Below are 62,954 nucleotides of genomic sequence, written 5' to 3'. Positions count from 1 at the left end.
TATTCAAGATGTCGAACATATATTTCTACTTTTTCTCGTTCGATGAGTGCTCACCTGGGTTATCTTAAAATTATCGTTTTTTTAACGTATGGTTAGCTAGTAAAGCCCCCAGGGCTGTATTATTTAAACGACCCAAATGTCTTTATAAATATGTTTAAAAATTGTTTATATTTTACATATCAGATATAAATTGTATATACTTTAAACGGCCACACACGAATTGCGTCCCGAAATAAAAAAAAAAATTACAAGTGGGTATACATGAATTGAGTCCGGTTTTAAAATGTTTAAGTGAAGTCGATTCAATATTTGTGGATGGAACTTTTAAGTTTCCCAAAATTTTTTACACAATTTTTGATAATCCGTGGCTTGAAAAATAATAATAAGTACCATTGGTATTTTTTTCACTTAGTAAAAATATAGATAATTATACAAAAGCATTTACATATTTCAAATCTGTATTTTAAAAATTAAAATAATATTTGCCGATTTTGAAAAAGCTATTCACTCATCATTATAAGTCGTGTGAACATCAGTTCAAATGAAAGAACGCAGGTTTCATTTAGGTCAAAGTTGGTGGAGGAAAATTTAAACGGTTGGTTAACGAGACAAGATTACAAAAAAAGGTAAGGTTTTCCATTCAAGTTTTTACCATATTTTTAATTTCTTAATTTTATACTTATACCTAACATTTTTATTATTATGATTTTATGTTGGCTGCACTAAAGTGCTTGTCGCTCCGGTCCTGCAGGCAAAGCGGCGGATGTCGCCGCCAACGTGTTTTTCTGTTGTTTTGTCGTTTACTCGTCTATCGTCTGCTCTATGATCCATTGGTGATTATCACGACCAGGTTGCTCATTGTCATGGTGATCGCCAGTGGCGTACACTAGAGGGTTCTATGGTCGCGGCTGCTACCCCTAAATTTTTGGCATGAAAGTGTAATGGTACTTTCGTGCAAAAATGATATTCAAATTGACACAGGCACTGTAACAATTAATACATTTGCCAATAATAGCAGAATATTAGAAAAAATATTATTGAATCATTTCCACTTATTTTTAATTTTTGAAAGCGATTTGGTAATTGGTGGTTTCCATTGAACGTGTTATCCCTATTTATATATGAGTGTGCGCTACTGGTGATCACAATGTTTTATTAAGGAATTTACTAATTGTGTGTACTTTGCTCAGGCTCGTTGTACGCTCACGTTAAAGCGTAGCCACTAGCCACCTCAACCGCGCTCCTAGTTTTACGTATTAATTACGCTTGTGTTCTATTCCCGTTCACTTTTGTGTATGTAACGCACTAAGCTCATCGGCGCTCGGCGTCTCCCAGATGATCGTTATCCACCTCTGGAAGATTCAAGCTACTCAGCCCAGGAAGCTGTGGAAGCAGCCAGATCGGCTCCGTGCAGTCATCACGGTGTCTGTTCAGTCGGAACGGAATTTTTCAATGAAACTGATTGAATAAATGTTTGTTTTAAATCGAATCTTAAATATTTACAAGCATTTTAATAAATATAAAATAATTAACATTGGATTGCCGTTAAATATTAATATATTATCAATGTATTACACTAACACAATTATTATTCAACGTTAAAAAATAATCTAGATTTAATTTTTAAAATATATCATTTAATAAATAATAAAACCCAATTTGTGTTAAAAATATATTAATTATATAAACGAGTAGGCTTTAATTTTTTTCAAATGTTTTTATATAAATAATTTGTAGGAGTGCCGTCAAAAAAAAAAATAAACGTATAATTATTATATTCAATATATAATATTATATGAGTATATTATGGTCATATTACAGTCGTGCTGAGCATATACCACACGTCCACATATATTGTATATTTGTGATATTTACTTTATTTATTAAAATTATAGAGCGATGAGCGAATAACATACTGCGTATCTATTACGTTAAAATACAATAATAATTCCGTATAGAGATATCCCCACAATTTTCCTAATTTTATTTTAATAATCAAATAATTAATAAACAGCGATATTTAGGTATAAATGTATAATAATTATAAAGAATGTTATACAAATAACTAAAAATGATCATGATTTACTGGACGAACTGAGGAAGACGTATTTTTACCATAATCGATACTTATATCAAACCTTTCATCGGTAAATGAAATACTAATATAATTTTATATTTTGTGTTGTGTACCTATATTATTATTTTTATGATGGGCATGAACTAATAAATAGTATATATTAATGCGTACCTTCTGTTGTGTTAAAAAAATATATGTAGGTATACATATATTTTATTAAAATTATAAAATAGTAGGTGTTAATGAAATACGAACAATGAAATAAAGATTCGACAGAGTTGTTAGGTGCCTAATATTTAAATATTATTACAAATTTAACCAGGTATTTTGTCTGATATTATTTTCTAAAAACATCCTTTGCGCAAAACTATTATTTCATATTATTGTATTAAAGCATGATAACGAATAATAATTATATACGATAAGATCTGGATACGGAATAAACTTCAGCGGTTTGCGACTATGGGTATACTATTATATAATTGATCTTTTCCCGAAATACGTACACGATATTACAGAAATAGTTTATTCTAATAACGGAAGAGATAAAATAATAACGTTCGACCACTGATTATTTTAAATTTAAATTCAATTTATTATTTGAAGTTCTAAATGTTGGTTATACTGCAGTTGTTTGTGTTAGGTCATGACGTCTATTATAGTAATTGGTAGGTAGTCAGTATCAGTAGTGTGGCGTAAGGCCAGCGTTCTCGCTATTCGCGTCTAATGCTCGCGGGCAATAACGTTTTTTTTTTCGTTTCACCACGTCGTTGTGACTTGCGACGTTCTGTCTTCTGTGTGAAGAAGGGTCAACTGTTAAAAGACAACAGCTAATTATTTATATCTACCCACTTTTGGTGGATTTATCATCATCGAAAATACGGTAAGTTACCGTTACTAAATACTAAGTCAATAAGTATTATTTAGTTAAATAATATTATAATGTATATTGTATATTAAGTACCTATCCTTACCTATATAAACCTACTCATTTGTATTTTGTTTTTTGGCAAAAACTAATTCATAATACATTAATGCTTATCTATAGGTTAAGATAGTTTGAATAGTTTGATGTAACTAATACCTATGCATTTTCAATTGTATTATACACTTTAAATTATAATATTTAAAAACGTATTAATTCATAATATATACAAATATATATATATATATATATATCATAGTTAATAATGTTTATAATTAGTATTACTAATAGAGCAAGGACTTTCATGCATTCGTATATTTTTTCTGGTTAACTTTACCGTATGCAAAGTACGTACACAATACATTTCACGATGTTATATAACATCAATAATTTTGTTATTTTTCATTTGATTAACATTAAACAATCGTTTTTAATTTTATTTTCAATTCGATTTTTTCAAAAATTGTTCATACTTGGTAAGTCTTTTAATTAAACATTCACTGGACCAATTAGATGATAAATCTAAAATAAATTATCAGATACAATAATATTAACAATTGCTGCAACCCTGTGCACATCTGGTTTATAATATCTTATAGCAATGTGAGTACTAATTTAACATTTGTTTAATAATATCTTATTTTTATTTTATTTTTTAATTTGACTGAAACTAGAAATGATAGAACAGTATGACGAGTGTCCATAGTGAACCAGAAAATATAGTCCAACCAAATGTATCTAGTTATAGTACCAGTTTAGATCTAAATTCCGAATTAAACTCTTTGCCGGCACCAAATCTATTTCATAATTTACCCTACTTTGATGATACAATAAATATGTGTAATAAGTAATAATGAATATGTTGCAATCAGTTTATCGTCCAATTCTGGTATTCAGGATGAGGATAAATTGAGTAATAATGAATATTCAAATTAACATCACTACATAGACAATGAAACAGATTCATCAATTTTAAATAATTTGGCAAAATATTATATTATTATGGCTGTATTTTAAATATTTCTCAAGTTGCTTTGAATGCATTATTGAAGGTTTTAAAAATGCTTAAGTGTCATGATTATTTCCTTGTAGATGCCAGAACTCTATTAAAAACTAAGTCATCTGTCCAACCTTTACAAATACAGACACCTGGTAGTTATAATTATTTCTTAATATATAATATTCTGAAGAATATTTTTAATTAACTATGAATATTGTTCGTCAATGACAACGTCAAAATAGTTTTAGGGATTGATTGTCTACCATTGATCAAAAGTTTATCTAGCTGTTTTTTTTTTAAATAGGTTGTACTGGGGTAAGGATAAGCCTCTCAAATGCAAATCCTTTTTTGTTAGAGTTGGTAAACAAAACAAAAGAATTATATCAAATATGGTTTCTTACAGCATTTGGTATTAAACAAGTAATTGTAAATGCTATATGTTGTGATTTACCAGCAAAGAGCTTCACCTTAATCGATACAGATTTTATTACTAAAGAGAACTCACATAGATTTTTTAAATAGAATTAATGAAGAATTCCATATGATTGATGAAGTTTCTATTGTAGCCAGTTATTAATATAGTAAATAGTATTAGCATTGATAATATGCATCTAGTTTGTTTAGGAATTACAAAAAAAAAAAAAAAAATTATAATAATACTAAGTGAAAACATTTATTATATACAAAAGAAAAAATTGTTTCAATACATATTTTAAAAATACTTGAATGTTTTGTTAGTAGGTGTATAGTATACTTCAATTAAATTTTTCATTAACTTAGCTATAATATTTTATACAGTTGTAAAAAAATGTAAATATATATATATATATATATATTAACATGTTTGACAACAACTTGGATACTTCATAAAATTAAAATTAAAATAATAAAAAAATATACATTAGCCGGGTTGAATAAAACCGTTCCTTGAATAAATACTTTTTTTACAATCTTTACATTTTTTTATTGAACACAATTTTTTTATTTTGATTGCTCAAACAGGATAAAAATACATTGGTTTTAAAAATGATACCAAATCTTATGTTGAAGTCTGAAACTTGTCACAAAAAAGTGATTAAAACTCTTGAGCTGAATTAATTTGAATAGGTAAAAACACAGAATGACAATATGATAATAAGTTTAATGACTGACTAAAATTGAACGACCAAAATCAGACTATTAGTTTAATTAACTAGTAACCAATAATTGAATGGGTCAATAAGTATTATTAACCATTTAATGAATATTTGATGAATAAGTTTTTATTAATTCAATAACCTACTATTGATTAATTAAATATTTAATGAATGTTCATAAAACCTGGCAAATGTATTTTAATAAATTAAAAACTTAAAAATAGACATATGCAAATATTAAATATATTAGTAAGTAAAAATATTTTATCAATTAAGATTTTCTACCCATAATTCAATATGTTGTGTTCATCTAAATGTTATATTAAACATTGAGCATTAAATCAATATAGCAATAAGTAAAATTATAATAAAAATTGAAATTACGTACAATACCTAAATTAAGGAAGTTTTTAATACTTATTTTTTGATTATAAATTAATTGTATACAATTTTACTCCTATAATATACTTGGCAATTATTTTAAGTAAATAGTTGTCAAACACATTATTACAATTTGATTTACAAGATAATTATAATATGTACAATTTTATGCTAATAAAAAAAAATCAAAATTTTTGTATAATTGTCCATATTATATTATGTTATCAAATGTTTCATCAACAGTTAGAGAGTAACAAACCTCGATAATTGTACTATTATACTATTGGTGTTCTTGTTGAATTTCAGTGGTTGACGTTTTTTTCTTCTAAGATGAATTCTAAACAAAATTACCATTTTGTTCTCGCAATAGAGTCACAGCATGTCTATGAAGAGATTTATACAAATATTTTTAAAAGTAATAACATTATATGTAGATATATTACAATATAATATGTTATATAAAATATATACTTGTCATTTTTTTGGTATTATTTCTTCAGCTTCTAGTTTGGTTCTAGCTTGCTTTCTTTTCATTATTCTATGATACTGTTTTGCATTTAAATTTGAGGTTTCTTCAAGTGGTTCTGATCTTAAATGTATCTATATAAATTGTATAGAATCAGTTTTATTATTTAGTGCAGTTTTAAAATTAGTTATTTATTATTTAAATTTAACATGCACAAATATAATGTCATACCTTTAAACTATTTTGTTGAGGTACTGCTTGTCCTACAGTATTAGAAATTACTGGTTGAGCAACTACTGTTGGAAAATCACTACATACTGTACTATCCAACTGCATTATATGTCCATTTATATTAATTACTAAAATTTTAATGAGCATAAATATGTATGGTGATTTACATAAAAATATTAAGTATAATCAAGGCAGGCTAAAACAAGCTAGAGATTTAAGCATTTCTTGTTTAATTACTTTTAAGAAGTTCTATCTAACTATTTCAGTGTTATTTTTTTACATAATATAAACTAAACTTAAATAGTTATTCTTTAATATAACTAAGTTATTTAAAAAATTATAATTCGTTCAATTATTTTTTTCTGGTTCAATTGAACATAACAAATGTTTATGATATGTGCAGCACGAGGTTTTATGTCTTGGGCAGTATACATTTTTAACCGATCCAACTGAACAATAAGCACTCAACACATTTCCCGCATTATGACATAACCATACAGATAAAAGGTATGTTCAAGCATAATTTCAAAATAATTAAAAAAAATCTAATAGCAATGTGAGTACTAATTTAACTTTTGTTTAATAATATCTTATTTTCATTTTATTTTTTAATTTGACTGCGATAAAAAAAATGTTCTTCTATGTCCATACATGTGTTTATAATATAGCTGGATATTAAGTATTTTCAATAACAATTAAGGAAATATTTTTTTAATAAAAAAAAATAAGCAAAATTGAATTTAACTGTAAATTTTTTTTTAGACAAGCAATTTATTAATTTAATTTATATATATATATAAGTTCAAGAATTAGAAACTGGAACTTTTCATTTGTGGTGGATTTACCTGTTAAGAAATTGGAAAAGTTATATAATATGTGCAATTAGTTTTTCTAACTGAAGTATAAGCTGTATAATGATGCATATCTCAACAATTAACACTAGTATATAAATATCTTTTAACTTAGATAATGATTTAAATTATTATTTCAATTGCATTATAATTCTATAAAAAGATTTAATCAGTCACTTAATTATTGAACAATTTAAAAGTAAAAAAAAATAGCTTTACATGAAACTATAAAGAATGTGTCATATTTTTAAAAATTAACATTTTAAATTATTTATTTGTTTTAGTATTTGTTATTTTTTAAATAATTAAACAATAACTATGAAATCGTAAGTTTTAAATTTATTCATGATATAAATATGTCTGCACTCGTTTTATTATTTGATAAGATCTAATATGCAATAGAATTATTGTTAATACATAAGTACCAACCAACATTTGTTTTATTAAAATTAAAGTTTATTTTATACTTAATTGTCTGCATAATGAAACATACACTTTGGTTGTAGTTGTTGTGGCTGAGCAATAACTTGAGTTGTACCAACACATTTTGTTGGTTGATAAATGAATGATTTCCCATTAGATAATTGAATCAACTTTGGTTGTGCTTGTTTTAACTATATTAATAATATAACTATGAATAATGTTTAAAATATTAAAAACAAAAACAAATAAACGGAAAGTACTTACTATGGGTAATCGCAGTAGCTGCAATTGTTGATTGTTCTGTGAATCATATTGGAATAATTGGTTTAAATCTTGAGAATTAGAATGAATAAACAATCGTTGCTCAGGGACGTTTGGTATTGTCTGACTTGTTGGTAAAACATGTATTTGGTTATTGTGCGTTATTGGTGCGTCCAATTGAATATTAGGCATATCATGATTATCATCTGTTTTGATTTCTTCCACTTTCACTGATTGAGGTATGAAATGATTCAATTGAATATTAGACATATCATTATTATCTTCTGTTTTGATTTCTTCCACTTTCACTGATTGAGGTATGAAATGGTTCAATTGAATATTAGATATATCATTATTATTTTCTGTTTTGACCTCTTCCACTTGCACTGATTGAGGTATGAAATGATTCAATTGAATATTAGACATATCATTATTATCTTCTGTTTTGATTTCTTCCACTTTCACTGATTGAGGTATGAAATGGTTCAATTGAATATTAGACATATCATTATTATCTTCTGTTTTGATTTTTTCCATTTTCACTGATTGAGGTATGATATGGTGCAATTGAATATTAGGCATATTATAATTATTTTCTGTTTTGACCTCTTCTACTTTCATTGATTGAGGTATGAAATGGTCCTATAGGAAGTACCAAACAGTGAAAATATAATTTATATTGAAAAATATTGCTATAGTATAAGAACAAAATTTTAACAATAACTGCAGTTATTAAAAGTGTAATTAAATAAATTGTGAAGTTTTATGTTAATAACTATGGAATTGGACGCCATTTACAGCGATTTAGAGAATTAAACCCACCTAGAATATTTAATTTCACATTTTACGTTAAACATTACAGACTTCTTATCGTCACACCATAGTCCATAAATTGTATAATATAGTCTGTTTTTTAGTAACTAAGGTTTTAGTATTACATCTATATAGCATGAGTACCTCGTGGCTCGCACTGTTGTTGGTATCTAACGATACAGCCTAATGCTGTTAACAAATTTAAAAATAAACTTACCATTGATAATATTCCGATTAATTGTTTTCGATAATTATTGACTGGTCCAAATTCCAGTGCACATAACTAATTACAAGTAATTGATAATGACTAATGAAAAATACGAATCATGTCTCGATAAACTAACAGTGAATGATGACAAATGGACGATGTAAATGTTGTGATAGGTACTGTAAACCGCCAATCGCTTTACTCCAATTTTTATCAATTACGGCTAACTACGACTGTTAACACCAGCATTATTGTTGCTCCATCGTACACGTGTATAATATCATAGCAAATCAACTTAAGTAATAAATATTTTTAATTGAAAAAAAATATTACAAAATACTACTATATTGATTTAAAGGGACTTAATTATCGAGTAAATCGACCTATCGTAGAACATAGTGATAAGAACTCGATAAAAAATCGAATTGTTGTAGACAAAAATCTATACACAAACAAGGTTAAAGTTCTTACCACTAAATTTAGTGAACCTAACCTAACCTAACCATGATTCGTATTTTTCATTAGTCATTATCAATAACTTATAATTTGTTATGTGCACTGGAAATTGGACCAGTCAATAATTATCGAAAACAATTAATCCGAATATTATCAATGGTAAGTTTATTTTTTAATTTGTTAACAGAATTAGGCTGTATCGTCAGATTATTTAATTACAGTTTACACTTTTAATAACTGCAGTTATTGTTACAATTTTGTAATTGTACTATGTACTCATGTAGACATAGTCTTGGTACATTATTATATTCTCAAGTGATAACTGTTAAATCAAGGCACAGTACAAGATTATTAAAAGTTTTTTATCGCGAGTCCATGGTTCTACAAGTTTAAGAATCTGATAAATATCTATAATCCGTTTGTATTTATTTATAATACACACTGTTTTAGTCCATCATATTATTATTATGAAATTATGCATGAACATACCTTTTACCTGTATGGTCATGTCATAATGCGGGATATGTAATAACGCAGTATGTTATTCGCTCATCGCTCTATAATTTTAATAAATAAAGTAAATATCACAAATATACAATATATGTGGACGTATGGTATATGCTCAGCACGACTGTAATATAGTCATATACTCATATAATATTATATAGTGAATATAATAATTTTACGTTCATTTTTTTACTTTCTGGTTCACTATGGACACTCGTCATACTGTTCTATAAATTCTAGTTTCTCAAAATATCTTCTGTGCTTAGTAAATTTGTTAATGGTTGAGTATGACATAATAAGTATAAAATGTGCTTTTTAAAGAATATAATTAGATGTAATAACACAATTAATTTCAAATAAAACTATAAAGTAATAATGAATAAAGGAACATAGAGTACAGAGTCCAATACCTAACAACTAATTATATTTAGTAAAATACAAACATACCAGATACCCAAAACATTTTGTAATAAATTGAATTACTAAAAAATTATAATATTTTCTATACTATTTATGAATTAAACAATTAATTTATATATAGGGTGTTTCTTTTATCATTAAACACTCTATATCTTGTCAAGTATTGACTTTTATATTTTTCAACCTTATATAGTGAAACCACTATCAACTTTTCATTTTTTTTCCAATGGCCACCTCTAGTTAGAATTTGTTAAATTAATAGGGCTATTTTTTTTATGAATTTTAAAGTTCAAATTATTATTTTTTGTAAATTTTTTAGTGAGATATAGCTTTTCAAAGTTGGGTGGTTTTTGGTTGGTATAATACTTCTTGCTTCATATGCAATATACTTGTTATTGATTATTGATGCAGTGATGAACTTTGTACCTGTAGGACAAACACCTAAAATCCTCAACTTAGTTAACTTAAAGCAGCTATAACTCACTAAAAGTTAAAATGAAAAATAATAATTTTAACGTTAAAATTTATAAAAAAAAAAATAGCACTATTATTTTATGACATTTTAAGTATAGGTTGCCTTTTGAAAATCAAAAGTTAATTGTGATTTCACTATTAAATATAAGGGTGAAAAAAATTAAAATATTATATAGTTTTAAAAAAGCTTAAAACTAAAAATGTTAAAAAAAAAATTGAAAAAGTGGACACTTTTTGAAATAATGAGTGTTTAATCATAAAAGAATCACCTTGTAGATACTAGATAGACCATATCCAAATTGTCTGAAACTTCAATAATTTAAAATAAAGTTAATATAGATTATTGCTAAAATTATTAACAATTATAACAAGACTTTCATGCACTAAAAAAACATCAAATATACATTTAAAATTATGCACTTCAGCATCAAAAAATTAAACATATTATGCAGTTAAATATGCTTCCAAAAAATTAAGTAACTAAAATGTATAGTTAAAAAAAATATTATTTTTTCTTTAAATATTTAATTTTAATGATTTCATATTATCTCTCTATAAGTATTAACTAGATTTATTTTACTTATTTTATTATACTGAATTGATTTGGAATCTTTTTTGAATTTTGGATCTCATTCTTCTTTATTAATTATTACCTATTCTTTGTACCTAATAAAACGAAAAAAGTATTTAAAAATGATTGTTGAATTATTCTCAAATATTTACCTTAAACAGTAAAATATAATAATTTTTGTCCTGAAAAATATTCACCAAAGTACATGATATTTAAAAAACCTTCAAAATATGCAAAATTATGCACTAAAAACTTTGAGCTTTTGGTCACAAACATTGTGAAATGTATTGTGTACTTACTTTGCATACGGTAAAGTTAATCAGAAAAAATATACGAATGCATGAAAGTCCTTGCTCTATTAGTAATACTAATTATAAACATTATTAACTATGATATATATATATATATATATATATATTTGTATATATTATGAATTAATACGTTTTTAAATATTATAATTTAAAGTGTATAATACAATTGAAAATGCATAGGTATTAGTTACATCAAACTATTCAAACTATCTTAACCTATAGATAAGCATTAATGTATTATGAATTAGTTTTTGCCAAAAAACAAAATACAAATGAGTAGGTTTATATAGGTAAGGATAGGTACTTAATATACAATATACATTATAATATTATTTAACTAAATAATACTTATTGACTTAGTATTTAGTAACGGTAACTTACCGTATTTTCGATGATGATAAATCCACCAAAAGTGGGTAGATATAAATAATTAGCTGTTGTCTTTTAACAGTTGACCCTTCTTCACACAGAAGACAGAACGTCGCAAGTCACAACGACGTGGTGAAACGAAAAAAAAAACGTTATTGCCCACGAGCATTAGACGCGAATAGCGAGAACGCTGGCCTACGCCACACTACTGATACTGACTACCTACCAATTACTATAATAGACGTCATGACCTAACACAAACAACTGCAGTATAACCAAAATTTAGAACTTCAAATAATAAATTGAATTTAAATTTAAAATAGTCAGTGGTCGAACGTTATTATTTTATCTCTTCCGTTATTAGAATAAACTATTTCTGTAATATCGTGTACGTATTTCGGGAAAAGATCAATTATATAATAGTATACCCATAGTCGCAAACCGCTGAAGTTTATTCCGTATCCAGATCTTATCGTATATAATTATTATTCGTTATCATGCTTTAATACAATAATATGAAATAATAGTTTTGCGCAAAGGATGTTTTTAGAAAATAATATCAGACAAAATACCTGGTTAAATTTGTAATAATATTTAAATATTAGGCACCTAACAACTCTGTCGAATCTTTATTTCATTGTTCGTATTTCATTAACACCTACTATTTTATAATTTTAATAAAATATATGTATACCTACATATATTTTTTTAACACAACAGAAGGTACGCATTAATATATACTATTTATTAGTTCATGCCCATCATAAAAATAATAATATAGGTACACAACACAAAATATAAAATTATATTAGTATTTCATTTACCGATGAAAGGTTTGATATAAGTATCGATTATGGTAAAAATACGTCTTCCTCAGTTCGTCCAGTAAATCATGATCATTTTTAGTTATTTGTATAACATTCTTTATAATTATTATACATTTATACCTAAATATCGCTGTTTATTAATTATTTGATTATTAAAATAAAATTAGGAAAATTGTGGGGATATCTCTATACGGAATTATTATTGTATTTTAACGTAATAGATACGCAGTATGTTATTCGCTCATCGCTCTATAATTTTAATAAATAAAGTAAATATCACAAATATACAATATATGTGGACGTGTGGTATATGCTCAGCACGACTGTAATATGACCATAATATACTCATATAATATTATATATTGAATATAATAATTATACGTTTATTTTTTTTTTGACGGCACTCCTACAAATTATTTATATAAAAACATTTGAAAAAAATTAAAGCCTACTCGTTTATATAATTAATATATTTTTAACACAAATTGGGTTTTATTATTTATTAAATGATATATTTTAAAAATTAAATCACTTAAAAATTCACTTATAATCTAAATTATTATTTACTAAAAGATAAATAGATGTATGTTTTTCGATTGTCTTAACACTCGTCACCTATCGAGCAGTAAAAAATAAGTTAACTTTGCTACTGGTTTCTAGTAAAATATACTTAGAACTTAGGAGGGTCAGAAATAGGGTTCTAAATTTGAAATGTTTCAATTGAAATATTTCAAAAGTCTGTTGTTTATTAGTATACTATAATATATTAGATATATATTATTTATTTGTATACAAAATATTATCTAGTCGATTAGAAACTTAGATAATTAGTTTTTACTCTTATATTGTATTTATATACCTAAAACGGTTTAGTTTTTGTTGTTATTACTTATTGGGTGAGTCCACTGAACCCATTAGAAGGTATGACCTTAAAAATCCGTTTGCATACCCCTGTCCAGAATAACTAATAAATTAGTTAACTTTATATCTTGAATAATGTCTAACTATGTACAATGTACATTTGAAGATACCTTTATACCTCCATTACATATTAATGTGTAAACGCTAAAAGCTGAACTATAAAATTAAGTATAATATAACTTATACAGTATAGTACACAGTATTATTAAATATAATATGTTGCTGGTTAATAAAAACAAATACCTACTATATAAATAGTGTAGTCATGTTATCGTTATTTTATAAACACAAAACAATTTTTTAAATGTATTATCTGTAGTAATAATATTATCTTGAAATCTGATTCGATTTTATGAATACGAAGTGATTTTTGTTAAGAAAAAAAAAATATAAAACGCCTTAAGATCACTGCACTACTGGTAGATAACACTACCTGTGCCATCAACTACCGTTGACAGCCATTTATGGTAATATAACGCATTTTTCTGTATCATACCTAATCAATCATGATAAAGGTAAATTGCCATCAATAATCTTCGACGGGTTTGTTTGTTGCCTCGTGAAGGCGATCGAGGATCAATTCAGGATCTCGCGTGTCCATTCCGCACCTGAAACTGGATTCACGAACGCTGTTTGATAATACATCAATGGAAATGTTGGAAACTAAAATTGACATGGACCAAGACCAGTACACCGGAAACCAGGATCAATTGGAACCCCGTAATAAAAAGGTACCTTCTTAATTAAAGATATATACAAAGTAAATATCACGTTAAACATACTAAATAGTTTCTGCTCATAGTAGACATATTAGTTTTCCTACATTTTACTAGGGGATTTACGGTAACCTGTGTTGTAAGTACCTAAAGGTCTATTTATTTATGAGTATTTGAGATTTGACTATTTTTTCTCTATGTAATAAATAATTATTGGTTATATTATGTAATAGGTATATTACATTATCATTGTCCATATAGATAAAATGTGCAATTACTGCAATTATTAGCTATACAAATTCAATGTTAGTTAAAGTTCAACTGAACATAGTCCTATTAAGCCATTAAGGTAATCTAAGTAACACGATGATGTTTTTGTAGCCTTGTAGGCTACTTATTACCCTAACTGAATCCCAATCCCATTTCTTAATGGGCTTATTTACTCATATGCATTCACATTATTTAATACTCACGCGTTATATGTTTATTTTCTCAAACTAACACACTGTTTATTTTTTTTTTTAGGATGATTTAGTGACAACTCTTAGTAAAAATATTATTGATGACTCCAAATTTGGTTCCAATGACGATTCACTGATAGATGATTGTGACATGACAAATAAAATCAATTATTCCAATTTCCACCAATTGTTTATTGGTAATTTGACTTGGGTAAATTAAATAAATATATATGTTTTTATAGTTTAATGTCTTGATACTTAAAATTTTAAGTTATATAAATTATCATACCAATTTACCTAAAAATGTACAATAGCATACCTATATAATTTTTATAGTGGACAACAGATCAAGATATAATGGACTCTATAAATGACGTTGGAGTTCATAATATCATTGATATTCAATTTTTTGAAAATCGAGATAATGGCCAATCAAAAGGTTTTTGTATTGTTACATTAGAATCAGAGCAAAGTTTAAATCGGATTTTGAAGAAATTACCAAATAAACTTATTCATGGACGAAAACCTGATGTTACATATCCATCATCGAGTGCATATTTTATGGTAATAATTTATCTAAATTTACAAATTATTATACTATTAACATATTAATATACTAATATACTTATTGAAATTTTTATTTTTTTAGTTTGAATCAAAATCAGGAACTAGGTTTTCTCTTTCATCAATATATCAAAATATATCTTCTATGAAAGATATGTCTAGAATTCCTAGCAAAAAGTCATTAAAAAGTTCATCAGTAGGTAAGCCTTATCATACTAGAATGCCACCAATGTCTGTTTGTATAAAAACCCACCAACAGTATCCACAAATCACAGATTATAAAAATCAATGGAATAGATCATATCAACAGAATATGGGTAAATCATTTGTAAGTTTTAATTTAATAATCTATTTTGATGTTCGTAAGTGTTTTTGATTAAAAATTCTTTATGATAATATTTTTATAGGTCACACCAGAAAAATGTCTAATAGGAGTTGGGGGTCCACTTAGTGAGTGAAACTGTCTGTTGTATTTTTTAAACTCTTCCTTAAACCTAGCGATTAAAAATAATGTATTTTTGTATTATTGTAAAATATTTTATTTTAAATGTATTAAAAATTAAATTCCTAATGTACAATTATATGTAAATTTTATGGTAATATTCTAATTAGGTCAAACAAATCAAAGTTATCATTGTCAAGCACCAGTTAATCCTTCAATATCCAATCAAATCAGCACACCTCTTTCATATTCTCAAAGCTATTCGTATAAAGATAATCATCCTTCATGTACAAACTCTTATCGATCTCAAACACAAATGACAGAATCAGAAATAAATTATATTATTAACAGGAATAGAATTGTGTCTAGTTCTGCTATAGCACGAGCTATAACTAATGCTAGTAATGGTGAATACTGTAGTGCAATTGAAACTTTGAATATAGCCATAGCATTAATCGAAGATTCTAAGGTGGCTAACGATGAACGCAGTAAAATATTAGTGTGTACGTTGTATAATACAATATATGGAATTCAAAACAAAGTGGTTAAAAAAAAGAAAGGTTACTTTTTAGTTATATTTTTTTATTCAAGTTTATATAATATAATTTTTATGTTATAGAGTTGACTAGATCACCTTCGGATAGATTATATAAGAGATCAAAACGTGAACATAATTAATCTAATGAATAGGTATGATTACATGATTAGAAGGTATACGACGAAGATTAAAAACTAAAAATTACAATTAGCTTTAAGCATTATATATTATATTGTATTATATTTGATTATCTCTTGCTATCACGATTAACTAAAACAGAAGACCAACAATTATTATATTATTTTTATTATTAAAACAACTTTAAACTTGTGTATACACCATATTATCATATTGCATTATTTCGACCAACTGTTATTTTCTTTCTTTGTTTCTATCTAGTATTCTAGTTTCCTAGAAAAGAAAAATTATTGTCGTAGTAAATATGGTGAATAAATGTATATTATTTTTCAATTCATTGGTATAGTTATGGTAGATTTTTTTTTTATCCTTAATTATATAATATTATACATTTGTGTAAATGTATAATTATGGGGAAAAGGGATATTTGAGTCAACACTCAGTGTCGTCTCCCAATAATTTTTTTCAAAAAATACTAATAATTATCAATTATATAAATTATCTTCTAATAAGAGATCGAAAATTATTAACAATGAATCTTTGAATTGAACTTCTAAATATAAATACATTTGGTATTCTTAATAATACATTTTATACATTTAAATCAATATCATATTATATTTTTTACCTACTTTAGCACTATATATAATATATATATAATACAGCATTAATACTTGACAAATTAACAGCCATAAATCCAGTGATGGTAATATGGAGGGTGTGCCTCCCTTTAACATTGATTCGTATACACGCCACTTGTATAAATCATTATAGGAGTATTTTAAAATTAATAATTGTGAAATTTAAATTGATTTATTATACTTTGTTTTTAGATTTATTTTTTCATTACTAGTTTATTTTGAAGTTGAAACGTTTAATAAAATTTTCTGTTCTAAAAACAATAATAAAATAATTATATTGCTGATAACTATAGAGCTAGGATTTCCATGTTCTTTTACTTAAGTCCAAATTGATTTATTTTTAGATATATCCACGATTTGGTTTATTCTCGATGAAATCGAACAATTTTATTTTACATATTTTTGCATATTTTGAATATGTATAATGCATATATTAGATAGTATATAAAAATACATAAATATCGAAATTTGAGTTTATTAGTTACGTACGAGTTAATTCCCATGTACCTGTTTACCTACACTGAGTTTACTCCCGGGTCATTAAGAGGTCATTAACCTAAGAGTTGATTCCTGGGTAATCATACATTTTTTTCAATATTTAGTCTTAAATTCAACCTAAAAGCGTAACCCAAGAAACACCACGAGGGGTTGGCTGACAAATTTTTCAAAAATGCTGTTTTTTGTTCTTTTTAATTTTTTTATGTTTTGAAAATTATTCAATTGTTATTTATTAATTATTTATTGTATTATATAATAATTAATTATTTATAATTATTAATAAGACAATTTAAAATTATTAGTAAAAAAATACAAGCGCATGTTGTGTGTGACGGTTGAACTTTTTATGGTCATACTAGTCTATTGATATACAACATAGAGAATCAACTCGTACACACCTCTTAATGACCCGGGAAACAAACTAATACAGCGGTTCTTAACGTGTGGTCTGCGGCCCCCTAGGGGTCCACAGCAGCTTTAAGAATATTAAAAATAAAATAATTTATTTTACAGTTTTATGAAAAATTAAGTTTAATAAAAATAATTTTAAATGTGTAGGTATGTTTTGTTATGTCTACTTCTATAATCTGTAATATAAAATAATTATTATAATTTTGGTTATAATAACATTAGATGTTTTGTAAAAAAAAAATATTTGACAAAAAATTGGTAGGAGGTCCGCGATTTCTAAAAATCTTTTATCGGTGGTCCGTGTTCTACAAAAGGTTAAGAACCGCTGGACTAATAAATAAAGTAGGTCTCGGGAATCAACTTACTTACTACGAGTTTATGAGAAGTCTTTAAAGTTTAGGTAAACGGTTAGCGAAGTAGGTTAACATTGAACGAAGTATCCCCATATCCAGCACGCCGTATACCTATACTTTTAATGGTACTGATAACTAAAAACTACTTATCTAAATTTCAATTTTTATGTATAGAAATGCTTCAAAAAATGTATAACGATGAAAAATATTAAAAAGTATAAAATATAATTTTGTTTTATCTCATCTGGAAATTATATAAAAAAAAAAATATTTTCTAAAACATAGATAGATTTTAAAATATTAAGTATTCTTCAATAAAATAATTACCCTAATAATAATGATAATAACATAATAATAACATTCATACATTTTCAAAACGAAATGTTACTAAGTCATGTACCCCAAATTTGTTTAAAAATTGTTAAAAGGATCTAAATATGGAAAAAATTATAAGTTCAAACTTGTTTTCAAAATCTATATTTCGTAATTAGATTGATCAATAAGTTGGAATGAAAATAGTTCTCACTTTGATTACGACTGCCAGTATGAGTTACCAAACTTGAGATCCAACCGATATTTTTGTAGGTTTGCCTCGTCCAACCCTCTCACACTAGGATGTGAAAGTATTACACATAAAAAATACTTCTCCAGAATTAGTGGATAGTGTATTAGACTAACATATGTAACTAACGGTTTAAGTAGATTGTAGGGATAATAACTTATTACTCTTTACCAATGATATATTTAGGGGAGGGGACATTTTTATACAAATTATAGAAAGCAGATTTAATTTATAATCTCAATATAGAATCTGTAATCCACTATTCAACTCTGTTTGGTAGAATTATTATTTTAGTAACATAAATTATTATCATACGATTATTACTATTATATTAATATAGTAATTTACCTATACTCAATATTGGGAATTAAAATTTAAAAATTATATTAACTTTGATATACCTAAGTTCTTGCAACTAAATAACTGTTAAAAGGTGTTTATTTATACTGTTGTCAATTAAATTAATTAAATGTTATCATATTATACCTATATAAAATGATGGCAAATATGTTTTATCTGAAATCGTTTAGGGGAAGGGGATGTCAATAACCTGAATATCAGAATACATCACTCCCCTCTACGTTTGATAGCTTTAACCCCTCCCCTTATAAAATGTCTATAATCTAAATTCTTAACATCACAATATTTAAATTGGGGAAGAACCCTCTAAATATCATCAAAAATATATTTTAGTTAATTAATTAATAAGTAGGTATATTGTATAAGTAAGCCTTTTAAAGTTTCAATTATTTTAAACTGCTAATATGACTGGTTACTGATTATAGTTAAATCATAATAAATAATTTCGTGAGTCAAACTGTCGGAGCTCAAACACAATAGTGGATATCCGGAAATTGCGACTAAGCGGCGCTATAGTTGTTGCAGGTACGTACACAAAAAAAATCCCGGGAGGGGTTGAACCCCTTCCCCTGTATACGTGCCTGAGTTGCTGTACCCGGTGCTCTACGCATTATACTAACATCGCCAGCTTTGAATGGCTATAATTTTGTAACTACTTATTCCACGTATACATTTTTGTTAAGATATTTGTAATTACTAATTATCATCAAAAGTACCGCGGATTAAAAAAAAAGGTGCTTAAAATAAGTGCATAATTTGTTTTGATAACAATGATAACGCGCGTTATAAATGCCAAATTGGCGAAGTTTCAGTAAATTATAACTTTGAAACCAAGTTCTGAACGCGTCGATGTTTTTAACTACCTACCTAGTTGAAACGCAAACATTTTAAAATCCTTTGCGAAGTAAAATCTGTTAGGTATGCCCGTTGCCCAGTAGTTATTGTTTTACAGCAGTGTTTCCCAAATTGGTGTTCCGCGGTTCCGTACTTCCATCAGCCGGTGCCAAAGATTCCGTGAAAATTTGGGAAAATATAAATTAATTAATAATATTTTTTTTTATTTTAATTATGATTTGAACCTAAAAAGCTTCAATAATTATATGGGGGTTTCACAAAACGTTCATGGTTCTACGAGTAAAAGAAGTTGGGAAACACTGTTTTACAGGATAAAATGTACCCAATAATATAGTAAAATCGGGAGAACGCAATAGCAGCTGATAACTCGTTATCGGTATAACCACCGTTGACCTATAGTTGATATTGTACGTCATTTTCCCGAACGACGATAACCGGTTGTTGCCAGACTCGTAGTAGTAGTTCGTGTTGTCATGTGATTTCCACGATACATAGTATTTTGATTATTGTTTTTTCGCATCAGTCTGTAATTTGTATTACGTTCATTAATCACTTTTACTCGTGACTGAGCAGTGGATAACGCAATTTCTATTTCGTAATTATCTAATAGGTACTGATTTATATTTTATCGATTCGCAACAGTTTTTGAGGTTATACTACGTTGTTTACGTCGAACGACGCCATTGCGAGTTCTGAGTTTGTGACGGGTAAACGACGCAGACGCACTAGTGCATTGCTTACTTATCACGTCTACCAGTCGCCACTAATCGTCTACTACCGCCGGTTCTCGTGGTTACATCAGCTCCCGCGCCTGCGCGTTTAGTAGTTGTCATCTTGTTTTGCGAGTTTGCGTTTACATTTTTTGTATTCGACTAGGTTAGGTAAACTAACGATTCGTTACTCTTCACTTTTCGTTTCGAGAGTCGTAGCCGAAGAACTTTCCTGCGCAGAAATGGAAACTGCATCAACCGACGTGAGCATGTCCGCTAGTGGCGAAGAACAACGTAAGTTTTTGTTTCGGTAACAATTTTACTCATACAAAGATGTACCGAGTTAATCTCGGCGAGAAGACCGTAACACGCCAGCAGCCAAGTATACAGGGCACAGTTGCTATTTTATATGGTTTTCATCTCAATCGTCGACTAATGTAGTGTTTAATAATTTCATATTAATCTTTTAACAGTTTAGAATCTTGAATCGGTGATCAAAAATGTATTGGAGCTTGGATATTCACGGCTATAAACCGTGAAAGTATTCTTACCGACAGTTGCTGGTATTAGTGTTACGGTCAATGAAGTAGTTTTTTATCACCAATCAAGTTATTTACGTTTTATATTGAAATGTTATTTTAATTATTTTTATATATTTAACAAAAAACAGCAAGCACTGGATCTACTCCAATATAAAATAATAGCATTCACATTCCTATAGCTAATCTATGACTCAACTCAAAGGCGCAGACTATGCCCATTGAACCAGATTTTTTATAATTATAAAATCTTTATTATTATATGCTGTCTACCAACAAAATTTAAAATGGTTAAAGTCAAATAATAAATTGTAGTTTAAATTTTGGTCTATTATAGGAGTCTCCAAACTATAGTCTGCGCACAGACACTTTAACTGCAGCAAATTATTCAAAAATGAAGTATTTGTATTATCTTAATTATTTTTTTTTATTTAAGTTCTTATTAGGGTACAATTTATATAGTATAGTACCTATTTCATTCATATTAAACAACTTTTAAAAACTACATTCTTCTAAATGGCTAAACTCAAATTTATTTTAAACTATATCAAAAAACAGCAAGCCATAACAACTGTTAAGAGTCTGTTTTTATTTAATCAGTTAATTACATTCCTGTGAAATTACAAATTATAAATGTTATTTAATAAGTATCTATATGTATTGGCCCTGCAAAAAGCTTTTTAATTTTTTTATGGCCCTTGAGTAAAAAAGTTTAGAGACCCCTTTTAGGTATTATATTATGAACTATACAAAATATTAATTTTTAATTGTATACAAGTTTTATATAGATTATCATTGAACTATAATTCTTACCTACTGATTTGTTATTCGTCCATTAAATTTGATATCTTATAATACCTACACATTTGATGATAAATTGATAAACATTTTGAAAAGTAATAATCTTAGTATAATTAAAATAATATTCCCGTGTACAATACCTGTACAATATACATCTAATGTATCTTAAATACTTAATTTCATGTACATTAATAATTTAAATTAAATAAACTAAATCAGGTAATTTTTTACTGTTTAAAAACCCTTAATTTTACTTTGATATTTCATGATGTTCTAATTTAATTTTGTATTATTCTAATCATATTATATAAATGTCTTTTATAAATAAAAGTTATAGTTATATTAAGTATAAGTTAACCATTAGTGATTAACCGATCAGAGAAACCAGTGTTGGTTAATATACAAATTATTAAAATTCAATGAGACTCTTATTTGGAAATTTTAAAAATAAACTAAAATTTAAATTATGATATAATACATGAAAAATTAGTATTTTTATTATTCATTTTTGTAATTTAGCTTATTCAAACAAGGAGCACATAAATACCATTTTTTAGGTCAAAATATAAAAAGAAATGTCATATATAACTATTATAATAATAAACATGTATTTTCTCTAATTTCATGATGTAAATATAATATATCATATGAGTACATTTATTGTGATATGTACAATTTACAAATTATAAAAATTACGGAGGGTGATTATATTTTATAATTTAATAATATGCACTATAATACAATATCTAAATTATTTTGATTATTCATAATATTAAACCTTTTATTTATTATTTTTGCAAAGCATTTATTTTTTATTTTTATTTATGGCTTCACCTATTGAATGTTTAGCTTGTTAAAAAAGTAATATACCTATATGGCTACATTTCTAAAAATATTTATCTGACTGTGAGATTGTGAATTATTACTAGGAGTCTAGTTATCAATAAATATCAGAAAAAAAGGTGAAAGATGATTTCATAATTACTCACTCTGCCTCTGATCAAAGGAACTCTATTGTAGATTCACAATTTTGTTTCTTGATACAATATAATAACGATTTTCTAGTAAATTGTTAAAGATTGATACAATATTAATAATTAAATATATTATAAAGTGTCAATATAGGTTGTTACTACTTTGTTACACTTAGTAATGTTTATATTGTCGATGAATTGTCATCAAGATTTGTAAAAATATTGTTGCATGTGTTGATTTTCTTTTGTGAGTTGGTCTTTTGTTTTATGATAAAGGTGTTTGGCCTTCTGCTTCTTTAATTAATAATTATCTATAAAATCATAATTTTTAATGTGGTCTAAATTAACAATTGTTTATATATAAAATTTATAAGCCAAATATATTATGTACATAAGAGATACCTAACCTACTAAAACCAAAAATTAAAGAGTTCTGGTCATAAGTCATATTAGCTCATTGATAAGCTATATTAATTTTATTTAATTATTTATATTTTTATAACTGTCAAAATATATTAGATTAAATACTGTACTATAATCATGAAATTTACTTTACAGATATAACATCAAACTGTGTAAATGACGAGCAAGAAATTATGGATAAATCAAGGTATTTATTATACTTCATTATTGTTTTTATAGTTAAATAAAATATATAATAATATACATAGAGCTATAGGATGTAGATTATTTATTTTAAATTGCAATATAATTTATTTTAAGATCTTTTAGACGTGTTTAATGATAAATACATATTTTTATGACACCATAATGCTTCTTTTAACATTTATCTGGAATGTATAATAAATACACAATCTTAAAATATCATATTACTCACAAAAAGCAAGATTTAGTTCTTAAACTCTTTGATTCCTCAAATTTAAATCAATTCAAACAGTTTGAAGTTAAGTAAAAAATTAAAGTACAATAGTTTAAAATGATTTAATATTACATCATACTAATTTGATAATTTTTTGTAATATTGGATGTATTTTTTGAATATTTTTAATATTAAATTTAAAATACCTAGTTGTATAAAAATATTAAATTTTTTGTAAAAACTTAAGTTTTAACATTTTTTTTTAAATTTTATATTTGATTTATGTAAAATCTTTAAAACTTAAGAATATTTATTTATTTTTATTACAATGTATTAATTTACTATTATTATATTTTTAAATTTAAAAGTTAAAATAAAATTCTAATTCAAGTTATTAAAATTGTATGTTTGACACATCCCTTAAAAAAGCTCTTAGGAAGTAAATTACTTAAATTTCCGATAAAATGTACGTGCTACCTTTGTTGCCAATAATTATATCTATTATAAAAAAATTACTGATTATTTTATAGGGGGACAAATCATTGATGCCCATAAAATATAAAGTATACATGTTATTCAATATATATTTTTTAATTAGTTATAAGCAGGCCTCGGGACTTAAAATATTTGCTTATTTTTATGGATTGGCTTAAAATGTAGCAGAGTGCTATGGAAGTGTATGTCATATTACAACACTTTCGACTATGAAATTTAAAAGTATTTTTTTTTTATTAGTTTTTCTATTTTTAATAGTTTTTCAGAAAATCCCTTTGAAAATCTATACAATAAGGCAAAATGTCTCAAAAGTGAAGTTTAATATTTTTATAACATAAAGATTGATTTATTTTTTTTAGTTTAAACTTTTCCTAATATTTTTGCTCAAAGTATTTTTAGCTCAGAGTATTTATAATGATGTTTTTAAGCGCTTATTTTTATGATTTTAAGTGATATAAGTCCCGAGCCTTGGTTATAAGATGTATTTATTACATAGATAATTCATCAAATTAAACATTTTTCTATCCAGTGTAATAAATTTTTTTCCTAAAATATTAATCTTAAAATGGTTCAATCTTTAAAAGCCTAATTATGCTGAAAATATGTACTTAAATTTAAAATTGAATTAAAAAAAAAAAAAAAACTTCTAGAATATGTTTATTTTCCATAATAGTTATAATTATATTATATAAATGTTATAATTTAATATTATATTATTTTGTGTATAATAAATTTAATTATGCAAATTGATTTATTCAATTTTTTAGTGACGTTTATCAAAGAACTACTTGGGATAAATTGCATACGTCAATTGTCTACTTAGTATCCAAAGTCAATGGTATTAATATTGGAACTGTAAAAAAAGAGTTACTTAAACAAAATATTATAAGAGGTAAACATTTGTTTTGTAATTCTATTATCCATGCACAAATTGCTTCATGTTCCAACGATACACATGTTTATGCAACTTTGGTTGCTGTCATAAACCTTGCAGTAAGTGTTTAAATGTAATTTTATATGATTGGTATTGTATGGTTTATATTTAAAATTATTCTTTCTAATATAAAGTTTCCAGAAATTGGAAAATTAATCGTGGACGCGATTCTTATGAAATTCCAATGTGCCTATTTTGAATATGAAGAATCAGATGCTGTAGCATCTGTGGTATTTATTGGACATTTGATTAATCATAATGTTGTAAGTTTTTAATTAATTTATGTTTTCATTTTGAATAGTTTAAAGTTTTGATTAATTTTAGGTTGATGAAAAGCTAGCTATAGAACTATTAGATCTTCTTTTTGAAGAACCGTCTTTGTTTTCTATTGAAATAGCTATTGAATTTTTGGAAATATGTAGTAAAAGAGTTAGTGAAGTCTTTAAAAATTTTTTGAATGAAATATTTGATAAAATTCGTAGCTTTTTGAATGATGAACATGATGAAAAGGTAAACGTATATTTTTTTCGTGATATTTTTAGTTTCAGATTACCCATTTATTTTTACTATTCAAAATTTTAAAATACTATTTTTTTTAGATTTTTTAAAATATTTTAGTATCAGATATATTTTTAACCAGCTGCTGAGTTTTATTAGATTTTTTATTTCAAAATGCAATTTATTTAATTATAGGTTCGCAGTTCTCTAAGTTTGAAACTTTCACAATTCGATGAAAATGGATTCAAGTTTAAACATCTTGATTTACTACCAACTAATGACTGTCAAATCACTCATTTTGCAACTTTTGACTCGACTGTAGATGCTACATTATATAATATAGGTAATAAATGTCATGTTTATTTAAAATAAATATTTTTAAATTTAAATTTTAAATTTTAAATAAAGAGTACGAATATGATCCGGAATTTGAATCAAATGAAAAAATTTATAAAAGTTTGGTATTGAAATTACAAGAAGATGATGATGAAGAAAGTGGATTTGAATCTGTAACTGATTTTAATAATCAGTATGATGGTGAAAAAAAATGTAAGAGCTATTTAATTAAAATATTAACTACTATACTATAAATCAAATTTATAGAACATTCTCTTTTTACATTATTATATTTTTAAGTTGACATCAACTTAAAAAAAACTTATTTACTTTCATATTTTATACATATGATTTGTTTATTTATAGGATCTATAATATAATTATAAATTATTTTCTAATAACCTTAAAATGTTACTATTTTTGTAGTGATTGAAATGATAAAACATATTAATAACATAGGAAAAGACATAAATATGATATCATTGAGAAATATATGTCTAAGAGAAGTTATCAACTTAATTGTAAACTCGCCAACGGATTATAAAAAATATTATGAGAAATTTATTATACCTGGTCAAGAAATGGAACTTTGTTTTATGATTTTGGACTGTTGCTGTGAACAAAGAACATATAAAGATAATTTTGGACTTCTAGCTAAAGTAAAATTTCAATTAAAAATTAAAATAACACATCTTTTTAGACTATTAAAAAAGTATATACTGCTCTACTGTAAAGTAGATGTTGAGTTGTCACTATGATGGATGTGTTAAATTTCAAATGTAATAATATATTATTTTGTACAAAAATTTTTCTAAGCTAAGAAGCCTATATAACTAAATAAATATTATATGTATTTTTTGATATTGCTATTAAGAGGATGTCAACATACTGTTTGTTTTCTCTCTATTTTAGCTCATGTGCAACATACATAAAACGTATTTACACAGATTTATATTTTTATGTTTTTGAGTAATCTTAGAATAATATCACCCATTACAAAAACGATAAAGAATACAATTTTTGAAGATAAAACATATCGATTTGTCTAAGTATTGTTTCAAAACAATTTTAACATCATTTAAATTTACATTTTTTTTTTATTTTGAAAGTCGAATATAAAATTGAATAACAACAAAATATAAACCGATATGTCATTCTCTCAAAAATATTATCTTCTGTAATTTTCATAATAGATGATTTTACTTTAAAATTGCTCAAAAATCATAAAAAAAAAGAAAAACGATTTTAGCTGAAAGCATTTTATCTATGTTGTGTGTATCTGAGAAAAAAAATAAATATTGCGCTGACATCCTCTTAAATTATTTATAACTATTAGTATTACAGTAAGTAGATTTAATTTTTTTATTTTTACAAAAACATTGCATTTATTAAATTATTAGTATTTCTATTTAATACAATTATTATTATGATATATGTCTATACCATATATATCATTATTATTAGCTTTTGAATCAATATCACCTAATGCTGAAAAAAAGTGTAAATAAGTTTATAGTTAAAACCATAAAAATTAATGAGCATATTTTAAAAATAACATAGTACTCATTACATAAAGTAAAAATTCATAATATACATAAAACTTTAAGTCCTCATAAATAATGTTTTTAAATTAAAACAAAATAATGTGCATTATTATTCATTGTTTTGAACTTTAAATATCTTTAAAAGATGATTGTGATTGTTTATTTTTTTAATTATTTATTCCCATTATGTACTACTAAGATCAAGATTGTATTCATTTTCAATTTTTTTGACTTAGCAAAAAAAAAAAACAGAAATATATTAAATTTTATAAATATATCTATAAATAATTCAAAAACAGACAAAATGCTTTGGAAATTTTTAAAATTTTATATTATATAGAAAATAATCATTTAAACATTTGGTGAACATTTTAATTATCTAAAATTATTCATTTTTAAGTTAGCCAAAAAACAAAATGGATTATCACCAAAACTGGTTTTAAGTGAAAATTCCTCTTTTTGTTTGTTTTCCCCAATTTTTTGAAAATTACTGAGTATTTTTAATTTTAACCTTTTTTTAGTATAAACTAGATCCAATTAGCTATCAGAACCACCCTCAAGTTCAGGAGTTAAAATCAAAGTTACTTGTCGTGTATACATCCACAAAAAAATATAATAAAAGAATAACATCATTCCCACTTTCTAAATTTTTTTTTATTTTTAATTTTTATTTTATTTAGGAATTATGTGAAACAAACAAGATATTTTTTGATATGATGGAAATTATTTTTATTCACTGCTATGTAACAAGCTACAATTTTGATACACAAAAATCATACCGTATTGCCAAATTTTTTGCTCATATAATTAAAATTGGTTTAATATCATTCAAGTTCTTATCAGTAATTGAAGATGAATCAAGTTCTCCTAACGGAAATTATGTTGAAATTTTGCATCAAGAAATAGATAATACAGTTTATCATAACAGCTGTAAGTAAAATCATTTTATTATTTTTTTTTAAATAATATAGTATTTTTAAAAACTTACATTTTTCTGGTGATATAATTAGGCTGGTGCCTCTCAGATATGTCCAATTTAATAAGACAGTACTTTTATCATATTTGATAAAAAAAAAAAACAGAAATTATTTTTTTTTGTTTTTTTTTCTTCAAATAATAAGCTTGATAAATTCATTTTTAATTAACTACAGAGTGTTATTTTTTAAATAAATTTTCAAGTTATAGGTACCTAAAAATCATTATCATTATTATTAATATTATATTAATTAAAAAATATACTATAATATATAATAATATATATAATTTTAATTACTATTTACCATCACTATTGAATAATCAATGTCTATATTTAAGGGAAGCTCCACTTCATATAGCTCTGAGAATCGCTTAATTTCATTTTATATAAGGATGATAATTTGTAATACATGCATTGTTATAATTTATTTATTTGTATTAAGATTTTAGATTATAACTTATAAGTTATAAGATTATCATTTATTATTTAACACCATATCATTCAATTTTCAGATAATTTTTAAAGTTCCGACTCAAATAAATTTCCAGCTTCAACTAATGAAGTTGACTATCTACCATTTTTACATTATCATAGAAGCTATTAACATTTGTTTTATGTTATCTAACCCATTTAACAAAAATATTTTTGAATCATCATAATACATAAATAAATACATAATATATTTTTAAATAAAAATCTATGAAGTATTAGTATTTTTTTAAAAGAGTTATTAATATTTTTTTAATATTATCTAAATCATTTATTAATAATATTTATGAATTATCATTGTACTTAAAATTATGTTTTTATCAAATAATTACTGCAGTATAATAAAATATTAAATTAAAAGTGTTTTATACTAAGACATATTGTGGTTTTTTTTTTGTTTTTAAATAATAATGTATGTATACTATTTTTAAGTAATAATGTATGTATACTATTTTTAAATAATAATCTATGTATACTATTTTTAAATTGCAATATGAATTATTGACATTTATTTGATGTTACTTAAACCATTAATCAGAAATATTTGTGTATCTTCATTGTATTCAATGTTATATTTTTGTTAAATGATAACTGCAGTATAATAAAATTTATTATGTAATATTAAAAGGGTTTTATATTCAGACATCTATTTTGTTTATATATAATATATACCTAATCAAAAAGAATATAAATTATCAGCTCATGTATAATAACCATACACCTTAAATATTATCTGTATTTTGTGACTACAAAACTCCACTATTCATTGATGTTAGCCAATTGAGGAACTTAAATACTGAAATGGAAAAAATATTTATAAGACTCATTTATTGTTTATTAGTTTCGTCGTTGAACCCTTACCTGTTTTCCTTAGTAATAAATAAAATTACAAAAATATACATAACTTTAATCTAGGGACTACTCTTTACTGGAGTTATTTAATATACAAATTGATTTGAGTAAATATGATAAACTAGTTTGTTATGCAGTTGATGTTTTGGTTAAAGGTTAATCTTGAAATTTACTTGTGTACAAACGACTTGAAGAAATTATATAGCTTAGTGCAAATAATTTATTCATTAACTTAGACAATACTTTAATGACATGGTTAATTTTAATCAACTATATATCATAAAATATTTTTTCAAGACTCATAAGCAATGTATTCATTCACTAAAATTGAACTAACAAACAAAGATTATAGGACCATTAACTCGTTATTGATTTATTAAATGTTTTAATAATATTATTAGTATTAAGTATTATGTGTTAATGTGTAATGATATTTCTCACATATTATTGTATAAAGCAAGCTTGACAAGGGCGTATTGAGTTGAGTCCATGAGAGGGAGGGACAAAATTATTTTTTCTTCTATACAAACTAAAAATAATTTACAGTTGATTACCTAAATAGGCATAAAATACTTTTTATGTTAAGTATTATGATATCAATACGATTTACAATCTCTATTAAATGGAAAATTTTTTAAATAAATTATTAATTAATGTATTATATAGAAAAAAATACGAGTGATGGGGGGGACGAATACGCCCCCTCAAATAGGCCCTTGAGCTTGAAGGTAATAAATTAATAAATAACGGTAGGATTATCATGTGCGCAACAGAAACCTAAAAAATAATTCTTCTCACACTGATGAAAAGGGCGAATGGCGATCTGTATTTTAAGGTCACGTAGAAACTGACACATATTTGTAATGGTGAAGTACAAAATACATGACGTGTGGGTTTCATATAGGTTACCAAAGTAAGGTAATTGTATAGAAGAATAGAGGTCTATGATAAAGCCATCACCGGACACTATTCGGCTGGACCCTGTCAACCTTTTTCACTAGTGTACCTATAATACGTAATTTCCAAATTGGAAAATCCTCAAAATACCCCGAGATCGACAGTTGGACCTCTTTTTAAAAGAGCTATATAAAAATATTTTTTATTTGGACTCGCATAATTTGAGTACATAATTTATATCATATACAACATGTCAACGTAGTCTATAGGCAGCTACTAGTTAAATAATAGTTGAATAAGGCACTAAGACACATATATAGTATACATTATAAATAAATTTAAAATATAGGTAATTTTATTGTATTAATTTAATATTTTATAAATATTTTACTTCATAATCAGAGCTCGAGACTTAAAGCATTTGCATATATGGATTGACTTAAAATATAACAATGCTATACTGCTATGAAAGTATATGTCATGTTACAACACGTTCAATTATGAAATTTGAAAGTGCTTTTTTTGCTTTTTAAAAAAGATGCTTATTTCCAGTTTTTCTAATTATTTTTACTTTTTATAATTTTTTCAGAAAATCTATAAACAATAAGGCAAAATGTCATTAAAAGTGAAGTTTAATTTTTTTATAATATATAGATTTATTTATTTATTTTTTTGGTTTTTAGTTAGAAACTATTCATTTTATTTCAATATTTTTTTGTAATTTTTAATTATACTATTTTTAGTACAGTTACAAATTATGTCTAGTACCTACTTAATCGTGTTAAAGAAAGTTTTTTTTACATTGATTAAATATTTTTGCTCAAATATTAGTTTTTAATAGCTTATTTGCAGGGCTCATAACTTATAGCTCTAAAAAAGGTTATTATAAGCGCAATAATATGCTCTTAAAAATATTCATATAAGCGCTTAAATATGCACTAAAAATACTAAAATATGCGAAAAAAAAAATTATTATTATTATTAAAAAAAAAACTTAAAGTACACGAGATCATCTGTTGAAAAGTCTTCAGGAAGTCCAGGTTCAAGTTCTGTGTTCATAGTTACACCAGATAATATATTTGAAATATTTTTTAAAATTTTAAGACCGACATTTTTGTGGGTGACGTTATTGAGTTTATTAAAAACAGCTTTTCCAATTGGTCCTTGAAGGGTTTCAAAAACTTTTTCAACATTTTCAAATACATTTATAGCTTCAGCTAATGGTAGCCCTTGTTTTTGCAACTTGGTAATGGAAACTGTTAAAATTGTAAAATTGGACTTTATGTAGGCCAAATCTCTTTCAATACCAGCTTTGGAAATATATTTTTTGGCCTCTTTGATGCTAACAGCATCATCGGCGTCTAGTTTTTCGAGAATTTTACGTATGATTTCAATGTTTTCACAATAGTAATTCGAGGCGATGATCCACGTACTCCAACGTGTTATAATAGGCTCCGGTGGCAAATTTAAATGAGGAGCTTCATCTTTGAACAGTTGAACACGGTTTGGTGCTTTTCGGAATATTTTCTTAACACTAGAAATAAGTTTGTCGACATTACTAAATTTACCCCTTACTTCCTCTGCTACTCGGTGGAGTCCATGAGCTATACACGTAATATGAATCATTTTGGAATAAAATGCTTTCAATGTATTACCAGCTTTTATCATATAGGGAGCGGCGTCGGATGTAAACAATAAAACATCCTCGTGTTGAATACCAATGATTCCGATAGATTTGTCGAATACTCTGCAAATAGTCGAATAATTTGTTTTTTCTAATTGTTCTGAATGAACTAAATATTGTTTACCCGGGTAATCTGCTTCAAGTATACCAACAATTATATTAGCAACAAACCTACCTTCAACATCGGTAGTTTCGTCAATGCTGACCCAAACTTTTTTACCAGACAGTTCAAGTTTAATTTTACTCATTGTTTCGTCAAAAATGTCATCTATGTATCCAAGTCTCAAGTTTGTTTCTGTAGGAACATTATTTCCGGTATAAGTTTCCAAAAATGTACGAAAGCTTTGATTTGAAACTTTATTCAGTGGTATATTTGCTGATAACAACGCAAAACACAAATCTTTACTGAATGAGGACTTTTTGGTAGAGTTGGTAACCAATTGTTGTTTTTTTTTTTCACTTTGATTTTCTGCACGTTTAACGGCCTTCATATGTTTTTCGGTTTTTAAATGTTGTGTGATATTAAATTTTTTTTCGTGGTTAATTTTAATATTACAAAACTTACATAGTAATACACTAGCGTCGGTTGCAAATGTATTTTCACCAAATTCGCGAACAATATTTTTAAGACGACTAGAAACAGATTGTTTTTCTTTAGGCATTGTAAAATAAATTCTGTATGAACAAAACTATAGAATTTAGATTGCGAATTCACGAAATGAACTAGCATGCATACAATACGAACAATCGGAAACGACTGAGTAATAATCTGTAAATAATCTGAAAATAATGATATCGGAATATCTAGATAATGGTTTCGGAATACCTAGAAACTAAAAATAAAATACTAGTGCATATGCTACAATTTCTTTAACGATGGGATTACCAAGTATCAAGCATACACTCTCGCTAGGTCGCACGTCATCTAAACTCGTATAGTTATATATAGTTTTTTCTTATAATATTATAAGAACAATTAATTGACACGAATTAATTACTAATATAAATAATTAATACGACTATAATTACTTTTTATTATTAAGAAAAATTTTTTTAAAAGCTACGGAACTGAAAACAAAAAAAAATAAATAAATATTATGGAAAAATAATATTGGAAAATAGAAAAAAAGCAAAATAGCAGTTATACTTCGAAATATGCAAAAATATGCAACATAAAATTTCGAATTTAGCTTCTTGGGTATCTGAAACAAATTTATAGCTCACAGAGGTATCTCTAGGACCTCTCAAAAAAAATATGCAAATGCTAGAAGTTATGAGCCCTGCTTATTTGAGTGCTTATTTTAATGATTTTAAGTGCTATAAGTCCTGAGTCCTGTTCATGATACTTACTAATTTGAACATTTTTAATATTTTGACGAATTTTGTAAAAATATGAACCTCAAATGCATATAAAAAAAAATTGTATCTGTTTATTTTTAATATTTTTTGTACGGGTATAATATAAGCAACTTATTTAAGAAAAATGTATGTAAGATCTTACATTCAATAATTTTTTGTTGATTTTTACTAAAAAAATTTGACAATCTCTTCTCTAACATATAAAAAGTTCAAAAAGGGTCCAAATATTTTGAAAATTACATCATAACATATATTATATCAGAAAATTATAATATTAACACTTGGAGAAAACTTTAAGTAGGTATCTATCTTGAATTATTTGATTTTGAATTATAACAAAATAAAGATAAAAATGTTCTCAAAAGCAGCAATAGTTTATGAAGCGTAAATAATGAATTACCCAATTGAAAACATATTCACAAATTGAAAAAATATTCGATTAATATTATTTTCGATTTCCAAACCTACTGATATATTTTTATTATTAACAATAGAACCCGTTGTTTTATTTATTTAATCAGAAACAATTAATATTTATATTTAATTATTGTAACAGTAGTATTATACTTCTGAATTATAATCATAAAAAATAATAATTTAAAGGTAATAATATTTAATACTGTACTGATTTCGGATACTTTTATTGGTAATTTTATTTTTTAAACAATTGATGATCATTTTAAAATACTCATAATTCGTAATTTGAATGGTATCAATAAGAGTCACAGGGATTCTCATTCTCTAGATAATAATCATCTCTTTAAATTGTATAACAGAGTGAGATGGATTGTTGTGCGCCTAAAAAACGTGCTGCCGTGTCGTACGGTTGCAAGACGGAGACAACACAATGCTCCCATTTATCGAAATTCGAAGACGACACTGTCTCGCGCGTTTAGCTTCGTTAGTCTTAATATCAGATTGAATCGACCGCCTGTTAATCACTATACGAAACTTGACGGTAAGAACCGTGTCAGTAGTGTTCGTGCGTTGGTTTTTTACGATAATCCCCACTCCCCCCCCCCGTAACCGAGTTATGAGCGTTTTTAAGCCCGCGCAATCCTCGTTGGTAAAATGTATTTGAATTATCCTGAAAGAAACCTACACACGAACGCCGCGTACACAGAGTCTTCGGCGTCAAGTTTCGCGGCCCGTGTGTTGATTCAGTGTCGTACTGTCATGATGTTGTTAAAGCTAACGGGGCCAATCGCGAAGTGCCGGACGTAGCGAACTTTGCTATGTTACGCGCGCTAGTACGACGCCAGTCGACGGGACGGAGACGGCGGATACGGGTGGACAGCTGCCGCGTCGTCCGTCGTACCGCGGGCATTTGGCCCGTCGATGATTACAAGAGTGTTAACGATAATACAATCACGAGTGCGCAGGGAAAAAATTGCACGCAAACCGTTTCCCAAATCGACGAAACGGTGCCCAATAATATAATCAATATGTACCTAATAATATTAATTATATCTCGATTAGTCATGCGCACATTCCAATCCCGGTACACGTTATTCATACGCCGTTTTTGACAAACGGATTCTCGAATGTTAGGTACCATATACCATGACAAAGAGCTAATTGCACATGTAAAACCATCTATGGTCGTTCTATAATCGCCAGTCCACTCGGTGGCTACTCGACAGCAGTCCAGTAGTCAGTAGTTCACTCTTCGCCGCGCAGTACCTACCAATCGTCTAAAACGTTTTTTTTTTTTTTTTTTTTTACAACAATTCGATTAATTTTTCATTTCATTGGTTTGTGTTGTACAAAAAAAAATATTTAAAAAAAATTCAATTGATTACAGATTATCGTTGCACAGATAGGTAATGCTTTTATTTTGTTATGATTCATCATTGCTCTGTTATAATTAATACACTAACACAGCTGGCTTGCGGTCAGTTGTTGTTGAAAAAACATTCTTTTTTGTAAATGTTGAATTTTAGTAATATCCTAATAATAAAATATTGATGACCAGAGCTTCTAAATAATTTTATTATTTTCAAGAACATTTCAGTTTTATGTAAGCTTTATAAAACAAAATATTTTTAATTTACTAACTATTTGCAAATAACATGTTTTTATTAAATAAAAAAGTAGATACCTAGTATGCTTTATATGTTTAATAATTACTTACTTTTTATTTGATCAGTATTGTCATTTTGATTATTCAAAAGACTTACGTTATGTTAATATATTTTATATAAAAATTGAATTACTTAAAAATAAATTAATTTTTATATTTTAGATAATCTAAAAATACATTCATTAAGTTATGGAGTTTAATTCCACTGTGAATGATCATAATAAAGTAAAATGGAGAAACAATCTGAACGATTTATCTGATCTTGAAGAGTAAGTTAAAAGCTTAATTCCCAATTTGAGGGTGCTATTTAAACTTAAGTTTCTTAAAATAGTTAAGTGAGTCAATTTACAGTAAGTTAATTGTTCTCTTTAATCAGCAACATTTAACATGTTTCATGGTACCATACAAAATGTTTAATATAGCTTTATGTTGTCTATAAATACAATAGATAAAACCATAATTATAATGTAAAAAATAATTGTCTAAAAAGTAAACTATTTTAGTTATAACAGATGTACAATAGTTAGCGATTAAATAAAACAGAAAAAAAAAACATAGATACTTTCAAATACAAAAATTGTTGTCTCTTAGCATTCGTATACTTAGTAAAAAGAACAAAAAGATGGACAAATCTATACATATGCTTCTCTACAAATGTTGTTTCATTTAAAATTCCAGAAATTTAATCATTACTTATTTATATTATGTTTAAATTACAGTGATTTGGATAATGAATTACCTCTTTCATCAATATCAGATTTTGGACACCTATTTGATAATCATGAAATTAATAAAATGAAAGTACAAAAATGTAAAATTATTGACTGTCAAGAAAAACAGGATAACAAATCATCTTATCTATTTAAAGCAGATTTTAAACGGCCCACTCATAACTATGAAATAAAAAAACACAGACCTCAAAAATATGAAACAATTGATTATCAAATCGAACTTGACATTAAACAGGATAACGAATTACCTCTTTCATCAATAGCAGATTTCTTGTATCCAATTAATCATGAGATTAGAAATGGCGGATTAAAAAAATGTAGAACTGTTGACAATCAACCAGAAGTAAACAACCAGAATAATGAATTACCTCTTTCATCAATAGCAGAATTAAAAAAATGTGAAGCTGTCGATTTTCAATCAAAAGAAAACATTAATAATAACAACAAATCTGAGTCAGATAGAATAATATGCAACAAAGAACAGAATACAATTAATAATCTATCAGAGAGATTCGAGTGTGCTATTTGCGGTAAAATCTTTCCTACGCGTATTCTTATAATTCACCATTTTCAAATTTCACTGTGCTATCCAGAAAGTTTGTATTATATTTTATGATAAATTGTTTGTTAGCAAAATAATAGCATGATATTTTCTATTAATTTATGCGCTAAAGTATACATTTTATTTATTGTTTTGTTTTTGATAAGTTCCTTGTTTTAAGTTATATTGATAAATAATATAATGAGTGCTTAAATGCTTGGAAGACTTTTGAGTATCATATATTATGTTATATATATATATTTATGTAACTTATTTTAATTTTCCTAATTATATTTAAGTATGTATTTATATACACAAATTTGTAGTAATGGTTAGATATCTATGCTTCTGTTATTCTATCTTATCATATATTTATAATAATTATACAAATATTAACTAGAATACATGAATGATGAAAATATGATATTGATATTATATTATAATTTATAATTATATTACATAATATGGTCTTGATAAAAGTTAGATCAAAATACCATATCATTAATAAAATAATTAATTATTAATGGTTAAAAAATAGCTATGGTAGCTAAGCAGGACACATTTCTGCATAGAATCGTTATTCGTGTACAATTATATACAAATTAATTCAATAGTAGTTCATTACAATTACCCAGTCTTAATTAAAAGATGTACTCGAGATCTACCTCTACCTATACAGAAGAAAATCTCCCTCAGTTTTTTTTTTGAAACACAATAATTTGTAAAATACAAATTACAATTGTTAAATATTGGAGCAAAGTCAGGAGACAACAAATTTTTAATATTCCAATTTCTGTTTTCATAGTCGAAATAAGACTTACTAGTTAAATAAACATGATATTGTCAATATTATATTAAACATATGTATATTTATTATTTATTTAGATAACAAATATATAAAATATCAGTAGGATAATTATTATATTTATATGTGTTACTAACACATTTTTCAAATATAAGAATATAATATTATATTATTATAGATAATATATTTTATTATTATTACAATTAAAATAAATAAAAGTATTACAATTGCAAAGAAATAAATGTATATAATTTTGTACAGTTTTACTACACTTCAATGTTTTTCAACCGATCAGCAAACACTTTTATTTGAGCATTTAAAGATTGCAAATTGGAAACTACACTTGTTAAGTGTTTAGGTATATGTGTTTCAATATTATTAAGTAATAGTTCATTTTTCTTGAGATTTTTCGAAGTTTCTGAATATTCAATATTAATATTGTTCATTGTTACGGAAAATGTCTTAACTAAAACAAATTATTGAAATTAAATTTTTATAAGCCATTTACAATTTTTAAATTAATAATTAACATTAAATAGTTAAATATAACGGTGTAAATCAAATAGATTTGTACAAAAATTAATTTTTAAATTATAATTATGTAATCTAAATTTAAGTTTTAAACCTTAACTGTAATACCATTCATATTTAATTAATTTTGTAGTTTGTAAAATTAAACATTTAACATTTCTTTATAAATAATATTTAAAATGTATTCAACAAATCTGACTAATGAACCATCAAAAAGTGAATGTATAAATTATTATTAAGTTAATGTTCATGTTTTACCTTTATGACGAAAAATATCTAAAATGTTCATTCTTTGTATAATATAGGGTAACAAATTTGATTCTTCTCTTGCTTTTACTATAGTTTCATAGAGTTTATTTGTTTTTTTATCCACTTCTAACCTTTGATCAACTTGTTTTGAAGTAATTTCTTGTATCTTCGGTAGCAAGTAAATAGCTCTGGATTCAATTAGATTAATTTGAGGTAAAATTAGTTTGGACAATCCCTTTAACATGCTAACTGCTTCAACCAATCCCACATTGTTATTTATACTAGCTAAGCGCATCTGTAAAATATATTAATAGTTGAAGCAAGAGGCGAATAATGTACTAATACATGAAAGAGTAAGTATTAATGATGACAACTGACTCCCCCCCCCCCCCCATCAGTGATAGTCAACTGTAATTTGTAATTTTAAAAACTGACATAGTTTTAAATTGATACATTACAGAATGTCACATCAAGTTTTGTGATATCTGTCTCTCGTGAGTTTCACGTATAGAATATAGCAAATATCTTTTCATTAAGTTCTGTTATTAATATTTGGAAAATGATTTTAGATCATAAATATCTATTTGAAACTTTAAGAAAAAAATACTTGCGATGGCAATTTGTTAATGCATTAAACAAAATTTTATTTTTAGTGTCTCTTACTTTTATAGTAGTATAATTTTTATAATATATGATTGTTTTATAATTTAATTTTATACATAATATATTTTGTAATCTTTTGTAAAATAAAAAAAAGACCTTAGTATGATATATAAACATTTATGAATAGAATTCTGCATAGAATATATATTTTTTATTCTAAAAAAAGTAGTATTTTATAATGATTTGTAAAATATACAATCTATTTATAATAGATATAACAGCTAATTTGAAATTATTGATTTGTTTTTTATGTCTAAAATAAAATGTATCAGTATAATAATAAATTACTGTACAATGTTATGTTAAATATAAACAAACTTTTATTCTTTTAAAATTCTTATTAAAAAAAAAAGTTTAAACTATCTTAAAAAATATATTGTATCAAATTATTCAAAAATCAATAATTATATAGTCTAAATTATAAAATAAATCATTAATATTTTATTCACTTTTATACCTCTTACCAAAATTGATTTTTCAGATCCAATAATTTCTTCTAGTTTTTGTAAACGTTCTTCTAATCGAGATATTTGAAGTAATTGTACAGTTTTTAATGTGCTAGGTTTTAAATTTTTTAATGTTACTTTAATATTCAAAAGTTTTGACATATTATTAATAAAAAGGGGCTGTTCTTTATCAATACCACTTAGATGATTTTCTAAAAATTTAGTAATAATGAAGTTTCTGAAAATAAAAATATAATATTAAAAGCAACCAAAGACAAATCAGAATACAATCAAACAGTAGTACATTTAAAATATAATAAATTATATTAACTAATAAATGAGAAAGTCATTAAAAAATAACATCTAGATTTATAATATTCTTTTACAAATTAAATTTAGAATAACTTACTGTAAATTAAACGTTATAGTGGTTTTATAACTTTCTAAAAGTCCATCAACACTATACAATTTGTTTAATAGTTTTTGTATCTGAAATCTAATACTAGCACATAGCTTTTCATTATGATCATTTTCATCCACCTTAAAATAAATTCTACCTATTATAATTTGATTATTACAATCTAATCATGAATTATCATTGATGGGTATTTTTATTTGTTTTATGTATATAGTATCTGTATTCTATCATTAATTATAAATAATATTTACATACATAGTTCAATGATAATTTAAAATTTGATAAATAAGATTAAAATACAATTTTATAATAATAATTCAAGTTGTTATTTTTTTTAACTTTTTGTTATAATACATGGCACTACCTACAGCTAAATAAAAAGTTTATGTATTTCTTAAAATCAATGAATAATTTTTGTAAGAATACATTGCCATCATTGGTTTACCTATAATTTAATACAAATAAAACAAATACTGAAAGGCCATTAATCTAAAGCAATTTAAAACTTAACATTAAATAATGGAAATTTACTCAAAATGTTTTAATATTTTGTTTAAAAGTCGCATATATTTCATTATTTATTAATTACTATTAGTTTTTCATGATTTCTTCAAAATGTTTTAGTCATTTAAAATATGCATTGTTCAACAAATAATTTGTTTTATTATCAATATTGTAATAAACTTATAGAACACTGTAATTTCCTAAAGTATGTCAACTGAAAACTAACTACTTGAAAAATGGATTCTTGTATCAACAAGTCTTCGGTTTCAAACTTCAATCTATAATATTTTTGCAATGGCGTTTCTCGTTCTCCTTGAGCAGCTAATTCCCAATATTCATTTCTAAACACATAAAATAATATTGTACTTAAATTTAGTATACATAAAAACATTTGTTAATATTTACATTAAATTATGTTTAATTTTGTATGATTTTTTGAAAGTATCAAGGATGTCCGAAGAGAAGTCAATATTACTTGAATCCACAAAATGTTTATAAGTTCCATATACACCATTTGTTTGAATATTAGAATTAACATCTTCAATTTCCTTGATTGTTAAAAATGAATATTATTCTTAACAAATAGATAGCTTACAATCAATTGCAATTTAAACTTTAACAAAATTGCTAAACCTTATATAATGTTCAAAATATATGTAGGCATGGTATTAGAAAACATAATTTACTACTATATTGTCTACAAGTAGTGTACTATTTCTAATCAAAGTCAGGCTTATACAATGCTAATGAGTTGTATAGATAGAGTTTTTAGATAATTAAATGAATATAATAATATAATATGGTAATATTTTGTTACACTCTTTATTCTTTAACCTCCCTAGATTTGTCCAACCTAGATGTTTTATCTAAACTCCTTTTTAACTTCAATATTCATAACTGTAATTATTTTAATTTTTTAGTTTTCAATGTTTTTGTGATAATTATGAAACACCGAAAACAATTTCTATATTATTAAAAATTTTATTGATGAATATAAATGTTCAAATCAAGCTCTACAACGATATGATGCATCTATAGCTTAATCATTGGGCAGAATAAGGTCTAAAAACATTTTAATATAGATGTTCCTAAGATTTATTGTTTGGTACTGTATAGGGTTTTACTCTCAATTACTAACAAAATTATTTAAACAATTCTTTACTAAGTGTTTACATGAGTCATACAGATATCAACATTATTATTTAATCATAGATTACATTATTGCTTATAACTTACTTAATTCACTTACTAAAATCCAAATTAATAGTAAATAAATATAAAATATAATTAAGTAAGAAACTACTAAGAAAACTTTTCTAAGAAAATACATTTTTATATATGTAAATAAATGAACCAGTAAAGATAATAATAATTAGCTAATATTATACATTTTTTAGAAACAACTCACCTTTTTAGTGTTGTGATTTTGATTTTTATCGGCAATATCGGTTTCAGATTGATTGAAAGCCTTAAAAAATCACTATATGTAATAGATTATAAAAGATAATTTACTGGATTATAATAATATACAGAATTTATTTACTTACCAAATTATCTATTATAAATCTACTCCTATGTAATTAAATACTAGCTTTAAAATTGTTACAAAGGAAAAAAATTAAAAATATATATATACATTTTAAAAACTAAAAATTTTACCGGATTATCAAACTTCATCAAAAGTATTTTGTCATCTTTAAAAATAGCAAGAGTATTCCATTTTTCTTGAAATTGACGGGGACGGTTTTTGAGTTTTTTCCAACTACTCTAAATAAAAAATGTTTACGTTAAAAACTATATTCAATCTGATATTTGAATGTATAGCTAATAACAATGCATGTTTGTTTATTTAATGATATATCTGAAGGAAAATATTTAATAGTACAATAAAAGTTTGATATGTAAGTACAATATAAAATATAAATTAATACAAAATTATAACTAAAATTAATTTATTGAATCAAAGTTCTAGTACCTAAAAACAAAACTTTCTTTGACATCAATCGAAAAACATAGTTTTAAAGTTTATAAAGAAGTTTAACCAATTAAATTCAATATGCCAAAGAATTAGGAGTAACAAGAAATTGAGAAAAAATGTTCTGTTCCATATAGCTTAAAACTTTTTATTGCCAATTTTCATTTCTTAGGAAATGCCACATTAAGATTTCTAAAAGTTATTATAAAGTGTGTACATATTAGGTACCTCCCGGCTCCCTACATATCTAACCATTGATAGAAGTAATTAATTATTATTTATGTAATTACAGATAAGTAAGAATAAAACTTTTCCCTAAAAGTACTGAAGAGGAACCTATTTTTTTCTTAAGAAAGTTCTTTATGTAATGTAATTAGTACATTAAAATTAGTAAACACAGTATAGATTATAGATATATGTATAATTTACATCTATTATGTTATTTATTTATTAAGAAGCAAGAGATTGAATTACTATTTTTTTTTTTTAACAATTAAGAATATTGAATTTGATTTATTCACTATTATATACCACTAAAATGTCAGCACTCACAAATATTAATTATCCTTTATTGCCTATCTATAAAGGTACTGGTTACATAAGATATTTTTAAAGACTTTAAAGATGCTGAGCTAGGTAAATAAGCACAATTATTGGTTAGAGTGATTATAGTGCCAATTACTGTTTTGTTTAATTAATTTTTATTAATTTGTATAAAATACAGTGGGTGTACTATATTATAAGATATTATTTTATTTATTATTTATTAGAAAATTCACAGTAAATAAAAATTCAACTCAGTAATTTAAAAAATACAAAACAAATACGTATACAGCATGCTAATAACTAAGATATATTTGATGTAATGAGATATGTCATATGAGCATGAGCGGATAAGCCTGCCGGGAAACTGGGCTATTCCCAGTGCCCCCCCTTCGTATTTCGGTAATGGGGCCCTTTTAGACTTTTTTTTCATGTGAAGGCCCTTTTTAAAATTTCCCGGTAGGCCAAACATGGCCTATCCGCCCATGCATATGAGTATACAAAATTTAGATATACGGTATATCCCATCATTATATACATTGTAATGTACATGTGAAATGAACCACCAACATAAAATATTTTTAATTTTCTATGAAATTAAGAATAAAACATAAATTAGGTAGGTATGGTACTTACAGATCCATTAAATTGATCGTCTTTGGAATCAATCATATTTTTTATGAGAAGTCAAGAAGGCAATAACGTCTAAATGAAATACAAATGATCTACTATATACACTACCAATTATTACTTGACATAATAATTAAATACAAAGTGCAAATCATCTAATACTAATCCTTTATAAAGCATTTAAGCATCATAAAATTACATATCATTTATTAAATAACGACAAATAATTTATCATAAAACAAATAATTTTTAATCATTATTTATAATATAAGATTATCATATTTTGTTGATTTCGAATTTTTATTGATACCTATTAGATATTTGATAAAAATATATTTTTTTACGTCAAAATGATTAAAATAAACTTTAACTGACACAAACGGGTGTGATTATGTAAAATTAGTAATTTATTGATTTAAAACAAAACCATTGATAAGAAAATATACAATCGTAATAGCCATCCACGTACAATAGGTTGCTTATAGCTGCCCCTTTACAATATTATGCTTACCTTCAGGCTACTATAATATTATAATATAATATAAAATTCGTATTAGCATTAAACACATAATAAATTTATTGATTAATTCTATTGTGGCAATGTGACCCACCAGAGAAAAAAGCTTGGGCATCTCTATTACTGCAAAAATATTATAGTCGCATATTATACATTATACAATATACATAGTTAAATTGTTATACTTTATATTATCCGTCACGGAGCCACCCATTGATGAAGATTAAATTCAGATAATAATACTACAAATTATTCAACATTCCGCATAATGTATACTGAATAAGACTTGATATCAAATTAAGCAATATAATTTTAAGTACTTCGGTATTAATGATTGTAACCAATAGAAATCACGAAATAATGATGGAAATTAATTAAATCTTTGGGTGTATTTATAATGAATAAACACAGATCTACAATTAAGGGATAGATTACTGTGTCACAATCCAGATCACTGCTTTCGTGTATTACTGTTTTTATATCATTTTCATTTTGTCAATGTATCAAATTTTGTTAAAATATTTCAATTATTTTCAAATACATTTCAAAAATGAACTTTTTTGTTCATTTTTGTGTATTACTGGTTATTTCTTAATAATTTAAATTTTTGATTTTTAGTATTTTTCATTAAATGTAATGAGAGTAGAAAGTCTTAGAAGAAACTAAAACTTGTTTGAGCAAGTAATAAAAATATGTAATATTTAATCATATAAATGTCATCTTCTGATTTTCATATGCACAAGGTAATAAAATACAAGTGGTCTGCAGCAATTACCTACAATTTTATCTCAAACCTGTTACGTAAATGGTATGATTATTCAGATTATTATGATAATTGGAAAAGGTTCTAAATTAATTACAATTTATTTTTTATATTAGGTGTTGTGGGATGTGGAAAAAGTTAACAACTTGGTAATAACCAAATTTAATCAAATACAAATCTTCAAATTTAATTAATTTATTATGAGTAATATTGAGTACAGTAATGTAAAATCAATAAGAATACTGTTAATAAATTTATAAATATAATGTAGATAAACAATGCACATATCAAATGTTAAAATCATGATGTAATAAAATGAGACTTTTGTTCTCAACTTAAACTTTAATATAATAAGTAATATAAAACAGTGATAGTAAAAACAATATTTTTTAACTGTTACAATTAAACAAATACATGCTTACGTTACAACCTTTCAATAAATGTTGTTTTAAATGAAAACAAATCTATGATAAATTATAATAATTAAGTATCAAGCTATATCAATTAAAAATAATAATCTATCATAAAGTTACAGTATAATGCAAGATTTTCAAAAAAAAAAAACACAAAACAATAAAATTACTTTACTTATATACCTAAGACAAACAAACACAACAATAATGGACTATGTATAAAACATTTAAATATAAGAAAAATGACTAAAATTATAATATTAAATCCATCTAATAATATAAATATCATATTAATTGTGTGGGTAATTGTTTCTTTAAGCCAATAATAATTTTAAATGGCAAACATCGAAAATTATAATGAACTGTTAATATTAAAAATATGGTTTATTGGTTAAATTAGTGATGACCATCGACCTTTTCTTAACATACCAAACAAATAGATTAAAATTAGTTTTATTATAAAAAATGAAATAAGTATATTTTAATTTTAATATAACTGATTAATGATAAGAATAATTATTTAAAGAATTCTTGCAGTATCTATTAAGTTCTTTAACTACATTTTATTTTCGGGTATCCGTGTTTTTAATTAATGAATAAATTTATTCGGTATAATATTATTAGTTATTTTGTCAGTCATAATTTATCTACAAAAAATACTTAAATACATCATAAGCATTATGTATGGTCATTTTTAATTTAAACAAAGTAACATCCCACTTGCTTGTTACATATTTAATTAAACAAGTAAAAATCAATTGATATACAATTTTCAACTAAATTCAATTCAATAATCTAATACGATCAATTATATATAGAACACAAGTATGGGAGTAATTATTTCATACATTTATTCAGTTAATTTAAGTATTTTAGTTTATACATAAATGCTGATGTTACAAATAATAAGTAGACATTTACCGCAACCAGTACACCAAGATAAGTATTTCATATTCTATACTTATTATTGATTAAACTGGATGCAAATTGTAATATTTATTTGTAGCAATTAATAAAACTTAAATTTTTAATAAACGGGAAAAAGAACAATATCATAGGAACGATTATGTTTTTATACTCAATAATGTTTTTATGTGAAACTAATCATTCCTTTATTCTGTTCTGGTCCAATAAGATAACTGGATAATCGTTTCTTAAGCACGGTACATCCAAAGGTACATCTCCCTGTAAATACAAAATGTATTATTATAATAAGAGAAATTTACTGATCTCATAATATTTAATATACATAAATTAAAACTATGACGTTCTTTCATGTTGATGGTTTTTATTTTCTTGAGTATTTATACAAAAAAGAATGCAAACATTCTGAAGTATTTATATATATATATGTATGACAAAATACTAAAATTGACGTTTACACATACCTGCCTCCATAAACACTACATACTATGACTTAGTGTAAAAACTGAACTTAACTAACAGATATTATTATTATTATTATCATAAATCTACAAGTGTTGTAGTTAAAATCTCATTAACTTACATATTTTTATAAATTATATTTAAGGGTCTTATCACTAGATAGCTTCCTCGCTCCTAATTTTAAGTTGCCTTTTTTTTGTATATCCTCTAAACTTATTTGTTTAATGTATATATATTTTTTGTACATTCTGTACATTTCATATTTTAATAAAAATAAAAAATAATAATAATATCTTAAGGAAAGAAAAAAATACGATGAATCAAGATTAAAAAAATTTATTTAACTAATTGCCCTGTTTAAATTCCAAGTTATATAATCATTATTTATAAGCTGAAAATTTTTAGATAAATGAGATATAGAATTTTTTTTATAATAACCAATCAAACTTACTTGAGGTTTTAAATGCTGATTACTGATTTGTTTTAAAGTTAATTTTGATCCTATTTTTGTTTCTGCATAAAATTCATGCGCAATATCACCATCCTCATCGATATACATTGACCTGTGGTAAAAATAAGTTATCAATCTATTATTTCTTTTAAATAGTATAATAAATAATATTATGCTATTATTCAATTGTAATTATAATCTTGTTAAATTATTTTTTTTAAATTGAGTTATGATTTTAATGAAAAAGAAAAAATTGAATTCATTTTACAATAATTTAAATGGTAAAAAATGTTTTACTCACCCTTTCCTGTAATATACAAATGGACTTAAAGGATTTTTCACAACTGGATCATCTGGTAGTTGGATGTCATGGTTATTATGGTTTTTATGATGCTCGTGATATGGGGAGTTATTATCAGTTTGATCTTTGGTATTTGGTTGAGGTGAGCTTCTAAATAACTTTGTGGTTTTTCCGCCCATTATTTTTACAGCTATAAAACTTCTTAAAAACTAACTGTAAAAAAAAAAATTATATATTAATTTATGACAAAAATTATACGAATATATTATCTACTAAGTACCTAGTGATTAAATATTTTAGTGACATAAAGGACAAATTTCTCGTTTTGAGTTAAAAAAAAAGAAAGAAAAAATGAATTTGAAATAGACTAGCAACACAAGCAACCAATTTCTCGACAAACTTAACTAATAATTGAATAAAAGAGAAAATAATAAATGTTATTTATTTATAAGTGTCTTAGCCCAACATCTGTTTTGTCAAAACAATATATAACAACTGCCTATATATATAAGTAGGTACCTAGTTTTATTGTTTTTTAGTACTTACATATTTGTAAAAATACTATTAAAATACCATGATATAGACATGAATACATGATAAATTAGACCATTAAAATAAATAAAATTTATAAAATGATTTATTAATTTAAGACCTAAGTAGAGTTGTACATTATGATAACATGAATCAACAATGTTAACTTCTAATAATGTGTTTAGGGGACTGCAGCACGACCATTTGTGTATAGGCAATTCTTTGTATACTTGACTAGTTGCGTGTCTTGTGTCTATGTGTGTAAAGAAAATGAACGTTTTACGTTAGCGTCAAATATGGATTCCTCGAAACCCAAATCAATGACGATGAATAACGACACAATATTATGAAAAATTAAAAAACCGGGTTGTGCGACAAGCTGCTGCCAGCAGTTACCGCCGTGGCACCGTGTCTAATTTACATAAATTAATTTCAAAGTTATATATTAAAATTATTTCACCTATTTTTTAGCCAGATATTTTTCTCTCATTAGTCATACTTTCAAAAGCCTTGGTAACAAAACAATCAAAATATTAAAATATTAAAAATTAAATAACATTCTATGTTGCTGTAACATTATTGTTACATAAATGTATAATTTTACTACTATGATAAATATATAATCATAAATTATTATTTACAAATTTACGACGAATATTCAAAAATAAATAAACTGGCATGTGTTGTCTCCGACTTACTAACGTGTAAGACATTGATTATAAATAGTAAATACTATGGATTGCTCACTGGGTGGTTTTTCGACGGAACGATAAATGTCGTGTAATGCTGTAGAGCGCTGTCAGCGCGTAATTATAGTAATGGCCAGTATTGAAAATTAACAGTTGATCTACTTGGTTTTATCGTACTTACTCTGTAACCATTAAGCGAACTATGTGAGCCTATACTTATGACAACGGCAATGCGTATTTATAATCAATGGTATAATTATATAAAATTTACGTTCAGTAGAATTCATTTTATGCTGTTTGCTTTAGTATTTAAGTCAATTGACCTATTATCAAATTTAAAGGCAAGAATATTATCTAGGGCATTACGTAGGCTTATGTAGATATTATAATTTTAAAGTGAGTGATTAGCATTTTAAAGTTTTAATAGTTTACGTATATCAATAAAAGCCTACGTGATGCCCTAGATCAGGGATGGGCAACTGAAAGTTATTAGAGAGCCAATTATTAGAAAATTAAAATTTAGCGGGCCAGAGTATAGAGAGAAAAAAAAAGGTCATTCAAAATATGCATTTAAATTTAGCATAGACGTAGCATAGAGTATAAACGAACGACTTTAAAATTGTATGATGTAATTTGAAAATGTAGCGCGTGCCGATAAAATAGGTTCGAGACCCGCCAGTTACCCACCCCTACCCTAGATAATAATTTTAAATTTAAGTTGAATAATAAGTTAGTTTATTCTAATATATTAGCAAAGAGCATAAAATAGATTCTGCTTAACTCAGATTTGTTACGGTGTCGGGTGTACGTGTACGTAAGACGAAGATAGCACTAAGCGGGTAGGCGTCCTCTAAATACTATCGTTTGTTGTCTATTGATTTAAAGGAGCTAATTTTAATTACTAACACTGATGTGCACTAGTCTACAAAGGGATGATATGTGGGCGATACCTACGGTTGGAAATAGAATGTTTGCGTAACGCCACGTCAATACGTTATGTAGTGCTCATCGCGTCGACGTGTCCAGCATAAAATACGCAAAAGTTCTCGTATCAATTTATTGACTCTACTAGTGCGATTTAAAATTATTTTTTCCTATCGTATTTTTTCAATAAATTGAGTTATAATACATCAAAATCATAGTATTATTAATAATTTGTGTACAACTTATGCCAAATTTTAAATCTGACTAAACCAGAACGAGAATAAAACAATACAATTCTAGTGTCGCTTGCATCTCGTCACACATTGGCATCAGGAACTCCAGGTGCTACAATTCTATAAGCAAGTTACAAACGTATCCATATATATCGATGAAATTAATTGAATACACAGCTCGTATGGTTTTTATTTTAAAAGTAGTAATATTTTAGATTTAGATGATATGAATAACACATTATTATTCATATAGCTAACAGGGGAGAGTAAGAGCCATGCGTAATTATTAAGTATTTACAATGGGGGCCGGATGTTCATTGATTTAACTACAACAGCATTAAATTAAAATTTTAGACGAGGAACATAAAAAAAAATATAAATGATATTGATATAATTTAACTTTTGCAAAAAGAAAAATATTTACACATAATTGTACATACAATAAAAAAAAAAAAGGTAGATTAGTGAATACCTATTACTCTGCAGTATGTTGTACGATATATTAAATTCAAGTGGGTTACTGTAATGGACAATGTGAATTCAATGTAAAATTATTATAATATACGAAAAACGATTTTGTGCGGAAAAGACGGCCAATCAGACTATATTATCACGAAGTATATTTCATAATACTCGTGTGTTTTTTTTGTATCGCTATTAAAATAATTTATTTTGCTAATATTTTGTTGATTTAATGTTGATATAATTTTTGCAAAAAATATTGAATTTATTATATTCTTAATAGTATATATTTATACCATATATCCATATTATATTATTGTTATTAACTTTTTTGTTAAAACACTTGAGACCAAATATTAATATAAATATATAAATAACATCTTAAAACTAATCATTTTTTAAATAGCTTTAATAATAAGAATAACTTATAAGAAAGCTTGTATAAATGTTGAAACTTTTGACTAAGTAAAAAAGATTTAAATAAAAATATCAATAATTTCTCATACCTATCATAAGCACAAAAAAGTCAAAAATTTAATCATGGATACAATTTCAAGTCTTTTTGTTATTTGTTTTTGAATAATAATAAAATATTTATTTTTGACAAACTATAAACTTGAAATGTTTATAAAAAAAAACTGTGTTTTGGAGATTTTAAGGTTTTATAAGAAAAGTTCAGGAGAATCATTATATTCAATTTTTAATCTTTAATTATTAAAATTGGAAATTTTATGAGATTTTAATTACAGTTTGCAGTTTTGCAATTTTGAATTAAATTTTCCAGCTTTTCAAGTGAGCACTAATTTTTTTATTAGCAATATTTAAAAAATATATACAGAAATTTGAAAATTTAAATGACTATAGCTTAAAATTAGTGTAAATATTTTGAAAATGTATTTCTGTTCTGAAGATAAAAATTTAAGTTATAGTGTTATGCTTCAAATGTTTATGATTTAATATTTATTGAATATTAAAAAAATAAAAAAAATCATACAAGGAGAAATAATTATTTTACATGTAAATATCCAAATTCATGAAAATTATTAAATCACTCATATAAATTGTATATGGCTTTTTGGATTTATGGATTAATTTTAAGCTTATTTACAGTTTACAGTATTTACACTATGAACATATTCCTATCATAGTAAAAATAAATTCCAATATAATATTGCTATACTTAAAATGGAAAAATAAAATGTTATGGTGAAATATGGTAACAAATTTAATCAAATATTTGGTTATACAAAACAAATAATCAAGTATTTATGTATCAGTAATTAATAATACTGCAAATTAATTTTAAATAGATATCCAATTTACCTATAATATCCTAAAGTTAAAAATAAGGTTTAAAAATTTTAAACTAGAATTTATTATTCATGTACTCAAAATATCTTTTTTTTACTAAAATATTTAGTACAAAAGTATTATATGCTACATTTTAGGATTTATAAATTATGTAAATAAAATTTAATTATTAAATAACAAAAAACAAGTAAAGATTCAAATCAGTGCTACAGCTTAAATATCTTTAAAATGTTGTCCACTAGGAATTTTTATTGTCAATGCTTAAAATATAACCACTTTTATGTACTTATAAAAAGAACAGTATAACAGCGGTTTCTAAACTTTCTTAACCTCAGAGCCTTTTTTTAAGTAGAAGTTTCTTGTAGAGCCCACAAGAAATATTTAATGTTAATTTTTATCTATCTGTCTTTTGTGTAAATTGATTGTGGTATACGAATGAAGCCCTTGATAAGCCATTGCGGAGCATAGTTTGAGAACTGCTGGTGTATAATATTATAGTAGATTTTAATTATGAGTTGCAGTTATATAAAATAGTTATAATTTCAATATTGTATTTTAATGTGACTACCACCAATACAATACTTTAGCAATATGTATTATAGCATTTATATAATTAAAAAAAAAAAAATAATTAAATAAATAAAATAAGATTAAGTAACAAGTATTTACCACAATAATAATAATATATATAATATATATATATATATATATGTATTTAAAATATAACGAAGTTGAATAAGCAACAAAAATAATTCGTAATATGGAGGAATTCATTAAATAGAATTACGTATTCATTAACAATGAAAAAAATATTCTTAAAAATATTTCGTTAAACAGGAAATTTTATAAAATGAAAGTTTGTTATATGGAAGTTTCACTGTACTAATACTACCAAATTGATTATGCTGAATGCATAAGACAGAGACACCTCCAGAGTGTAATTAAATGTAATTATATAAATAATATATACTAAGTGTTCTTTGTTTATATTTTTATTTTTTATAGTTAGCTAAATTAAATGATTTTACGAGTAATATTAATATTGCACAAAATAGTTTTTGACTGTACTTGGGAAATAAGATGGATGTGAATATAAATATAATTTTATCTCAGAGGTAATATTTTTCTAACATTAACATCTTCTATTGAGGATAAATTATGTGTATTGTAATTTTTTGAGGAAAAATTAAAATACTCGAATAATGAATGTACTTTTATACTTTTGTACTTAAAAAAAAAAAATAAGATTATAAAATATAATATAAGAGGATCTCTCATCCGCATGTGTTGTCTCTGTCTTACAAACGTATAACATAGTACATTTTCGTTTACCAGTTTCAATAGTGTGCTTTTAGTGTTAATATTATAGTGAATTGACCTATTATCAAACTTTTAGGTAAGAACATTATCTGTGTTCTTTCGTTAGTTTTTTAGGTGAGTTACGTGTATGAAATTATTAAATATTTCAAAATGATCATAATTCACTTAAAAATTAAAATATCGTAAAAAGCCAACGAGAGAACACATATAATGTTCTTACCTAAAAGTTAAAATAAAAAACAGTTATATTAAAACTAAAAGCACACTATTGAAACTGGTGAACGAAAATTTACTAAAATAATGTGTATAAGACGGAGACAACACAGGAGGGTGAGACGTCCTCTTTATTTTTTTTAACTTAGTTACCAATCAAAGCAAAATAATAACTTTTATTTAGTTTTTAATTCTTGTACAATATATAATTTTAAATTCAACAAGAAAATTGAATAATTTAATTTATAAATTTGGAATATAGGTAATCAAAGGGTGTGGTTATAATTAAGACAATTAATAAAAGTAAGACATAATACCTTTAATTAAGACAGGAATTAATTATATACTTAACACTACACATTGTAATTAATAAAATAGATTTTTCATAAAATAAACTAAGTAATAATGATTTTGTATTATCATTAAGCTTAGTAAATAGACTTATTATTTAATGTACATGTAAATATTATCTACAACATAAGACACTACTTTGAAACACAAGAAAGAATTTAATCAATCAGATTGTATGCATAGTTAATGAGTTTAAGTATATTAAAATAGGTATTTATATATGCCTAATATACTATTTGTACAAATTATAAATAATTAACACTCACATCAGAAGATTAATACTCTTTTAATTGTTGAATTAAGATGTATTAATGTATTGAGTAGTCCATATTTTCCAATGAAGTCAATTAAAAAGCACAGCTGTGGACCTGAACTTAACTCTGATGATTAAAATATAAAAGTATATAAATACATATTAAGCGTAAGAGATTTAAAAAATATATGTGAATAAGTTTAACCAAGTTGCTAATAAAATTAGTACTATAATTTAGTACAGAAATTCAATAGAACTTATAGCTTAAACTAATATTTCACAGTTAATAATTAAAGAAATTAAGTAAACGGGTAAAAACTAAAAACCGTAATTAATCGAACCATCGTCAGTTCATTCGGATCATGTCGCTACTCATCTTACATTTTATCATTGATTATTATTTATCACGGAAGTCGAACACTGATAAAATTAGCTTATCTGTTATCATATTATTTTCATTATCATATTTATCCTCCAACCACGTATTCTTGTCTACCTTTAAAAAATTTAATTTTTATTACAACCTAAAAAAGTAAACATTAAATTTAATATTATTTAATATTAATTTCGAATTCGTATTGTATAGCAGCGTAACATTGTAAATACTGTACTTCACTATCGTTTGATAGAAGTTAATATATTTTATTAATTCAATTAATTGTATCCTGTTTAGTGAGTGTTTAAATTGCAAAGCCAAGTAGCCCGTGAGTTGATATAAAACGAAAACACAAGTGTTAGTATGCATAATATTATACAAAATATTTTTTATCGATATACCTATTTAAGAATTAAATTAATTTTTATAATAACTCAGCAACATTCAATATTTTCATGGAAAATATCATGTTGGTATATCAATATGTATCAATGCAAAATCGAGTAGGTGTTTAAGAAATGTGTGATAGACATCCCGTATAAATATAATATGTATGCTGTATATAGGTGCATACGACTGCATACCTTTGTCATATTTGTCAATATTTGTTGATACAAATTTGATATTGAAATATTGTTTATCTATTTAGTATATATAATTATAATAGGTATCCATTATCCATGGCACTGACAAGTATTGATACATAGTAAATATAGTTACTTGTTAGTGTATAATATTTTGAATTTTGTATTATAAAGTACATCTATAATGTATGTAGGTACCTTATTCAAAGATGGTTGTACGTCATGTTATGTAAGTATAACAATATATTATTATGACTACTGTCTATAGTAGTAGATGTATTATAGCATAAAGTTTTTTTTTAATTTGGATATTTTTATATTGAGATTTTTGTAAAAGGATGTAAAGCGTTATTACAATCACAAACATTAGCATGATATGAGTGTATGATTTATTTTATTAACTATTATATTATGTGCTTGTCTCATAAGAGTATTCGTATGATCCCACCTCCTTCATAGAACCACAGCAACCATTTCATTTTGGATTATGGGTAGGTAATGGAACGTGGAACATTAGTGGTCATGTGACGAATAGAGAAATTAAATATTTTTGTCTTGTACCGGTAAAAACTGAATTTTGGATGTACAAGGTGGTATTTTAAGCATACTCATCCCATTTTTATTCCTTAGTATTTAAAGTAGAATAACTAAGTTTTCATACAAATTTTATTTACAATAAGTTAAAACTTTCAAAAAAGTTACCTGATTCACATTTTGCTTTAAAACAAGATGTTCTCATTTGAAAAACCAAAATTGGTATTGCCACATGATACTCCTTACATCTTGTGAAAAATCTAAGTACCTACTCAAAAATATTGTCTTTAATTTCATTAGAAAATTCCAAAAATCAGAGTTTGATTATATGCATAATTTAAGCATAAAAATGGTGTGAGCATGCTAAAATAATCACCTTGTATACAAAATATAACCATACCTTTTTGTATATTACCATAGGCGTGCGCAGACTTTAATTTCCGGTCGAGCCTGGAAAAATTAGTGCCCCAATACTTAGACAGTGCCCCTAATTTTTTTGGACACATTAACATACTAAGTACATACATTCTAATTGCAATAATTGTAAATTTAAAACTGTATAATATGTATATACCTATATAAATAGAATCAAATTGTATGTGCAATGTGCATACAACATTAATGTGCTAGACATAAGTACTTGTATATTTTTTAAGTTAAAAATAAAATTACATATTATATTAATACATACCTAATGCATGTTTTTATATCTAACTATACATATAAACTTAGTAGGTAATATATAAATGCGTAATTATGTAATAATTGATAAATTTTCTTATTTTTCATAGGCAATTAGAGTATAGGCTCTTTAGTACTTTTTTAGTCATACTATAGGTACATATTTTGACATTTAGTGCACAATGTTTTAGTTAGATAAATAAATCAATAAAAACTATGTAGTGGTACACATATATTTTTATTTTATTTCACTATTACGATAAATACAATTTTCATGATCTCCAGTCTCAATGAATATAATGAAGAGTTAAATTTAATATACACAAATTTGAAATTTTTCTATGCCCCTAAATATTTTAAAATTTCAAACAGTTATTTTTCTTAATTATTTTACAATTACTGATTATTTTATTAATATTTGATTGTTCGTGTATATATTGTAATGGTATGCATATAGGTATATAAGTTATTTCAATAAAAACTAATTAAAGTTGATTAATTTAATTGAATAAAAGTAAAAAGTATTTATTTTTATATGAATTTAATATTTGTTAGATATCTACATTTTTCCTCATATGCGGTTCAAAATGGTATGAAATTGACTTTTTATTTCTTAGGAAATCAAAAATATTTTTATTATTGTAATTGTCTTAAGATTAATGATAATATTAAATAACATATTATTATAATAATATATATTTTTTAATTATAAGCAGACGATTATCATGAAATATAACAATATAAACAATTTAGCCTCATGTTTTTACCCAAGTTTCCCTAATTAACATATAAATAATATAAATTTGTAAATAGTAGCTTATCAAATTTTAGTTGATATTTGATAAATGAAGTATTGTAAAAATACTTCTTTCATGTGTTTAAAATATTTTTAAAATATTCTTTCCTTAAAATACTTCAAGTATTTATAAAATGTAAATACTTTTCAAATATTTTTAGTTATTATTTTATTAGTTTGTAATTTGTGTAACATAGTATTATACTAATATTATTACTATGTATATACTAAGTACCTATTGTGCCTCAGAAACATGATATTTTTAAAGTTATCGTTCAATAAGTTTTGGACTACCTACATCCCTCTTCCCCTCACAACACGTCTAAATCATTTCAATTAAATTTTAAAATTAATAATGCTAACAAGGTCTGCTGTTTTTACAATAGTCTATTATTGACTGCTGAGCGACGAAGGTCAACCTTGACAGTTTTTAATGTAGATATTACATAAATAGATGCTCTGAATTCTACAATAAATTTGATGTTCCGAAAAAATATACTATCAGTTTCTCAGTATCGTGGAAATAAATAATAATATAATATAATATAGGTAGGTACTAACATAATATAGGAATATAGGATCCTGTAGCCTGTATGGTATTGACCGTCACAAATAAAAAATGTCAATAGATTTACCTTACCCTAAACATTGTTAAATGTAAGTTATGTATATTATGTTCAACATAGTAAACAAAAATAAAGTATAGGTCTAAAATTATTAACAATTATAAAAATTATTTTATTTTTTGTAACCAACAAGGCAACAATAACATTATACAGATAAAAAATATTTGTTATTCACGACCAACGAATCCCTTTTTTAATGCGAATTTAAATAAATCCAATCTCTACATGATGAAATGAATTTATCGTTAAAATGTCTAGTTTTTAACTATTATATATTTAAGTATACGTTGATTACCAGTCAGTTATATAATAGAATTTTTTTACATATATTTTTACACACAGTCGTGCGCAGACCTGAATTTCGGGAGGTGTCTACAATATTTTTGAACTCTTTTCTTAATTTGGGCCCTCTCTTAATAAGACATGTGGGTACCTACATTTAATAAATTATTATGTACGAATAAACATTACTTACAATTTTTCTTTTTGTCACCAACTACAACTAGAATATAATATTTATAACCATCAATAATAATAAAATGTCTATTTGAGACTATTATTTATATTTATTATAACAAATATGGACTGAGCCCAATTATACATAATATGATAATACTAATTAAATTTTTTACAATGAATAACAGCAATAATAATTGTGAAAATTCAAATTAAAAACATAAATAACATAATAAAAGATACAACAAATGCTAAAAAAATGATAGATCACTATTTGCCATACGCATCATTCTAATTATATTCTAATATTTATGTTGCACTTATCTTGTTTAATAGAAAATAATTAATAAAATACAGGCTTAGTACTCAGTAGTGTTAAAAGTATATTGCAACTACTAATTTCTACTTGATCATTTATTGTTATTTAATTAGTTATTAATTATAATTTATATTTTTTACTTTAGGTAATTATCATTATGTTTGTGTTTTTTGTGTTATTTTTAAATTGTTTATTTTTTTCATAATTCAAATTATTTAGATTGTTTATTCGTCCATCTTTATTAATTAGATAACTCACTTTTCAATTCAATAATAATATTTAATGTATAATGGTAGAGAAATAACAATAAACGATTTTCCATCATAAACGCGAATCCAAAAAAGCAACGGCAAAATAGCTAAGCATAAATTACCTAAAAGACGTAATAGCGAATGTTCAAAACAGCTAAAGTGTATTATTTTAAAATTATTATTCTGATTATTTATCTATATTCTATGTCTCTATATTATTTATCTATACTCTATATCTCTATAGTAATAATAGTATTACTTATAAATTATAAAGATACAGATAATTACAATCAGATTTATAGTGGTTTTAATCATTTACTTGGATTGTGTCATCCAACATTTTGTAAATTTATAGAAGGGTTCAAACAAGAACAAACCAACACAGAAATTAAAATAGAGCGGACAAAACTCAATAAAAAAAATCAAGATACAGCATTAAGAATTTTAAAAATTCAAAAACAATGTACGGAAAGAAATATTGTTAATTATTTAAAAGGCATAATAATAATTATATAATTATAATTTATCAGTACAAGTACCTATACATTTTTTTATTTGATGTATGACTAAACACTGATGTATCACCAAACACGTTTAATAATAATAATAATTTTAAAATAATGTACTTTAGCTGTTTTGAAAATTTATCGCCATTATGTCTTAAGCCATTTTATGCTTAGCTATTATTCCATCATTATTTTGACATTCGCTTTTTTGGATTAGCGGTTTTGACAACGTGATACCCAATATAAACATATTTTAATTTTTTTTTACATTTATAGTATTAATAGTATCTATAAGTATATGCACTTAAACATTACATACTATTACTATTGTTTACTTACGATTTGTTTTGAGTAGAATACATTTACCAAAAGAACCTCGTATTTTCTTCAATTCAAAATTGTTTTTAAATTTTTTTTTCCGTTTTTGAGAACCACATTTAAGTGGCATGATTTTAATTTAAAAAAAATACTTAATATAACAACGTTGGCTCAGTTGTAGAAATACTCGTGATTAATATTTAGTAAAGAGTCAACTTATAATAGTCCCATGCTTATAGCAGACAAATAACAGATATCAATTGGTTGTATTTATTTTCCACTTCACTAAATATATAATGATGGTCTCTAATCTTATCATGGAATTCGGGAATTACATCACATTATATTAATCAGTGATGTATAATACTTCTAGTACCATAAGTTTGAAGTTATATTTTCGTTGACAATAACATCTAACAGTTATAATTATAATTTATAATAAGTTTTTTCAATGCAAATTTAAAATATTTTATGTCTTATTATTGTTTTATTCCGAACATAATTTTTTTACCACATATTTATTCTAGAAACATCAGTTAAAATACAGGTCCACATATATATATTATATTTATATATACAGTCAGGACTTAAAGTTTAGGGCCCCAATAACATGTTGGAGAGTGCCTAGACACACTCGACACCCTCGTACGCACTCCTATGTTTATACATATTATATAGTTCTTACATGAAATCTAGCAAGTGTCAGGTAAAAGCAAATAATATGTTAATTACTTAATTCCTATTAAACTATAATATGGACGCACCGTATCTTCGTATGAATAAAAATATATTTAACACCAAATATCCGCATGCCATAAAATAAATTAAAATATCACTTTATCAGTGTAAAACCAAGTTGAAATTAAATTATTATATCTGCAAAGCCATATCCACGGTAAATTATAATCAACCGTGGCCATATTTAATCATTATTGTGTACCGATTCATTTCTCATGTCTTTGTGACTTAACGAATCGATATTGATCACTGATCAGTTCTCTAACTAGTAGTTGCTTAAAATATTATTTAAAATTATTAAGTTGTTAAATTTTAATTGTTGGTATAGTCTAAAAACAATCTATCGATTTCACAACTTAATTGAAAAATGATAAAATTTTTAAAATTGAAATTGAACAATCCGTAAGATAAGTATTGGTATTAATTCATTTTTTAAATAAATAATAGAAATGAAAAATGTTGTGTCTCTTTGTTTACACTATTACACTATCCATAGTAGGTATATAAAACAAAATTTGAGGTAACCTGTAAACGTACACTTCAAGTCTTAAAAATATATTATAAGTGAAAAAAATACGGAGAATCGCACTGAAATTTATAAAATTATAGAATAATCGTCGAAAAATACAATGATTTAAATTAAAATATTTGTTCGTTGTCATTCAATAAATTTTGATTTTATAGCCACAGTTAGGAAGTCAAAGTGACTTAAAAATTCGGTCTATCCGAATTTCGTAATGAAAACACCTATTGCTATTTAAAAAAATGCAAGTTGTATTGCACATTTGCACATGCGTGTACCGAAAGATATAAAAATTTGAAAATTATCAAAAAATTTTTTGAAGTATTCCCTATCTCCTTCCGAAAACTTTATCGCTGGACTGAAATATTTAGTATTATTTTTAAAAGGTAACACATTGTATACTAATATTCTACATTATAACAATAAAATATAAATAGAATATTTTCTATTGTCCAATGTTATTTTTAAAGGGGTTTGTATAGGCAATTTATTGTACGCAATGTCGTTTCAATTGTATACATAATTTTACAATTTCACGCTCATAACGATTTATTTTTAAGCACTGCTATTGCTCTAACAAACAATTAGAATCATTCAAGCATATTAAAAATTGGATATTTTTTCCTGAATAGTAGAAATACTGTTTAGCTTTTTACCAATTTAAATATTTTATTTCAAAAAAATATATAAAATTTATTTTAAAATAGGTTAATAGGTAGTAGGTACTAATTACTTTTGTACCATAAGAATATGTGGTCAATAATAATTATGATATATAGTCATGGTCAGAAAACTCAGACATTATAGACATGCATTTTTTGTAGTCAAATTTATCTTTTGATATTGAAAACAATATATAGTTGAGTTTTGCATCTATTTGACATTAATACCTACCTGCTGTATAATAAAGCTTATGTATTTATTAGTTTTAAAAAAATGCATAAACTAAGATCAATTAGTGACCACGAAATATCAAATGAAAAAAGTACAAGAAAGACTTGATATTATAAAGAACATCTGTTTATAAAGCAAAATTTAATACAGACCCAGATAGGTAATTAAACCAACTACCACTTCTGTAATAGTAATTGTACTTACTACTCAGTATAGTGATAGGTACATTTTTTTTATTGATTGAACACCATCAAATGTATTGGTTATATTCATACTTAAAATGTTTAGTGATAGTGGACGGAGGACTCTATGTTTAATATAGCTTTACTTATAACTAGGGCTCGGAAGTTGTAGGAATTGCATATTGTTCTGTATGCTTTCTATTTATAGCAGACCTAGCTAGAAATCTGAAATATACAATGGCAAGTTAAAAAATTGAAAATTAAAAATGCATATCTTGCCAATTTTAGCTAAAAAAGTGCATATTTTATTGATTTTATACGCATATGCATATTATTTCATATTTTTCTAAAAAAATTGATTTTTTTTCTTAACCTGTATATTTAAATTTATATTAAAATAAAATTAAAGGATTTTAAAAAACTTTTATTTTTTTAATTTAACAATAAATTATTTTCAGTTTAATAAAATGTCAAAATGCCAACCAGATATAATTTTTTTTTCAATTATAAATAGTTTTTAAGTATATTATTAATTTATTAGTAACATCTGATGTATTATATTTTTGGAATTTAAAATAGTTTTTTTGCTTATTTAACATTTTTAATGCATATTTTGCAATTTTTTCGTTCATATTTTGCCTTTTTTAGCTCTTACAATTTCCAAGTCCTACTTATGACCCTTTCTGATGATATTGTTATCTTAGATTAGCTGTTATTCATATTTAAAACAATTTCGCTGTTGAATAGTTAGTATGCATTGAAACTTACAAAGAAATAAAAATTTAACGTAATATTATTTAGTATAAGATTAAATTCTTTAGTCAAAAATGAATTATATATATATATATATATATAAAA

General features: G+C 25.0%; 5 protein-coding genes across 9 annotated transcripts; 3 read left to right on the top strand and 2 right to left on the bottom strand.

Moving 5' to 3' along the window:
• Positions 1 to 2,801: 2,801 nt before the first annotated feature.
• On the top strand, positions 2,802 to 15,870 carry LOC113557460 (cleavage and polyadenylation specificity factor subunit 7-like). Of its 4 annotated transcripts, none has more exons than XM_026962997.1 (7): positions 2,802 to 2,960; positions 6,620 to 6,723; positions 14,194 to 14,359; positions 14,870 to 15,016; positions 15,142 to 15,369; positions 15,455 to 15,686; positions 15,777 to 15,870. In XM_026962997.1, exons 3-7 carry the CDS (start codon positions 14,276 to 14,278, stop codon positions 15,818 to 15,820), a joined length of 735 nt encoding a protein of 244 aa, XP_026818798.1. In that variant the 5' UTR covers positions 2,802 to 2,960; positions 6,620 to 6,723; positions 14,194 to 14,275; the 3' UTR covers positions 15,821 to 15,870. The 4 variants fall into 4 exon arrangements, with proteins under 4 accessions (XP_026818798.1, XP_026818794.1, XP_026818796.1 ...); XM_026962993.1 differs by having other exon boundaries at positions 15,455 to 15,697; positions 15,777 to 15,869; XM_026962995.1 differs by lacking the exon at positions 2,802 to 2,960 and adding an exon at positions 5,873 to 5,934 and having other exon boundaries at positions 15,455 to 15,697; positions 15,777 to 15,869.
• Positions 15,871 to 15,879: 9 nt separating this feature from the next.
• LOC113558144 (cleavage and polyadenylation specificity factor subunit CG7185-like) lies at positions 15,880 to 16,529 on the top strand. The gene is made up of 3 exons (XM_026963651.1): positions 15,880 to 15,889; positions 15,982 to 16,371; positions 16,431 to 16,529. Exons 1-3 carry the CDS (start codon positions 15,880 to 15,882, stop codon positions 16,487 to 16,489), a joined length of 459 nt encoding a protein of 152 aa, XP_026819452.1. The 3' UTR covers positions 16,490 to 16,529.
• A 3,207-nt stretch (positions 16,530 to 19,736) lies between these two features.
• LOC113557459 (pre-mRNA-splicing factor CWC22 homolog) lies at positions 19,737 to 29,444 on the top strand. The gene is made up of 11 exons (XM_026962992.1): positions 19,737 to 19,837; positions 21,044 to 21,171; positions 23,750 to 23,801; positions 25,274 to 25,499; positions 25,575 to 25,703; positions 25,765 to 25,950; positions 26,134 to 26,281; positions 26,347 to 26,487; positions 26,701 to 26,933; positions 28,499 to 28,748; positions 29,307 to 29,444. Exons 2-11 carry the CDS (start codon positions 21,120 to 21,122, stop codon positions 29,315 to 29,317), a joined length of 1,428 nt encoding a protein of 475 aa, XP_026818793.1. The 5' UTR covers positions 19,737 to 19,837; positions 21,044 to 21,119; the 3' UTR covers positions 29,318 to 29,444.
• Positions 29,445 to 38,501: 9,057 nt separating this feature from the next.
• LOC113558785 (dynactin subunit 2-like) lies at positions 38,502 to 44,327 on the bottom strand. Its single transcript, XM_026964325.1, has 9 exons — positions 44,201 to 44,327; positions 42,706 to 42,813; positions 42,455 to 42,514; positions 41,452 to 41,594; positions 41,273 to 41,387; positions 40,534 to 40,664; positions 40,143 to 40,362; positions 39,025 to 39,310; positions 38,502 to 38,701 (listed from the first exon to the last, which is right to left on the bottom strand). Exons 1-9 carry the CDS (start codon positions 44,234 to 44,236, stop codon positions 38,502 to 38,504), a joined length of 1,299 nt encoding a protein of 432 aa, XP_026820126.1. The 5' UTR covers positions 44,237 to 44,327.
• Positions 44,328 to 46,132: 1,805 nt separating this feature from the next.
• Positions 46,133 to 59,985, bottom strand: LOC113556115 (tumor suppressor candidate 2-like). 2 transcript variants are annotated; one of them, XM_026960876.2, is made up of 4 exons: positions 59,781 to 59,985; positions 48,026 to 48,238; positions 47,725 to 47,836; positions 46,133 to 47,072 (listed from the first exon to the last, which is right to left on the bottom strand). In XM_026960876.2, exons 2-4 carry the CDS (start codon positions 48,202 to 48,204, stop codon positions 46,992 to 46,994), a joined length of 372 nt encoding a protein of 123 aa, XP_026816677.1. In that variant the 5' UTR covers positions 48,205 to 48,238; positions 59,781 to 59,985; the 3' UTR covers positions 46,133 to 46,991. The 2 variants fall into 2 exon arrangements, with proteins under 2 accessions (XP_026816677.1, XP_026816676.1); XM_026960875.1 differs by lacking the exon at positions 59,781 to 59,985 and adding an exon at positions 54,326 to 54,684 and having other exon boundaries at positions 46,136 to 47,072.
• Between the last annotated feature and the right edge of the window lie 2,969 nt (positions 59,986 to 62,954).

Source organism: Rhopalosiphum maidis, chromosome 3 (assembly GCF_003676215.2).
Source record: "Rhopalosiphum maidis isolate BTI-1 chromosome 3, ASM367621v3, whole genome shotgun sequence".
Taxonomy (NCBI): Eukaryota; Metazoa; Arthropoda; class Insecta; order Hemiptera; family Aphididae; genus Rhopalosiphum; species Rhopalosiphum maidis.
Note: the sequence above shows the minus strand (reverse complement) of the source record. Positions and strands in the feature narration are given on the sequence as shown.

Bases quoted from the DNA above. Each gene is read 5' to 3' on its own strand.
- LOC113558144 (XM_026963651.1), top strand. The intron at 16,372-16,430 runs GTTACTTTTTAG...TTTATGTTATAG, and splicing joins AGTGGTTAAAAAAAAGAAAG to AGTTGACTAGATCACCTTCG.
- LOC113558785 (XM_026964325.1), bottom strand. From the start codon at position 44,236: ATGATTGATTCCAAAGACGATCAATTTAATGGATCT. The intron at 42,814-44,200 runs GTAAGTACCATA...TTTTTTATTTAG, and splicing joins ACGATCAATTTAATGGATCT to AGTAGTTGGAAAAAACTCAA. The intron at 42,515-42,705 runs GTAAAATTTTTA...TGATTTTTTAAG, and splicing joins TGATGAAGTTTGATAATCCG to GCTTTCAATCAATCTGAAAC.
- LOC113557460 (XM_026962993.1), top strand. From the start codon at position 14,276: ATGGAAATGTTGGAAACTAAAATTGACATGGACCAAGACCAGTACACC. The intron at 15,017-15,141 runs GTAAATTAAATA...TAATTTTTATAG, and splicing joins TTATTGGTAATTTGACTTGG to TGGACAACAGATCAAGATAT. The intron at 15,370-15,454 runs GTAATAATTTAT...TTATTTTTTTAG, and splicing joins CATCGAGTGCATATTTTATG to TTTGAATCAAAATCAGGAAC.
- LOC113557459 (XM_026962992.1), top strand. From the start codon at position 21,120: ATGGAAACTGCATCAACCGACGTGAGCATGTCCGCTAGTGGCGAAGAA. The intron at 25,704-25,764 runs GTAAGTTTTTAA...GATTAATTTTAG, and splicing joins ATTTGATTAATCATAATGTT to GTTGATGAAAAGCTAGCTAT. The intron at 26,282-26,346 runs GTAATAAATGTC...TTTTAAATAAAG, and splicing joins TGCTACATTATATAATATAG to AGTACGAATATGATCCGGAA.
- LOC113556115 (XM_026960876.2), bottom strand. From the start codon at position 48,204: ATGGGCGGAAAAACCACAAAGTTATTTAGAAGCTCACCTCAACCAAAT. The intron at 47,837-48,025 runs GTGAGTAAAACA...TTTTTACCACAG, and splicing joins TTTGTATATTACAGGAAAGG to GTCAATGTATATCGATGAGG. The intron at 47,073-47,724 runs GTAAGTTTGATT...TTGTATTTACAG, and splicing joins ATCAGCATTTAAAACCTCAA to GGAGATGTACCTTTGGATGT.